Below are 70,073 nucleotides of genomic sequence, written 5' to 3'. Positions count from 1 at the left end.
TAGTGAGTGTGTGGGTAGAGTCCAGTGAGTATGCATAGAGCCAGTGCAACAGAGTCAGTGCAAATTAAAAGGGGGTCAATGCAAATAGCAGTGGTGGGGAAAGTACCCAATTGTCATACTTTGAGTAAAAGTAAAGATACCTTAATAGAAAATGACTGAAGTAAAAGTGAAAGTCATCCTGTAAAATACTACTTGAGTGAAAGTCTAAATGTATTTGGTTTTAAATATACTTAAGTATCAAAAGTAAATGTAGTTGCTAAAATATACTTAAGTATCAAAAGTAAAATTCATTATATTAAGCAAACCAGACGACACAATTTTCTTTTTTTAAATTTACGGATAGCCAGGGTCACACTCCAACAGACATCATTTACAAACAAAGCATTTGTGTTTAGTAGGAATGACGAGGGAGGTTCTCTTGATACGTGTGTGAATTGGACCATTTTCTGTCCTGCTTAGCATTGAAAATGTAACGAGTACTTTCGGGTGTCAGGGAAAATGTATGTAGTAAAGTAAAAGTTGTCAAATATAAACAGTAAAGTAAAGATACCCCAAAAAAAGACTTAAGTAGTACTTTAAAGTATTTTACAGCCCTGGCAAATAGTCAGTGTAGCCATTTAATTAACTGTTCAGCAATCTTATGGCTTGGGGGTAGAAGCTGTTCAGGAGCTTTTTGGTCTTAGAATGTGGTGCTCCGGTACCACTTTCCCTACGGTAGCAGAGAGAACAGTCTATAACTTGGGTGGCAGTAGTCTTTGACCATTTGTAGGGCCTTCCTCCTACACCGCCTGGTATAGAGGTTCTGGATGGCAGGGAGCTTGGCCCCAGTGATGTACTAGGCCATACGCACTACCCTCTGTAGCGTCTTACGGTCAGATGCCAAGCAGCTGCCACACCAAGCGGTGATGCAGCCAGCCAAGCTGTCTGAATGGTGTAGCCACCAGACAGAGGTATTATTGTACATGCACTAAAGCAGACTAATATCACACATTGACTGCATACCATGCAGAACATCACATAGGCACATGTATTCGTTTTCCATCATTATACCAGCAGACATCAAAACTCATATCTGAATGAACATGCACATTTAAAATGCATTGGAATGTCAGAGATTTTCACAAATGTGGTTGCTACTTCAAATAGAATGTATTCCAATAACTGGAACGCTTTTCATAGACTGCAAAGCACCAGTCACATGTAATGACAATAGTTGTCATTCTTGAGACATCGTACTGGCACTTCCCTGCGCTTTCCCAAGTCGTATCATTTCTCATTTCCCGCTCAGCATGCAGACTGCAAACCCCTAATTCAATTTCAATAGTTACTTTTCCTTCCATCGGTCTCCTGAAAGGAAGTTGAAACGTCTTGGCCAGTAATATAACTCTAATTCGTTCTGAATGATAGGTTTAGAACTTGTCCATGGCACTGAACATATTCTTCACAACGGAAGTGGGAAACTCTTTGTTGGTGTAACGTTATGTAACAGTAATATAGCGTTGTGCAAATGTTTGCGCTTGCATCATGAATGCTTCATTTAGTCAAAATAACTAAATTCCATGTGCCCATTTCAACTGTTGCAGCAACACTATGCAAATCACGGCTACTGTGAGTGTGTGGTATTTGTAGGGGCTTGGCTGCTTAAAGAGCTATTATCATGTCGCTTCGGTGCCATTTAGCCGACGCTGTTGTGCAGAGTTTGTTTACAACGTGAGAGGACAAGCGATGACCGCCGAAGCACTCGGATGAAAGCACACATGAAATAGAATCTCAAGTACATGGAACTTTATATCAGTGTTAACATGCAAGCCGCTGTGGGGAGCAAGATGCTGGAGAATAAAAGCAAGCATCCTTCATTTTGAATTCTAGGTGCGAACAGGATACTCTGGCAGATGCTTTCATGTATGCCCCACTATTTCCTTTGAATGATTGCATATGCTTAAGTCTAAAGTCAATATAGATAGCTAGATGAAGAGAGGGAGAGAGAGAGATAGAGAGAAAGCCAAATTACTTTGCATCAGATATTGCGCTGCATTACTGTAACGGCTGATAAAACGTTCTGAGATGGAAGACAGAGTCAGTTGCAGAAATCGATGCATAGCCTGCCTGTGGAGTTGTGGGCAGTGAGGTGGACAGCCATGTATGGAAGATGAGATGGCAAGAGGACTGTGTGTGTGTGTGTGTGTGTGTGTGTGTGAGACGGAGAGGTCTGGCTTGTGTCATGGAAAGATGATGGTATGCTAGCTGCCTGTTTGGCTAACATTTAACAGGGGCATCTGGGGTAGCAGCAGGTGCTTCTGTGGCTGTGAATGAAATGAATGCACTTGGCCTTGTCTGAAGGCAATGCCTTCAGGTATGTGCATGGCCTTGTGTTGTACACATGGCAGGCCGCAGGTAACAACGTAGTAATGGTGTAGTGCTTCTCGCAGGCTGGTTAAAGGGGTTAAAGGTCAGGTTGATAATGACAGTGATTTACGTGGTTGTTTTAACTTCTTGTGCCGTTGTGGCTCTGTGCTGCCTCCCCTTCCTCTTTTCTTCACACTTCCTCTTTCTCATCTCCTTTACTGCTTCTTCTTTCCTTCTGTCCAGTTTCTTTCGATTTCTCAAACACTTTTATTTCCTGTCTGGTACTTCCTGTCCCCTCCCTCATCTCTTGCTCTCCCTCAATCTCTCTCTGACCTTCTCTACTCCTTCTACAGTACACTCCTTTGTCTCTTCATTCCTCTATAATGTTATTGCCTAGTCTCTTTTTCATTTCCCATAACACTCCTTCTCTCTGTGCAACATCAGAATTGAGTAAGATGTTGCACCAAATACTGCCTAAGTAGAAATAACACTGTCAACAACGGAGACGGCAGCACAACACCAGTACACTACTCAGACATACATTTGCACTTCAAAGGAAACAATAATGAATCTAATAATTTAATGATCAACATGTTTAAAAGCAATGCATTTCATTTTGTAATCTGCTGTCGCTCATCCCCCCACCCCACACAGCTCAGCATATGACGTGCGGCTACGACAGAAGGTGGCAGTGAAGAAGCTGTCTCGGCCTTTCCAGTCCCTTATCCACAGTAGGCGCTCGTACCGTGAGCTCCGGCTACTCAAGCACATGAAACATGAGAACGTGAGTAAGGAGTGGTTGAAGCCCTCCCGTGTTGGCTAGTTGACCTAAATTGCCTTGATAATGCACAATAGAGTTGTAACTATTTGGCATCAACCTTCTCTCTGAACAGGTGATAGGACTACTGGATGTATTCTCCCCTGCTGCATCGCTAGAGGACTTCCATGAAGTGTGAGTGGCTACTGAAAGAGCACTCTGATGTCCAACATACCCCATACAGTGATTATACTGTCATGATTATTCTGATGATGACATATTGCATTTAAATAGAGCTTTTCATCATGTTTCAAGGCATGTACTGTATAATTGAATTGGAACATCACCACGCACTGCTCTAAAAGTCTCCTCCTCCTCCTCCTCTTTCCAGCTACCTGGTAACCAACTTGATGGGGGCAGACCTGAACAACATAGTGAAATTCCAGCGTCTCTCTGATGAGCATGTGCAGTTTCTTATTTACCAGCTGCTCAGAGGCCTCAAGGTAGTTAACCCCCAACGTATCATGTTTAGACATATTTTTTTGACTACTATCCCATACACTGACAGTACAAAGCAACCTTCCTTGATAATAATTGTTTTTACTCACAAAGGCAACTGTTAAGTATTTCAATGTGCCACAGTTGAACCTCAAACACCATGATGATCCTTTTTATACTATAAAACTGCTGGCTATAATTTACTAGAATATCCCTTAACATCCTCTGAAATGGTATATATACTGTACCTTCACATTTGATTATATACTCGGATATACTGCTAAGTTTGAAAGCTACATTATGCCTGGCTCACTATGCAACACAGTTAACAGGGGACTGACCAGCCAGCCAAGTAACTAGCAAACCTAGTTACCAAGGAATTAACAAAAAATGTAGACCCTTCTAGACAGGGGCCAATGTTGGAATACACTGTTGACCTCTCTCTCTCTCCTTTCTTTCCTCTCTCCACCCACTCCTCCCCCGTCCCGTTGCCATGTGCCTTTTCCGTCTCCCCCTGAACAGTACATCCATTCAGCAGGACTGATCCACAGAGTGAGTGGTGGCTTTCCTCTTCTCTTCTCTTCTTGCCCACTCTTTTCCTTTTTCCTCAGCCCCTCTTTTCATAAAGGCAGTCTCCTGGATAGCAATTGCCTCTCCTGAGTGCTTTATTGGCTTTAAAAGGCAATTCTGTATTTAGAATGTACCGGTATGTGTGAAAGTAGATAATATCATATTGTGTGAGTGTGTTAGAGAGAGATTGTGTGAGAGCTTCTTGTTGCATGTGCTTGTAGGCCTTATACTGGGTTTTACAAGCTGGGTGTATGTTTCAACCTGTCTATCTGTCTGCCCTATCCATACATCACTGTCTGTCTGTCTGTCTGTCTGTCTGTCTGTCTGTCTGTCTGTCTGTCTGTCTGTCTGTCTGTCTGTCTGTCTGTCTGTCTGTCTATATGGCTTTCTCCTTTTCTTTTCCCCTGTCCTTCAGACAGTCTTTGTGTTGACCAGTCTGTCTTTTCATGTGTCTGTCTCACAGGACCTGAAACCAAGTAATGTGGCAGTGAACGAGGACTGCGAGCTGAGGGTAAGACCAGTGACCCAGCCGCCCAACTCCTCAACGCCTCAGACAATCACAACACAACCTCCCCCCACTCAGAAATGGCTATCACCATGACAACCTGTGTCTCTCTCTCCCCCAGATCCTTGACTTTGGATTGGCCAGACAGACGGATGATGAGATGACGGGGTACGTGGCGACTCGCTGGTATCGAGCGCCAGAGATCATGCTTAATTGGATGCACTACAATCAGACAGGTACAGATCCACACTCACACAACCCAAAAATGATCATGAAACCAAGATCCTCATTTCACACCACATATTACCAGACACCCAATATTACAACCAAACACATACTCGATCATCATGCAGTTCTATCCAGAAAGAAAAATTAGCTAGCTATATCTGTGCCGTTATGGCTAATTGTAAAATCCTGTTGTTATGACGACTGAATGTTAACGCCTCTGTTACAGTGGATATCTGGTCAGTGGGATGCATCATGGGAGAGCTGCTGAAGGGGAAGGTCCTGTTTCCAGGCAACGACTGTATCCTTCACTAACACAGACATGGCTTGAAAATGAGTGCACTACACTCCACAACCACTCTGGAGCGCTGTTACCACCAATACTGCTCTATGGACACACATCAGCTCCTCCCAGATTTGCATCACAATCCCGTCTAGAGATATAGCCTTTCTGTCTGAAGGGGAGGTGTATTGAGAGTGACTGAAAGGAAAGGAAGTTCATAATGGACTGAATTGTGTTGGCTGTCACTGTACAGAGTCTAAAGATGGAAACAAATAGGAATGTGATTTACTGCTTTGTATACTGCTCAAAAAAATAAAGGGAACACTTAAACAACACATCCTAGATCTGAATGAAAGAAATAATCTTATTAAATACTTTTTTCTTTACATAGTTGAATGTGCTGACAACAAAATCACACAAAAATAATCAATGGAAATCCAATTTATCAACCCATGGAGGTCTGGATTTGGAGTCACACTCAAAATTAAAGTGGAAAACCACATTACAGGCTGATCCAACTTTGATGTAATGTCCTTAAAACAAGTCAAAATGAGGCTCAGTAGTGTGTGTGGCCTCCACGTGCCTGTATGACCTCCCTACAACACCTGGGTATGCTCCTGATGAGGTGGCGGATGGTCTCCTGAGGGATCTCCTCCCAGACCTGAACTAAAGCATCCGCCAACTCCTGGACAGTCTGTGGTGCAACGTGGCGTTGGTGGATGGAGCGAGACATGATGTCCTAGATGTGCTCAATTGGATTCAGGTCTGGGGAACGGGCGGGCCAGTCCATAGCATCAATGCCTTCCTCTTGCAGGAACTGCTGACACACTCCAGCCACATGAGGTCGAGCATTGTCTTGCATTAGGAGGAACCCAGGGCCAACCGCACCAGCATATGGTCTCACAAGGGGTCTGAGGATCTCATCTCGGTACCTAATGGCAGTCAGGCTACCTCTGGCGAGCACATGGAGGGCTGTGCGGCCCCCCCAAAGAAATGCCACCCCACACCATGACTGACCCACCGCCAAACCGGTCATGCTGGAGGATGTTGCAGGCAGCAGAACGTTCTCCACGGCGTCTCCAGACTCTGTCACGTGCTCAGTGTGAACCTGCTTTCATCTGTGAAGAGCACAGGGCGCCAGTGGCGAATTTGCCAATCTTGGTGTTCTCTGGCAAATGCCAAACGTCCTGCACGGTGTTGGGCTGTAAGCACAACCCCCACCTGTGGACGTCGGGCCCTCATACCACCCTCATGGAGTCTGTTTCTGACCGTTTGAGCAGACACATGCACATTTGTGGCCTGCTGGAGGTCATTTTGCAGGGCTCTGGCAGTGCTTCTCCTTGCACAAAGGCGGAGGTAGCGGTCCTGCTGCTGGGTTGTTGCCCTCCTACGGCCTCCTCCACGTCTCCTGATGTACTGGCCTGTCTCCTGGTAACGCCTCCCTGCTCTGGACACTACGCTGACAGACACAGCAAACCTTCTTGCCACAGCTCGCATTGATGTGCCATCCTGGATGAGCTGCACTACCTGAGCCACTTGTGTGGGTTGTAGACTCCGTCTCATGCTACCACTAGAGTGAAAGCACCGCCAGCATTCAAAAGTGACCAAAACATCAGCCAGGAAGCATAGGAACTGAGAAGTGGTCTGTGGTCCCCACCTGCTGAACCACTCCTTTATTGGGGGTGTCTTGCTATTTGCCTATAATTTCCACCTGTTGTCTATTCCATTTGCACAACAGCATGTGAAATGTATTGTCAATCAGTGTTGCTTCCTAAGTGGACAGTTTGATTTCACAGAAGTGTGATTGACTTGGAGTTACATTGTGTTGTTTAAGTGTTCTTTATGTTTTTGAGCAGTGTATATCTGTATTGGGTCCTCAAATGTAGGAGTATGTAGGAGTATGCTGTCTGCATAAAACGAACACTAGAACACTGTTCTAGCAAAGTCAAGTATGCCTAACCTCAGTCAGTTGTTCTACCTAAAGAGTTGGTCCTGCCAACCAAATGACTTTTTCATGACCATGATGGCCCTTAATTAACCCCTCCTGATCTAAGATATCGACCAGCTGAAGAGGATTATGGAGGTGGTGGGCACCCCGGCCCCTGACCTTCTACAGAAGATCTCCTCTGAACATGTGAGAAGATGGAGAAATAGAGGGAGAGATGGGAAAGTTGAATGGATCATTAGCTATAGCAATGCTTTAATGACACTGATGATCTCCTGACATCCATTGATCGGTGTAATTGATTGACTAATTTGATGATCGATTATTCAATATTTTGCTTGTAGCATGATTGATTTCTCAATTGATGAATCAATTGGCCCTGCAATGTACTGTACACATTGTCACGTGTGTCGTTGTACATTGCTTCCTATTCATAGGCTCAGAAATATATCCAGTCTCTACCCTTCATGCCCCAGCAGGACTTAGAGAAGATATTCAGAGGAGCCAACCCAATGGGTGAGACTGAGTCATACCCGATAACTGAATTTGCCGGAGGCACATTTTAACCCAAGGCTATAGTCACCCAAGGCTATGGATTACATAAGGCAGCTTTGTTAGTATTTTTCTCATTGTGCCTGCATCTTTCTCTCTGCATCTCTATTCTTCTCTCTCTCCCTCTCTCCCTCAGCTGTGGATCTACTGAAGCGCATGCTGGTTCTGGACTGTGACGGGCGTATCTCTGCCAGTGAGGCTCTCTCCCACCCTTATTTCTCCCAGTACCACGACCCGGACGACGAACCAGAGGCCCTGCCCTACGACCAGACGCTGGAGAGCAAGGACCGCACGCTAGAGGAGTGGAAAGGTGAGAGAGCGAGAGAGAGAGAGATGGATGGTGGCTGGAGTGGAGGAGGTTAAGAGGGATATTCCTTTTTAAAGATTCAACAGCTATTTTCTGCCGTGTTCTTGACCAGACATAAATGCTCTCTCTTCCTCCTCACCTTTTGTTCATCCCTCTTTCTTCACCTCATCTTCTTTCTCTATCTTTCTCTCTCTCTCTCTCCATCTTCCTATACAGAGCTGGTGTTCGAGGAGATGAATGGAATCAAAGCGCCTGTCAGCGAGACGAGCAGTCTACAGGTGGAACAGTGAAAGACAAATCCTGCCTCCTTCTGCTCGGTCTGTCCTGTCAGCTGAGGAAGGACCGCCGTCTTGTCTCCGTCTGTCTGTCGGCCGGCGTTGGGGAGGCGGGAGGATCCGAGAGAAAGAGAGACCGCGGGCCAATCAGAAACAACGCTGTGTCCCCTAGAGGCATGACACCCCTCCCCTTGCTCACTGTGACTGGCTATTTGACTGCCTGTCATGAGTTTTGTAAAAGGGGAGCAGGGAGAGGGGAGGTCTAGTTGAACTGAAAGTGATGAGAATACGCACATTACGACGATTACAGGGAGCATGTTTTGATAGGTATATGTTTACAGTCTGTTGAAGAGAGGTAGGAGAGACAGAGACAGAGACAGAAAGTAGCACTAGGGTTTTCAAACCTACCTAAGGGTCCAACTGGTAAATGGTCGGTAAATGGTCATTGGCTATAGGTTACTGGAAATCTTTCGTCATGAAGACATTTTATAAGCAGTCATAACGGATGTCAGTTTAAGTCTGCTTATATGTCATGGTAATGTTATGTCATGGTAATGACAGTTTTATGACAGAGGGTTCTAGTGAATTGTTGTCGAGAATTTCACACATTTTATCATATTTCTATTTTAGTTGTAGCAAATATCTGTTATTTCACAGAAACTGACATAAGATGGTTCCTCCCTCGATATAGACCAATGAATGCCCTTTGTGCTGTTACTGCACAACATCCCCCAACACCCACCAATATGCCACTGAATGACCAATGACAGAGATATACTGTACATGGACAGGATTAGTGGCTGTAGGGTTTAAGACTTTGCATCATGTACAACTATTGGCCAGATTCCCTAAGCATTTACACCTGTTTTTACAGAACAACACCGGTGGTAGTGTTTTGGTTACGGAGACATAACTGCATTGCTGCAAATGCTATGTAGATATGTCCCAATGTACAGGTAACTGCCAACATAAAGAATACGTCAACATAACGTGTTTTAATAGGGCATTGGGCCAACACAAGCCAGAGCAGATTCAATGCACCTTGGCAGAGATTCTGGAACTCTGTTGGAGGGATTCGACACCATTCTTCCATGGGAAATTCCATCGTTTGGTGTTTTGTTGAGGGTGGTGGAAAACGCTGTCTCAGGCACCACTCCAGAATCTCCTGTAAGTGTTCAATTGGGTTGAGATCTGGTGACTGAGACGGCCATGGCATATGGTTTACATCGTTTTCATGCACATCAAACCATTCAGTGACCATTCGTGCCCTGTGGATGGGGGCATTGTCATCCTATGGGGGCATAGCCATGGTGGCCAAAATAATGACCTGCCCAGAATTTTTATACATCACCCTAAACATGATGGGATGTTAATTGATTCATTAACTCAGAAACCACACCTATGTGGAAGCACCTGCTTTCAATATGCTTTGTATCTCTTATTAACCCAAGTGTTTCCATTATTTTTGCAGTTACCTGTATGTAGGCTATGCATTTGTTGCTGGTATCACCCATTTCAGATTCCACTTGGCTCCAGTCCAACAGGTTTTACTAGTCCCTGGCTCTGTTGAGAAACCCAGACCTATAGCTGAAGTTTACATCTGAACATTCAGCAGATACTATTACCCACAGTGACTCCCAGATGCAGTATGCAGATTAAATTGGATTTACAATAGGTCTGAATGTTGTAGTTTCAGAGGTCTAATATTCAGCATGTTTTAAAGTGGCGTACTGAGGTGAACTAATTACAGGGGAGTAAAATAATTCAATTTTCAGTAAAAACATGTTCTGGAATTGCAACATATACTACCCCAAGAACTAAAACAACAATCATATACACAATGTCTCAATTACAGTAGAGATAATCCAAAATACTCTTTCTCGGTTGATGTTTGACTCTTTACGGTCTTGTATGTGTCATGTACAAATGTTGATTTTGGAAACTTTGTGGATTTAAATAGAACTGCAAAAAAGATGAATGTATACAAAACTGTATGTTTAAAAAAACAAGTGTCTTTTCATTCAATGGTGGCATGAATTTTAACTGTCAAATTTCTGCCGTATGCATTTCCAATCAATAACCGAATGTCAACTGTGTCATAATGCCATGACAACTCATGACAGTTGATGTCAACCAACTCAACTCTATTACAACAGTTATAACACCATTATGCAGCATGAACAAGTACACATTTGGTTACACATATTCATAACAAATCAAATCGATCTATTCCCTGTCTTGTTAAAGTCATGAATGCGTGCATCAATCCAGTCTTGTTTTCTCCCAAAAATGATTACGTCTGTTGTTGTATGGACAAATTCCTTTATGTTTTCCAAGTATCACACAGCAGCCGATCAGCTGGTATGCAGCACTATGTTAGTTGTGAGAATCTGTCATGGGCATAGCATGTTGCGGCATTATGAAAGACCACTTTACTTCAGAGTTACTGCCTACTCATTCCTCCTCCACATGGCCAAAGTTCCATCAATACTCCCAGCCCACACACAGTAGCTTTCCAGTGCTTTCTGGGTTCCAAGTCTTGAGTATACATGGCCTTTTCCGTGTGTGTTTATGCGTGTGTCAATTTGCCTTCAAGGTCCATTCTTGCATGTTTCCAACAAACATGCCTGCAGGCATCGAACTATGTCATAATCTCTCAGCCACAGAACAGAGACAGTATTATGAGAGACCATCCTTCTGATCATCATGACAACGCATGTATCCTCTTCTTCCTCGTCATCAATAAAAGCTAAATTCATCACCAGTTATCTTACTGTGTGTGTGGCCTACATGTACATTTTTACTTCTGAGCCTGCATATTAACAGCAACAACACTATCAGCAAAACAGAAAGGAAGGGAGGCCAGGGAAATACTAAAATAAATTTCATCCCCACCTTTAGGCTAGGCTAGCTCTCTTCGCTATCTCATGGCAACAGACAGCATTTTGGCAACATTCCTTGTAACGAGCCAAGGCGGCACGTAGCCTAGCTGTTAAGAGTGTTGCTGGTTCGAATCCCTGAGTCGACTAGGTGAAAAATATGCCCATGTGCCTTTAATCTGGATAAAGAGCATCTGCTAAATTACTCAAATGTAAAAATGAGTCTGGACACAGACACACCCATCAATAGCACAGGGCGCCTCTAGTGTTTACCTTTTTCTGACATAATCCAGAGAGGTCATGCCACTAGGCGATTCAGGTATTAAAAACGAGTGAGACCAGCCACTGGTTACGGTTCTTTAGTCGTGTCACTGGAGACCACTGTCGGGCAACGGAATGCATTGCGCATTAGCCGAGTGCTAGAGTGTGTAGGTGGCTACATGAGAGCTAGTGAACGTAGTGTCTCATGCACAACAACGCCTCATTATCCCTGAATTAAGAGTTAGCTGGGGATACATTGACCCCCAAATCGATTTGGATATGTCGGTCCGCACGCGGACAGGATTTTACCGTCAGGAGGTAAACAAAACGGCATGGGAGGTTCCCGAGCGATACCGCGAGCTAAAGCAGGTGGGGACTGGCGCGTATGGGACAGTATGGTGAGTTTTATACGAGTTTAATCATCAAACATGGGTAGGCTACTCTTCGTAAATGTCGAATTTGGAGTTAACAATAGCCTATGTGAAGGCAATACAAACCAAGCCACAACAAGACGTGACTCGTTCCTAAAATTAGCATCGTTTTTTTTTTAGGAACTGTTCATCTCATGCATTCTTCATGTGGTTAAAGTGAAGTTTTTGTGCAGTGGAGCGCTGGATTGTGTCCGAATTAAGTCATCAACAAACATCGGTGCTATTTGATGAATAGTGAAGACACAACCTTTACATTATGCGGTTTCTGTTTCATTCCTAAACATAGCTTACACGGCAGGGACTTTTTGGGCTTTGTGAAGTCGGGAAAAGCATAACAAAGAACCCCCATTGGCCTCATTGTTTGTTGGATTTTAGTGAGCAGAAGATTTCGATTTAAGTGCATCGGCCTACATCTGTTCTGGGTCTTTGCGCAATGTTTCTTGGGATATGCCGACCAAATGTTTCTACTTGAATTCTAGAAATACCCAAGAATGTCTTTGAAGTAGGCCCAACCACTTGATTATAAAACATGATATTTGGATGTAAATTATTTTTAAGAAATAATTAATCAAGCATTCAAAAAAATAAAATAATAACAGTTGGGTCCTTCTTCAGTAATGGCCAACATTGATAAAATGTTTTCTTCCCTGTACCTACATTTCTTGCTGCAGTTCCGCCCAGGACCACAGGACTGGGGTGAGGGTGGCCATCAAGAAGCTCCACAGACCCTTCCAGTCAAAGCTCTTCGCCAAGAGGGCCTACAGAGAGCTCCGACTCCTCAAGCACATGAAGCACGAAAATGTGAGGGCCTTTCCTGAAATATGCACATAAATAGAAAATGTGTCTGTTTCAGACCACTAATTAGGCCTTGTCTAAAAATGAAATGGCGCAACTCTACAGTACTGCGTTTAAAACTCACTTTTATCCATAGCAAACTGTTCAAATCCTTATGGCCTAGGCTGCGTGCAGAGAGCAGTGACAGTTTCTTTTTTTGCACAGTGAGACAAACACAGCTGTTCCTTATGACTGGCAATTAGTCAGTAGCAGAGTAGTCAGAAAGATCACATTGGTAATATTCACATCACAACCCATAATACTAAACAGAAACGCATCATATCAAGATTATAGAGATATTCATTTGAGGCAGGCACAGGTTCTGAGTCTTGATTTGAGAAGTTGAATCAGGCATTCAATTTTGGGCGGCAGGTAGCCTCATGGTTAGAGTGTTGGGCCAGTAACCGAAAGGTTGCTGGATTGAATCCCTGAGTTGACAAGGTAAAAATCAGTCATTCTGCCCCTGAACAAGGCAGTTAACCCACTGTTCCCCCGTAGGCTGTCATTGTAAATAAGCATTTGTTCTTAACTGACTTGCCTAGTTAAATAAAGGTTAAATTACATGTTGTAGCTCTCCTGGACCAGGGTTGGACTTGGTGACCACTGATTTCAGAGGTCTACTGGGTATACAGGGAGTAGGTAGAGTTTAATAATGGTACACAAGGAAAGTCTGAGAAGGAAGCCAATCCATGTTGTGGGAAAAATGCCTCATAGCAACATCTACTTTAGTCAGTGGCTCACTCTAGAACGACAGAGACACACCCCATATCACGTGTGTGTGTGTGTGTGTGTGTGTGTGTGTGTGTGTGTGTGTGTGTGTGTAACTTCAAGTGGGAATCATTTCCTGATACTGTAATTGATCAACATGATGCAAACTAAAATAATCTCCAGTTAGTCTATAATCGAGCTGTTCTATTTATTTTCTGTTATTCTTTGATTGGCTTGGATTAGGTGATTGGACTGCTGGATGTGTTCACTTCTGAGATCTCATTGGACAGGTTTCATGACTTGTAAGTACCTCTTTGTCCAATACCCTTCCTGTTCATATATTGAATGTTTTTATTCACAATGAAGTATACATTTTTTCCTTTTCTCCTGTCATTCTCAGTTACCTGGTAATGCCATTCATGGGTACTGATCTGGGGAAACTGATGAAGATGGAGAGATTGTCACAGGACAGGGTGCAATTCCTCGTCTATCAAATGCTGAAAGGACTCAAGGTTAGAGTTGCATACATACACATGCACTCAAAAGAACAATATATATGTACAATTCTAAGCAGTTTAAAAGATATACCTACAAATGCTCATTTTATCCCCAACATTCAAATATGATACCAAAAAAAGGCAGTTTATACAGAAGGTTTAAATGTTTCCCAGAATATACTTGAATACCACCTTCTTTTTCTAATTTTAAGACGTTCTCTTTTCCTGGTCTTTTGTGTCTCCCCACAGTATATCCACTCTGCAGGGATCATCCACAGGGTGCGTAACCTCTGACCTTTCAACTATGTGCATTGGGTTTGGGGCCCTTGCTCTTTTTGACGCCCACTGCTATTCATGCCGTTTTCCATATCAGAAGCTCTTTGTGTGGGTGCTTGCGTGTGTTTGCGTCAATCTGGCAGCATGATAATGTAATTTTTCTTAATACCAACAGGATCTCAAACCTGGAAATTTATCTGTCAACGAAGACTGCGAGCTAAAGGTACTACATGTATCACCAGACCTGTGATAAGCACTGTGCTTTCCCTGTTCAGTCTCGCTCTCTCTCGATTTAACTGAAATACACTTTATTGAAGTGGAGGCTGCTGAGGGGAGGACAGATCATACTAATGGCTGGAACGGAGCAAATGGAATGGGATGGCATCAAACACCTGGAAACCCTGTATTTGATACCATTCTACTATTCCACTCATGCCATTACCACAAGCCCGTCCTCCCCAATTAAGGTGCCACCAACCTCCTGTGCTTTATTGTCATAAAAGGGACAGAACAATGTAGCCAAAGCAACTCTCTCTCTGTCTGTCTCAGATCCTTGACTTCGGGCTGGCTCGGCAGACAGACACAGAGATGACGGGGTACGTCGTCACTCGCTGGTACAGAGCCCCCGAGGTAATCCTCAATTGGATGCACTATACCCAGACTGGTGAGTCTCTCTCATACACTCATTCATGGCTGCCTTCTTTGTCCACAAGATGCCAGTACTTTCTAATGTCAAAAACTGTGTTATCGCCATGATTAATCATGCTATTGTAACCAGAAAAATGTCCTACAGTATGAGGTCCTATGGAGATCTATCTCTTTGTACAATTTGTGTTAAATATATTTGTAACTGAACTCATTGGTATGGTAGCAATGTGGTACTGAAAGACCATTCAATCCTATATGTCTTTGTCCTCTCGTCAGTGGATATCTGGTCGGTGGGCTGCATCATGGCGGAGATGCTGCTGGGGAAGCCGCTGTTCAAAGGAAATGACCGTATCCTTTTTCAGTGTTTACTACTCTGTCTTCACCCCACACAACTATTGCAGAATAATGATCCTGCAGGCAAATCAGTAGGTGCATTAGTCATAATTATATGTTATCAACCTGTCAAAGACTAGTTCTGTAAGCTTATTATGGCTAAGCATATATAGTATGAGCAGCATGTGAATGTGACTTCCTGTACCACATGAGCTATGAGCCTTGACCCCTGGGTGAGCGCAGACCTGGACCAACTGAAAGAGATCATGAAGATCACTGGTACACCCACTGCAGACTTTGTTACGAAGCTACAAAGCCAAGATGTAAGTCATGTGGACGCTCAAAATACATTCAGATAGTACACATTCAAAGAACACACAGCCTACTAGAGTACATAGGAATATAATACCACATACACTCCCAGGTAAATCTGCTCCTCTTCCAACAGGCCAAAAACTACATACGGAGCCTTCCCAAAGTACCAAAGAAAGATTTGCACTTTCTTTTTTCCAAAGCTAGCTCAGACGGTGAGCAGACATTCAATACTATGATGTGAACACGTTAGTTGAATTTGACAGTCTATTACTAAAGGATCAAAACGGTGGTTTACAAAACAGCAACTGTTTCTAACTATTGTCAGGAGTGTCCTGACCATAACACCGCTAGTGACACTGTATACCTCTGTGTGTGGCAGCGGTGTGTGTGCTGGAGCGCATGCTGTTGCTGGACCCTGAGCGGAGGGTGAGTGCGTCGGAGGCGCTGGCCATGCCCTTTTTCAGCGAGTTCAGAGAACCAGAGGAGGAGACTGAGGCCCAGCCCTACGATCACTCCATGGACAACACAGACCTACTCCTGGAGCAGTGGAAACGTGAGAGATGGATGGAGGGAAGCTGAAGAAAGAGATGGAGAGCAGGGGGAGAGAGAGAGAGAGAGAGAGAGAGAGAGAGGAGAGAGAGAGAGAGAGAGAGAGAGAGAGAGAGAGAGGAGAGATAGAGAGAGAGAGAGAGAGAGAAGAGAGAGAGAGAGGAGAGAGAGAGAGAGAGAGAGAGAGAGAGAGAGAGAGAGAGAGAGAGAGAGAGAGAGAGAGAGAGAGAGAGAGGAGAGAGAGAGAGAGAGAGAGAGAGAGAGAGAGAGAGAGAGAGAGAGAGAGCGAGAGAGCGAGCTGGGGAGGAGGGAGGGAGAGAGAGAAGGAGATACAGGCAGAGGAAAAAAGGGGGAGAGATGGAGGATGAAGTGGCTGGTAGCCTAGAGGTTAAGACCGTTGGGCAGGTAGCTGAAAGGTCGTTGGTTCGAATCCCCAAGCTGGCAAGGTAGAAAACTATGCAATTCTGCCCATGTGCAAGGCAACAACTGCTCCCTGGGTGCTGATGATGTGGATGTCAATTAAGGCAGTCCCCTGCATCGCTCTGATTAAGAGGGGTTGGGTTAAATACAGAAGACACTTTTCGGTTGAACGCATTCAGCAACTGACTAGGTATCTCTTTCCCTAGGAAGAGGGCTTAAGGAAAAACATTCCTTTGGTCATTCCACGTGATAGGAGAGAAAGATGAGGGAGATGGATGTGTGATAACATGTTCAGTTTAAGAGGAAGAAAAACCTATAGAGTCTACAGAGTAACTAATTAGTCATTTCTTGTGATAATATCTCCTACAGGTTACACATTCACAGAGATTCTGTCCTTCAGGCCTGCAGCAACAGAGATCAAGGACCCCAAAGAGACATCACTCTGAGAGTACACACATACCTCTCAATACCTGTCAATGATTATTATAAGGCATTGTTGTATTGTTGTACAGATGTAATGCGAATCCAATGTACAGAATGTAGTTTATTGATTATAAATTGATTTTCTGACAAATAAACATTTTTGAAGATATTGTCTTGTGTAATTGTGGAACTACTGTAACAGCCAACCAATGAGCCCCTGGGAAATAAATTATTGCTTACTTCCCCGTAAACCACGAGAATGACTGTAAACTGAGACTTTAGAGGGATAGTTCATCAAATGTTCATCAATAAAAGGCCACTCTAAAATGAGCAGTTTTGTCACAAAACAATGCCACAGATGTCTCAAGCTTTGAGGGAGAGTGCCATTGGCATGCTGACTGCAGGAATGTCCACCAGAGCTGTTGCCAGAGAATTTCATGTTGATTTCTCTACCATAAGCTGCCTCCAACGTCGTTTTAGAGAATTTAGCAGTATGTCCAAACGGCCTCACAACCGCAGACCACATGTAAGCACGCCAACCCAGGACCTCCACATCCGGATCCTTCACCTGCCAGATAGTCTGACACCAGCCACCCGGACAGCTGATGAAATTGAGTATTTCTGTCTGTAATAAAGCCCTTTTGTGGGGAAAAACTAATTCTGATTGGCTTGGCCTGGCTCCCAAGTGGATGGGCCTACGCCCTCCAAAGCCCACCCATGGCTGAGCCCCCCGCCCAATCATGGAAATCCATAGATTAGGGCATAATGGATTTCAATTGACTGATTTCCTTATATGAACAGTAACTCAGTAAAATTGTTGCATGTTGCATGTTCAGTATAACATGAATTGACTGCAATATTTTTTAGACTGCAATACACTGGCGCAAACACTGAGATTACCCACGTACGTGGCCTAAGGTCCAGCAAGGACACAGATGGCGTCTGTCTATAAATGGATCACCAACCTTGCTGATTTTAGTTTGGGCCCCTCAAAAGCCTCTGAAAAGCCATGAAGAGAGCCGACGTCTTTATTCTGCTTCTTGCTGGTGTGTTGGTCAACGGAAAAGGTATGCTTTATGTTACATGTGAGGTTGTGGATTAAAGCCTGAGCATATGTGTAGCAGAGTAACTCAAAATGTGGACTTAATATTTCAATCAAAAAGCAATGTGTGTGGTCAGAAATCTTTAAAAAAGGAGAAGGAGGTGCAGATTACTACGGTAATCAATTACGTTTTTATTGTGCCCTTGTTTGTGTGTTGCAGACCTCCGCTGGCAGAACAGCTATGATCAGCCGTTAGATTTTAATTGCCCCTCAGGACAATCCATCTCTCGCATAGTGAGGTGATTCCTTATATTCCGTACAACCAATCTTCTGCAAAACCTGAATTCTGCACTGACTCACAAGCACAGAGTTCCAAATCAGAGTGTGCTTTTTACTGCTGCAGTGCTGAGTTAACCCTAACCCTTTCTCAAACCCTAGCTAGCTGTTGCATATCAACAGAGTTGCTGCTGATTCAGATTTGCAATTTTCCATTTTGAGAAATTAAACTCTGGTTTAACTCTGTAGTTTGGATTTAGGTTATTGTAATTGCATTCCAGACAAAATATGTTGGGCAACAATAAAACCTTCAACCTGCATAAATGTTTGTTTTCGTATAAATTCAACTATTAATTTGTGCATTGTAATGTATTTATCCAATTTTAGTGAGCATCACAACAAACATGAAGACCGTCTGTGGGACTTTGGGTGCAAAGCCACGTTTGTATTTTCTCTCTCTCTGTGTGTGTGTGTGTGTCTACAGTATCTGTGTGTCATTTTTTTGCTGTTGGATTAAACAAGCTTCAGCAAAGGATGAATTGACTACAAAACTAACAGGAACAAAATGTCTGTTTGTCTTGTGTACTTTCAGAGATCGTCGCTGGAAATACCAATACTGTACCAGAAGGTCATGCTGAATCTATAACTGATTCTTCCTACAATCAGATTATTTGATCCATTGTTGTCGCTTGATAATCTTGAAAGAAATTCATGATTAAAGATACATGTAACAAAGTATTGTGTTTCATTTCACTGCACTAACGTTTAAGTGATTGATTATGCTTGGTTTCTGGTCAAGATACAGTGGGGCAAAAAAGTATTTAGTCAGCCACCAATTGTGCAAGTTCTCCCACTTAAAAAGATGAGAGAGGCCTGTAATTTTCATCATAGGTACACGTCAACTATGACAGACAAAATGAGAAAAAAAATCCAGAAAATCACATTGTAGGATTTTTTATGAATTTATTTGCAAATTATGGTGGAAAAAAAGTATTTGGTCAATAACAAAAGTTTATCTCAATACTTTGTTATATACCCTTTGTTGACAATGACACAGGTCAAACATTTTCTGTAAGTCTTCACAAGGTTTTCACACACTGTTGCTGGTATTTTGGCCCATTCCTCCATGCAGATCTCCTCTAGAGCAGTGATGTTTTGGGGCTGTCGCTGGGCAACACGGACTTTCAACTCCCTCCAAAGATTTTCTGTGGGGTTGACATCTGGAGACTGGCTAGGCCACTCCAGGACCTTGAAATGCTTCTTACGAAGCCACTCCTTCGTTGCCCGGGCAGTGTGTTTGGGATCATTGTCATGCTGAAAGACCCAGCCACGTTTCATCTTCAATGCCCTTGCTGATGGAAGGAGGTTTTCACTCAAAATCTCACGATACATGGCCCCATTCATTCTTTCCTTTACACGGATCAGTCGTCCTGGTCCCTTTGCAGAAAAACAGCCCCAAAGCATGATGTTTCCACCCCCATGTTACACAGTAGGTATGGTGTAGTTTGGATGCAACTCAGCATTCTTTGTCCTCTAAACACGACGAGTTGAGTTTTTACCAAAAAGTTATATTTTGTTTTCATCTGACCATATGACATTCTCCCAATCCTCTTCTGGATCATCCAAATGCTCTCTAGCAAACTTCAGACGGGCCTGGACATGTACTGGCTTAAGCAGGGGGACATGTCTGGCACTGCAGGATTTTAGTCCCTGGCGGCGTAGTGTGTTACTGATGGTAGGCTTTGTTACTTTGGTCCCAGCTCTCTGCAGGTCATTCACTAGGTCCCCCCGTGTGGTTCTGGGATTTTTGCTCACCGTTCTTGTGATCATTTTGACCCCACGGGGTGAGATCTTGCGTGGAGCCCCAGAACAAGGGAGATTATCAGTGGTCTTGTATGTCTTCCATTTCCTAATAATTGCTCCCACAGTTGATTTCTTCAAACCAAGCTGCTTACCTATTGCAGATTCAGTCTTCCCAGCCTGATGCAGGTCTACAATTTTGTTTCTGGTGTCCTTTGACAGCTCTTTGGTCTTGGCCATAGTGGAGTTTGGAGTTTGACTGTTTGAGGTTGTGGACAGGTGTCTTTTATACTGATAACAAGTTCAAACAGGTGCCATTAATACAGGTAACGAGTGGAGGACAGGGGAGCCTCTTAAAGAAGAAGTTACAAGTCTGTGAGAGCCAGAAAACTTGCTTGTTTGTAGGTGACCAAATACTTATTTTCCACCATAATTTGCAAATAAATTCATAAAAAATCCTACAATGTGATTTTCTGGATTTTTTTTCTTCTAATTTTGTCTGTCATAGTTGACGTGTACCTATGATGAAAATTACAGGCCTCTCTCATCTTTTTAAGTGGGAGAACTTGCACAATTGGTGGCTGACTAAATACTTTTTTGCCCCACTGAATAAACTGTATACAGTACTGTAATGGACGGCAAATGGTTATCTCAGACAATAATTACTAAAACATTGGGTCACACTTTATTTGGATAGTCCCCTATAGATGATCTACAGCGGCTCAAACCATCAACAGACTATCAACTGCAACTCTGTTGATATGCAACAGCTTGCTATGATTAGGTTTAGGGTTAGAGTTAGCCAAATCAAATCAAATTGTATTTGTCTCATGCGCCGAATACAACAGGTGTAGACCTTACAGTGAAATGCTTACTTACAAGCCATTAATTAACCAACAATGCAGTTTTAAGAAAATACACACCAAAAAAGTGTTGGGGTTAAAGGGGAAGTTCAGTATTTTACAACTTCATTTTAGATGGTTCCTGCCCCTGAAAGTAGTCTATGGATCAGGAGAAACTGTAATACATGATTTGGTTTTTCATCTAACAGCCACTAGAAACATCAGCTAACTTTAGCCTCTGCTGGTTTAAAATCAATGGGAGTGATGTGGGCCTAGTGGTTAGAGCGTTGAACTAGTAACCGAAAGGTTGCAAGATCGAATCCCTGAGCTGACAAGGTAAAAATCTGTTGTTCTGCACCTGAACAAGACAGTTAACCCACTGTTCCTAGGCTGTCATTGAAAATAAGAATTTGTTCTTAACTGACTAGCCTAAAGGTAACTAAAAATGCAGTGCCTGTTAACAAAGCCATAGACAAATTAAATTAATTATTTGGTTTGACGTTACTTTAAGTGATTAGACTTCTTCAATTCTTAAACACCTTAACCATGGATTACAGTTTCTCCTGGCCCATAGACAACCTTCAGGGGAGGATCCATCTAACATGGTGTAAAATACTGAACTTCCCCTTTAAGGCATTTACTGAGATACTGCAGTCAGGCATGTACGCATTGAGAAAAGTGTATGCTGTTCTAGTCTGCCTAAGTGGCCGTGTCCTCTCGAGCCTGCCTAACGGTCCTAAACTGACCTGATATAAAGTTGATTTCCCCCCAGTTTGGTAGTGTAAAAATGTTTATCTGGTCAGCTGGGCTTAAATTGCTCTGAACCCTTTCAGCTTGTTAGGAAAACATCTAATTCTGTTGATTGTTTTCACACAATCATATTTGGACAGATCTTGTGGGACTCTACTTCACATCAGTGGAGAGAATGTGATGAACATAATGTAGTTTATTGGTTGATTAGTTATGAAGTTAACATACTTAAACCTTTTCATTTTCAAAGATCTTCCCAGTGGTGTCTGTTTCTTTTCAAACTAGCAGCCAAGTAACCGCTGACCCATTTACACTTGACCCGTGGTTCTCACTGTAACACAGAGGTCAATTAAAAATATTTGGGCAACATTTCTAGCACACAAAAACCATCCTGTTATGTAATTCCTGAGAGATTATGCTGTTATTTAGTGTATTTATGTTACTTTTCCATTTCAGCACACCTGTTCAAACACTGAGATTACCCATGTACGTGGCTGAAAAACCACCAAGGTCTTTAGCTCAATAATTCACCCCCCTTTACTTTTTCCAAAATGTGTTGTGTTACAGCCTGAATTTAAAGTTGATTCAATTGAGATTTGTGTCCCGGGCCTGCACACAATACCCCATAATGTCAAACTGGAATTATGTTTTAAGACATTTTTGCAAATTCATAAAAAATGAAAAGCTGAAATGTCTTGAGTCAATAAGTGTTCAACCCCTTTGTTATGGTAAGTCTAAATAAGTTCAGGAGTAAAAATGTGCTTAACAAGTCACATAATAAACTGCATGGACTCACTATGTATGCAATAATAGAGTTTAACATTGAATGACTTCCTCATCTCTGTACCCCACACATACAATTATCTGTAAGGTCCCTCAGTGGAACAGTGAATTTAAAACACAGATTCAACCACAAAGACCAGGGAGGTTTTCCAATGCCTCGCAAAGAAGGGCACCTATTGGTAGATGGGTAAAAATTATGTAAACAGACATTGAATGTCCCTTTGAGCTTGGTGAAGTTATTAATTACACTTTAGATGGTGTATCAATACACCCAGTCGCTACAAAAATACAAGAGTCCTTCCTAACTCAGTTGCCAGAAAGGAAGGAAACCACTCAGGGATTTCACTATGAGGCCAATGGTGACTTTAAAACAGTTATAGAGTTTAGTGGCTGTGATAGGAGAAAACTAAGGATGGATCAACAACATTATAGTTACTCCACAAAAATAACCTAACGGAAAGAAGGAAGCCTGTACAGAATACAAATTTTCCAAAACATGCATCCTGTTTGCAACAAGGCATTAAAGTACAACTGCAATAAATGTGGCAAAGCAATTAACTTTTTGTCCTGAATACAAAGTGTTATGATTGGGACAAATCCAATATAATCTACAGAGTACCACTGGTGGCTGCATCATGTTAAAGGTATGCTTGTAAACGTTGGGACTGGGGAGTTTTTCAGGATAAAAAGGAAATGGAATTGTCACGGGATACTAGGAGTGGTGGTAGGAGTCAGGCGCAGAGAGCAGAGGTATAGTAAAACGTCCTTTATTTCTTCCGGCACAAACCGGTCACGCCAAAACAGACGGGCGCGTAAAAAAAGGAAAAAGGGATCAGCGGTGGCTAGTAGGCCGGCGACGACGACCGCCGAGCGCCGTTCGAGCAGGCAGGGGAGCCACCTTCGGTGGGATTCGTGACAGGAATTGACCTAAACACAGGCAAAATCACAGAGGAAAATCCTAGTGGTTCAGTCTGCTTTCCTAAAGCTAAAGTAAAAGTTTGTATTACACACAACCTTTTGAGGTTAAAGGTAATTACATTAAAAGAACGAAAGGTATGACATCATTGCACTGTATTTGACTTTTGATAAGAGATTCTGGTACAAGCCATGCCCTGAAACCAAGTTCTCGACACTCCTATATTCGTCATACACTCATGTATTACACATATAGTCTCTAATCTTTCCCTCCAATTGGTTCTGTCTATTCAAAATAGTAAATTAACTGACTTCAGCTCCCCAGGACCAGGGATGGAGAGTTGGAGACCACTTATTTTATACCTCAGTACATTGCCCTCTACATGTTAGTTCATAGTAAAAGCTGCCAGTTCTGTTTCGCCCTATTTAATGTTCACTACAGAAATAATATATTTTTAATGGCCAGGTATGAATGGGCAGGGCAGGTTTGCTCTCAGTCCGTTCTCTCTGATAAGGTGTGTTTGTTTACCTTCTCACTCTATTACTTGACTCTGTAACAGTCCCATATTTCCTGGTGTCCATTCACCTCACTCCATCGCTGCAAGACAATGAAGGATACACACATCCTGCTCAATCTGCTTCTGCTGCTAGTGTACCTAGCAGGTAATATGATTTAAAAATATATAACAACATTGTTTTATGATAACATTTATTTTTGAGGATGCCAAAATCGGTTTAACATCAGTCAGTAGGTCTGGACACTTCCTGTTAAGCTCTATAACTACATTTACTTTCAATGTCTACAGAAGTCCAGCTTTTGTTTGGGTGAAAATAGTGTTACATTATAATGTGTTGATGATAGACTGTGGCTGTTTTAATGAACTTCCAGGATCAGCTTTGACCACTGATGGAGGGAGTGGCAGTACCAGTAAGTGAACCACATCACATAATAGCCAAGCCAAATTATTACAGGATGGACCACATCACAGCATTGATGGGAATGTTGGGTACTTTGAATAATGACTGTGATAGTAGGGTAGTGCTATCAGCTATCAGCCAACTACAGAAGTGAAGGCCTTTTATTTGATTATCTTTGTAGTAATTTATCACTGTTACAAGAATACATTTACACCCTGTATCCAAGAAATCCTTCATTCTAAAACCGGTAGGCCTACATTGCCTGATTGTGCACTGTAATTTTCAGATGGTCCCTTGGAACTAACCATTGTGGGACCTGACTTTGTTAAAGTGGGTGTGCCACGCAGCTTTGACTGTGCTGCCCAGTGCTCTCCCTCCTGTAGCTACAGAATGAGTATCGACGGGCAGATTTGGCATGGCAACGAGCTGTTGTTCACAGCTCGCCAATGGGAGGAGTCCCTAAACCTCACATGCACTGCAAGGAATGATGACTCTGGGAGGTCCTCTACAGTAACAAAGATACTGCAGGTTTTAGGTGTGTTGGTGGTTTGTTGTTTTTACGACACTTCACTTGAAATTAGAGGTGATGGTCTTTATGATATTAGGAATGGAGGGATAATTCAATGTGTTGTAATTTACTGACAAAATGTCTGAATTACTGGATTAGTGCTAGATGAAATTATTTTGCTCATGTTTTCACATTGGTCGTAGGATCTAGACTATTATCTAAATGTGTGTGTGTTCCTCCTTTTAGCTGGACCAACCAACGTATCGATCACAGGCCCTGCCCTGATGTCACCAGGGGCCCCACAAAGCTTCAAGTGTAACGCAGACTGCCGTCCCTCCTGCAACTACACCTGGAAGATAAAGGGCCGATGGCTCGGGGGGCAGGGGAACAAGATTACTGTAACTCCCGAAGAGTTGGCCACCTCTGTTACCCTGAACTGCAAGGCCATCAACAGTGTGTCTGGGCTCTATGCCATGGCAACCAGGACAATACCTGTGACATGTAGGTTATTCTGAGATTTAGAGCTTCCTCTAACAATTGTAGATTCCCTCTTGTTGTTAGTGTAATGCAATTGTCCATATCCACACCAATAGCTTCATCTATCAATATACACACATTCCCTTATATAGTATGTAGTCTATATTTGACGATTCAAGAGTGATGTTGGGGTTTTGGTTGAAGTGATACTTGAACCAGTTTCTTCCTCTAATTTTTGTCTCCTATCAGCTGGTCCATCAGAGGTCCACGTCATAGGCCCAGACTCTGTTGCAGTTGGCTTCAAGTCCATGTTTCAGTGCACTGCCAAATGCACTCCCGCTTGTGACTACCGGTGGACCGTTGATGGTCACACTGTCCACGGCAGTGAGATGGAGATGACGGTCGAGCGACATGTGAAGTCAGAGAAGATTATGTGCCACGCTCAGAATACGGTTTCAACTCATTTTGAGGTGGTCACCAAGTCCGTAAAGGTGGAAGGTACAGCAGAAATCTCATGATTGTACATTTTAGCAACTACTTTAACTTTTATGCTGTCATAAACATTATCTGACCTAATATCATGTTTTTTTGTGTGTTCCTTTTGGAATGTTTTTGTGCGTGTTGCAGACAATGACAAAAAAAAGATCCTCTCCAAAAAATATGGTTGTCAAGCTGTGTCCAGTTTGTGTTTGTACAAGCAGACCATCTCTGGGAGGAAGCATCAGCATTGTACAGCAGCTGAAACCTGGTCCCGATTGAGTCCGAACACTCCTTGCTGACAACAACACCAGGTTCCAGAGCATTAAAGCTGTAAATCAGGAATATAGAACGAAAATAGACAAGACATTAAAACCTTGAATACCAGCTACAGTGACTTCAGAAAGTATTCACACTCCCTGACTTCCACATTTTGTTGTGTTAGAGTCTGAATTTAAAATAGAACACGTTTAGATTTTTTTGTCACTGGCCTACGCACAATACCCCATAATGTCAAAGTTGAATTATGTTTTTGATATATATACACTACTGTTCAAAAGTTTGGGGTCACTTAGTTTTTGAAAGAAAATCACATTTTTTGTTCATTACAATAACATCAAATTGATCAGAAATACAGTGTAGACATTGTTAATGTTGTAAATTACTATTGTAGCTGGAAACGACAGATTTTTTGTGGAATATCTACATAGGCGTACAGAGGCCCATTAACAGCAACCATCACTTCTGTGTTCCAATGGCACGTTGTGTTAGCTAATCCAATAGTACCCATAAAACATCAGTCTTAACGTCAACAGTGAAGAGATGACTCCGGGATGTTCCTCTGTGTAATGTCGTGTGTGTAGGTGGCAGGGAAGTCAGGCGCAGGAGAATCGAACTTGGTATAAATGGAGTAGTTCAATAGACTTAACAAAACTCCAAAACCAAAGTTACATAATAAATAAAAGTGGGTTCAAGAACCCGTCGCGCACCAATACATAATACACGGACATACAAAACAAACAATCTCTGACAAGGACATGATGGGAAACAGAGGGTTAAATACACAACATGTAATTGATGGGATTGGAACCAGGTGTGATGTAAGACAAGACAAAACCAATGGAAAATGAAAAATGGATCAGTGATGGCTAGAAGATCGGTGACGTCGACCGCCGAACACCGCCCGAACAAAGAGAGGGACCGACTTCGGCGGAAGTCGTGACACTCTGTCCAGTGTCTGTGTTCTTTTGCCCATCTTAATCTTTTCTTTTCATTGGCCAGTCTGAGATACGGCTTTTTTTTCTCAAGTCTGCCTAGATGGCCAGCATCCCGGAGTCGCCTCTTCACTGTTGACGTTCAGACTGGTGTTTTGCGGGTACTATTTAATGAAGCTGCCAGTTGAGGACTTGTGAGGTGTCTGTTTCTCAAACTAGACACTCTAATGTACTTGTCCTCTTGCTCAGTTGTGCACCGGGGCATCCGACTCCTCTTTCTATTCAGGTCAGGGCCAGTTTGCGCTGTTCTGTGAAGTGAGTAGTGCACATTGATGTATGAGATCTTCAGTTTCTTGGCAATTTCTCACATGGAATAGCCTTTATGCTGATACTCAACAAGTCTAAAGAAGGCCAGTTTTATTGCTTCTTTAATCAGAACAACAGTTTTCAGCTGTGCTAACATAATTGCAAAAGGGCTTTCTAATGATCAATTAGCCTTTTAAAATGATTAACTTGGATTAGCTAACACAACGTGCCATTGGAACACAGGAGTGATGGTTGCTGGTAATGGGCCTCTGTACGCCTATGTAGATATTCCACTGAAAATCTGCCATTTCCAGCCACAATAGTCATTTACAACATTAACAATGTCTGCACTGTATTTCTGATCAATTTGATGTTATTTAAATGGACAAAAAAAATGGTTTTCTTTCAAAAACAAGGACATTTCTAAGTGACCCCAAACTTTTGAACGGTAGTGTATATTTTTTACTAATGAATTAAAAATGAACATCTGAAATGTCTTGAGTCAATACGTATTCAAACCCGTTGTTATGGCAAGCCTAATAAGTTCAGGAGTAAAAATGTGTTTAACAAGTCACATACTGTAAGTTGCATTGACTCCCTCTGTGTGCAATAGTAGTGTTTACCATAATTGTTGAATGACTATCTCATCTCTGTACCCCACAAATACAATTAACTGTAAGGTCCCTCAGTTGAGCAGTGAATTTAAAACACAGATTCAACCACAAAGACTAGGGAGGTTTTTTAATGCCATGCAAAGAAGGGCACCTATTGGTAGATGGGTATAAATAAAATAAAAAGGAGACATTGAAGATCCCTTTGAGCATGGTGAAGTTGTTAATTAAACTTTGAATGGTGTATCAATACACCCAGTTCCTACAAAGATACAAACTCAGTTGCTGGAGAGCAGTCAAACCGCGAGGTCAATGGTGAATTTAAATCAGTTACAGAGTTGAATGGCTGTGATAGGAGAAAACTGAGGATGGATCAACAACATTGTAATTAACAATACTAACCTAATTGACAGAGGGAAAAGAAGGAAGCCTTTACAAAATAAAAATATTCAAAAACATGCATCCTGTTTGCAACAAAGGCACTAACGTAATACTGCAAAAGAAATTGGCAAAGCAATTCACTTTTTTGTCCTGAATAGAAAGTCTTATGCTTGGAGCAAATCCAATACAACACATTACTGACTAGCACTCTCCACATTTTCAAACATAGTGGTGGCTGTGTCATGTTATGGGTATGCATGTAATTGTTAATGCATATAATTGTTAAGGACTGTGGAGTTTTTCAAGATAAAAAATAAACAGAATGGAGCTAAGCACAGGCAAAATCCTAGAGGAAAATCTGGTTCAGTCTGCTTTCCATCAGACACTGGGAGATGAATTCACCTTTCAGCAAGACAATAACCTAAGACACAAAGCCAAATCTAAACAGGAGTTGCTTACCAAGAAGACATTGAATGTTCCTAAGTGGCCTAGTTACAGTTTTAACTTAAATCTGCTCGAAAATCAATGGCAAAACCTAAAATTTGTTGTTTAGCAATGATCAACAACAAATTTGACAGAGCTTGAAGAATTGTGACAAGAATAATGGGCAAATATTGCTCAATCCAGGTGTGGAAAGCTCTTAGAGATTTACCCAGAAAGACTCGCAGCTGTAATCGCTGATTCAGGAGGTTGAATGCTTATCTAAATCAAGAAATATTAGTGTTTTATTTGTCTTTTTTTTTTTTTTTTACAAATTATAGATCCTTTTTTCCACTTTGACATTATAAAGTATTTTGTGTAGATCGTTGACAGAAAATGACAATTAAATCCATTTCAATCCCACTTAGTAACACAACAAAATGTTGAAAAAGTCAAAGGATGTGACTACTTTCTGAAGACAGTGTATAACATAAATTGACCTCTATTTTCATCTGATACGAATAAGCTCATTCAATGTAATGACAATGATAATTACTGGTCCAGCTTGATCTGTGGCAGAGGCCTGAAGTACGGACTCAGTTGATGTTGCTAGTCCAAACTTTCCACCAGTGCTGTACTGCACTGTACCGTCCTCCAGTCCAACCAGCTGTGGGATGTTGACCCCAAAGTTGTATATAAACCCTGGATTGCTGATGCTATGTATTGACCATTGAGAGGCTATGAAGCCACTGGTTGGACATATTGCCACTCCCCAGTAGGAGGAGGTGCTCCATTTCAATTAAATGTTTCAAGGACAAAATTACATTTATTTAAGTTTCATTTTTGTAGTAGTGGGGACAGTAACATTAGTCATCTCTAAAAATGATACTTTAAGGATTATAATTTTTTTACCGTTATTTAACTAGGCAAGTCAGTTAAGAACAAATTCTTATTTACAATGACAGCCTTCCCCGGCCAAACCCAGACGACGCTGGGCCAATTGTGCGCCGCTTATGGGACTCACAATCACGACCGGATATGATGCAGCCTGGAATCGAACCAGGGACTGCAGTGACGTCTCTTGCGCTGTGCCACTCAGGAGCTCAATGTTTAGCAAAAATGAACGTACACATTAATAAATACATTTCTATAGCTTCCAAAAATCTTTTTTACAATCATGACGGAGTGCCAAGATGGAGGCACAGTGGCTTCAACACATCGCCCCCTATTAGTCATCTAGTGTATATATAAATCATTGGTTGACCCCTGTCACAGTGCTGTCCTTCACCACGCCAGCAATCTCTCACAAAGTGTTCACTCTGGTCTTTCTGCTGAAAGACAAATTTCAGACCAAAAATGTGCTTAGTAAAATATGAGACTTACACAGACACACATGGCTAAGTTAATGGGTCATGTAAATTAGTTCAATAGAATGTTATATATATATGGGGGGATACATCCATCCCAGCTCTGCAGATTTTTCTGCGAAGAGACAGAATCATTAGATCCTTTGTTTTTGTACTGTCCATCTGTACTGTAGCTTGTTTTGGTCTCAGGTTCAGGAATGGCGAAAGAATTGCAACATTTACTTGGAGCTAACTCTGCAAATAGCACTGCTGGGTGATTTAAAAAGTCATAGTCAATCGATCAATAATATAATAATGCTCTTAGCAAAAATGTTTATCTTTAATTTACAATCTGTAGAAACTGAGAATAGGAAGGTTCAGAACTTTTGTGAAACATCACAGCACAGTTGAAAAATATATGACAAACAGAAATCAAAACTGACAATGAAAGAAAGTTTAAATAAACCAATGGAACAGGAGAACGCATAATGAGTAAGTCTTTATAAAAAATAATTGCCTCCACGTTTCTATGGTGGAATGTTGACTATAGGCTACTTTGAACCAAGCAAGGTAAGACATAATATGAAGTGAAACGTCCAGGTTTCAAAGAATTAAGGAACAGGAAAAATAGAGTGACGGTAATGATAGGCCTAACAGTCTTCAGGTAGATGGAAAGGCTTACCCAAAAACCTTTTCTATATAATGTTAACTCGCTACAATGCCTACTATTATCCAGTGGTGTAAAGTAAAAATACTTTAAATACTACTTAAGTAGTTTTTTGGGGTATCTGTACTTTACATTACTATTTATATTTTTGGCAACTTTTACTTCACTACATTCCGAAATAAAATAATGTACTTTTTACTTCATACATTTTCCGTGACACCCAAAAGTACTGGTTACATTTTGACAGGAAAATGGTCCAATTCACACACTTATCAAGAGAACATCACTGGTCATCCCCAATGTATCTGATTTGGTGGACTCACTAAACACAAATGCTTCGCCTATAAATGATGTCTGAGTGTTGGAGTGTGACCCTGGAAATGTGTCAATAAAAAAACAAGAAATGGTGCCACCTGGTTTGTTTAATATGAGGATTTTAAAATTATTTATACTTTTACTTTTGATACTTAAGTACATTTTACCAATTCCATTTACTTTTCATACTTTTATATTTTTAAAGTGTTTTTAAAAACAAACTTTTAGACTTTAACTCAAGTAGTATTTTACTGGGTGACTTTCACTTTTACTTGAGTCATTTTCTATTAAGGAATCTTTACTTTTACTCAAGTATGACAATTTAGTACTTTTTCACCACTGTATTTACATAAGTATTCAGACCCTTTACTCAGTACTTTGTTGAAACACCTTTGGCTGTGATTACAACCTTGAGTCTTCTTAGGTATGACACCATAAGCTTGGCACACCTATATTTGGGGAGTTTCTCCCATTCTTCTCTGCAGATCCTCTCAAGCTCTGTCAGGTTGGATGGGGAGCATCGCTGAACAGCTATGTTCGATCAGGTTCAAGTCCGGACTCTGGTTGGGTCACTCAAGGACATTCAGAGACGTGTCCCGAAGCCACTCCTGCGATTTCTTGGCTGTGTGCTTAGGGTCGTTGTCCTGTTGGAAGGTGAACCTTCACCCCAGTCTGAGGTCCTGAGGGCTCTGGAGCGGGTTTTCATCAGGGATCTCTCTGTACTATGCTCCATTCATCTTTCCCTCGATCATGACTCATCTCCCAGTCCCTTCTGCTAAAAAACATCCCCACAGCATGACGCTGCCACTACCATGCTTCACCGTAGAGATGGAGCCAGGTTTCCTCCAGACGTGACGCTTGTTATTCAGGCCAATGAGTTCAATCTTGGTTTCAACAGACCAGAGAATCTTGGTTCTCATGGTCTGCGTCTTTTAGGTGCCTTTTGGCAAACTCCAAGTGGGCTGTCAGGTGCCTTTTACTGAGGAGTGGCTTTCATCTGGCCACTCTACCATAAAAGCCAGATTGGTGGAGTGCGCCAGATATGGTTGTCCTTCTGGAAGGTTCTCCCATCTCCACAGAGGAACTCTGAAGCTCTGTCAGAGTGACCATTGGGATCTTGGTCACTTCCCTGACCAAGGCCCTTCTCCCCCGATTGCTCAGTTTGGCCGGGCGGCCAGCTCTAGGAAGAGTCTTGGTGGTTCCAAACTACTTCCATTTAAGAATGATGGAGGCCACTGTGTTCTCGGGGACCTTCAATGCTGCAGACATTTTTTGGTACTCTTCCTCAGATCTGTTCCTTGAAACAATCTTGTTTCAGAGCTCTACGGACAATTCCTTTCGACCTCATGGCTTGGTTTTTGCTCTGACATGCACTGTCAACTGTGGGATCTTATATAGACAGGTGTGTGCCTTTCCAAATCAATTGAATTTAGCACAGGTAAAAACATCTCAAGCATGATCAATGGAAACAGGATGCACCTGAGCTCAATTTCGAGTCTCATAGCAAAGGATCTGAATACTTATGTGAATAAGGTATTCCTGTTTTTTATTTGGAATAAATTTGCTAAACATTCTAAAAACCTGTTTTCACTTTGTCATTAGGGGTATTGTGTGTAGATTGATGAGGATTTGTATTTATTTAATCCATTTTAGAATAAGGCTGTAGCGTAACAAAATGTGGAAAAAGTCAATAGGTCTGAATACTTTCCGAAGGCACTGTATATTTTTGTTCAGTATAGTTAGACCCCAGACCCCCCTTAGACCACTGACAACCAGAATTAACCCTGATTAGGAAAAGGGGTGTAACAGGTGCGTGACGTCACTCCGACCCCTACCAAAACACAAATAATGACGGACAGTTTCTCTCACCTTGGATTTGAACCACTAGTAACCACCAACTTCAATGACAGTCAATTTAAAATTAAAAGACAAATCTAGCATTCCAGTGCCCAAATTACATTACCTCAGAGGAAGGCTTGTTAGCGAGCTACAGTGTTTGACTCATATCAGTCATTTTCTTGTAAAACAGCCCAGCTAGCTATTGAAATGCTAATTTGCAATTCTAGCTAGCTAACGTGTTAGCTAGACTGCTTATAGACTTGGGAGCTCATGGGGGCTTCAAGAGCCAGCGGGTTAGATGATTCCACCATCGGCAACAACAGCTAGCTACTAGTTTATATTCAGCTAAATATAGCAGCAGGGCTATAAGAACTAAACCGATGGACATGGGTCATGACATTGGGTATGTAAACCTTTTGTATATGTCCTTAGAAGCTGTGTGAATATAAATTCACTGCAACCTTAGATGGCTGCACCAGACCAGTTGGTGGCACTATATATATGTCATTGGCACCATAGGATACTAGAGCAATAACTTTTGAGCAAGGGAGCTTTGTCTCATGCAAATTAATGTTAGATTTAAATTATACAGACAATGTGAAATATTGTGATTATATCTTTTTAATCACATATTGTTGCCCTATTATGTGGTCTGAACGTTGTGAAAAGTGAATATTTTATTCAGGAAAATTGGAAACTGGAAGTCCTGCTGCTTGCGCAGTCAACGTATTACAGCTTTGAGAATTTATAGAAGTGTTTTGGAACACTAATGTGGAGTACAACTATGTTTGGTATAGTTTATTGATGTATTTTGGAACACTAATGTGGAGTACAACTATGTTTGGTATAGTTTATTGATGTATTTTGGAACACTAATGTGGAGTATACCAACTATGATTCAAATCATGTAGACATCCAGAGTGACTTATAGGAGCAATTGGGCTAAAGTGCCTTGCTAAAGGGCACATTGACATATTTTTCACCTAGTCGGCTCACAGATTCAAACCAGCAATCTTTTGGTTACTGGCCCAACACTCAACCACTAGGCTACACCTAGGGATTGCTTATACAACTGATATTGTGTCCTTTCTGTCATCCTGTAAACCCTGTTCATTGCTGCTCATAGCTATATATTTTTTAAATATCAATGCCAAATGCAGTGGTAGAAAAAGTACGCAAATGTCATACTTGAGTAAAGTTAACATACATTAATAGAAAATGACTCAAGTAAAAGTGAATGTCACCCAGTAAAATACTACTTGAGTAAGTCTAAAAGTATTTGGTTTTTGTATCAAAAGTAAATGTAATTGCAAAATATACTTAAATATCAAAAGTAAAAATATAAACCATTTCAAATTGCTTATATTAAGCAAACCAGACAGCACAATTGTCTAGTTTTTATTTTATTTACAGATAGCCAGAGGCACACTACCACACGCAGACATCATTTACAAATGAAGCATCAGAGGCAATATGGATGCCCAGGGATGTTCTCTTGATAAGTGTGTGAATTGGGCCATTTCCCTGTCCTGCTAAGCATTCAAAATGTAAGTACTTTTGGGTTTCAGGGAAAATGGAAAAAGTACATTATGTTCTGTGGGAATGTAGTGAAGTAAAAGTAAAAGCTGTCAAATATATAAATAGTAAAATAAAGCACAGATACCCAAAAAAACTACTTAAGTAGTACTTTAAAGTATTTTTACTTAAGTACTTTAAACCACTGGCCAAATGTAACAGGTAATGTCTTTGACCCTAAAAAGTTGATAGGCCATTGTGGAGTGGATTTACAAAGGATTTAAACACGTAAAATCTGATTTATCAATAACTCAGCTATCTCTTAACCAATACGTTAGCTTTTCTCATACTAAGTTAAGAGATGTACCATAGGCATACATACCGTAATTTCCGGACTATGAAGCGCACCTGAATATAAGCCGCACCCACTGAATTTAAAAAAAAAGATTCTTTTGAACATAAATAAGCCGCAGGTGCCTACCGGTACATTGAAATAAATGAACTTTACACAGGCTTTAACGAAACACGGCTTGTAACAAAAATAAATAGGCTTTAACGAAACACGGCTTGTAACAAAAAATAAAAAATTAGCAGTAAGCTTTAGTTGTCTTTTTGCACTGAGTCAATTCCTCACGCTGCTGTTTCCAACGTCTTATCATCGACTCATTAAGACCAAGCTCCCATGCAGGAGCTCTATTTCCTTTTCCAACAGCCAGATCAATCGCCTTCAACTTGAAAGCTGCATCATATGCATTTCACCGTGTCTTTGCCATGATGAGGGTGACAAAATGACTACCGTAATCAGAATGATGGGAAGTTTGAGAGTGCTCGATTTAATCTAAACAGTAAACAAAAAAGTTGTTTGACCGTAACCCGTTCGGCAATTTCATTGGTCTAATGAAAGCTTCATGCCGCCAAAAAACTGAGCACGTCACAGAATGTGTTTTTTTGGAGAAAAAAAAATTTAAAGCGGGAAAAATCCATATATTAGCCGCGTCATTGTTTAAGCCGCGAGGTTCAAAGCGTGGGAAAAAAGTTGCGGCTTATAGTCCGGAATTTACGGTACTGAATTTTGTTTTATTCTGACTTTTTCAAAGGTTTTCAAAAATGTTCAAGATGGAGGAAAATCTCTCTTGATGGACCTTATGGGTCCACATTTGTTCAGCATGAGGCAAGACAAAGTTTAGGATAGGATAGTTGAAAGGCCAGTGCCAGAGGACCAGAGGGACCTACTAGGTACATAACTTAAATGCATGTCTGACAATCTATCCTGATGGACCTTATGGGAGCTTGAGGCAAATTTGTTCAGCATGAGGAAAGACGCCTACATACAAAGTTTCAAGTCTAGGACAAATGGAGCAGTGGATATGAGGGTTTAACCCCTCGATCACACCTACAGCATCATTCCATTTTGGTACACCAGAAGTACCTTCATTTCCGATGGAATGCTGCATTTGCTTTGCCGCATTGCATTGCAGAGGCAGTTGCAGTGTGTTCTGTGTGGTGCATACCTTGGATTTTTGTTGCACACATGTCCAGATGATGATGCTTACCATTTTGTGCAATGACAATTTTGCGTGACTGCCTCTGCAATGCAATGCTGCAAGGCAAACGCAGCGTTCCATTGGAAATTAATGTACTTCTGGCGTACCAAAATGCAATGATGCTGTAGGTGTGATTGAGATGTTAAACCCTCATATCCACCGCTCCAGTTGTCCTAGAGACTTGAAACTTTGTATGTAGGCATCTTTCCTCATGCTGAACAAATTTGCCTCAAGCTCCCATAAGGTCCATCTGTAACGGCTGTCGTTAGAAGAAGGGGACCAAAGCGCAGCGTGGTAAGTGTTCATAATTATATAATGCTGAGAACACTCGAACAAAAATAACAAACACAAAAAACCAACAGTTCTGTCAGGTAACAGATAACAAAACAACTACCCACAAACACAGGTGGGAAAAGGCTGCCTAAGTATGGTTCCCAATCAGAGACAACGATGGACAGCTGCCTCTGATTGGGAACCACACTCAGCCAAAACAAATAAATAGATAAACGAGATTGCCCACCCCACATCACACCCTGACCTAACTAAACTAGAGGAAAATAAACATCTCTAAGGTCAGGGCGTGACACCATCAGGATAGATTGTCAGACATGCATTTAAGTTATGTACCCAGTAGGTCCCTCAGGTCCTCTGGCACTGGCCTTTTAACTATCCTAAAGCCTAGGACCAAGAGGCATGGAGAGGCAGCCTTTAGGTATTATGCCCCCAGCCTCTGGAATAGCCTGCCAGAGAACCTGAGGGAGGCCGAAATTGTGGACATATTTAAAAGAGATCGTAAAACACACCTTTTTAGATTTGCTTTTCCTTAAAGTGCTTTTTAGTCATTTTTATTGTTATTTTGTTTTTTATCCTCTTATGTTTGTTGTGTAGTAAATATTTGTATTGGTTTTTTCCTGTGAAGGACATTGGGTTGCATTCCATGTCTGAAATGCGCTGTATAAATCAAGTTTGATTTGATTTCACACTGTAGTTGTGATCAAGGCATACAATAAGTGAGACTGCTTATAACAGCACCACCTATAGGCCAATCAGTGTCATTCTGTTTGGCCAAGTTACTCATGGCATCTTGTTTCTGTGTGTCAAATTAGATTATTTTTTTTACCAATGCTTGACTTATTTGACCATGCTTCACTGTGAACCTCTAATTATTCTATAACCACAGCATGGGCACACACACAGTCTATACCTTTAACATTATGTTAGACATACCGTGTGGCTCAGTTGGTAGAGCATGGTGGTAGAGCATGGTGTTTGCAACACCAGGGTTGTGGGTTCGATTCCCACGGGGGACCAGTACGGGGAAAACATTTATGAAATGTATGCATTCACTACTGTAAGTCACTCTGGATAAGAGCATCATGTAAACATACAGTGAGGGAAAAAAGTATTTGATCCCCTGCTGATTTTGTACGTTTGCCCACTGACAAAGAAATGATCAGCCTATAATTTTAATGGTAGGTTTATTTGAACAGTGAGAGACAGAATAACAACAAAAAAATCCATAAAAACGCATGTCAAAAATGTTATAAATTGATTTGCATTTTAATGAGGGAAATAAGTATTTGACCCCTCTGCAAAACATGACTTAGTACTTGGTGGCAAAACCCTTGTTGGCAATCACAGAGGTCAGACGTTTCTTGTAGTTGGCCACCAGGTTTGCACACATCTCAGGAGGGATTTTGTCCCGCTCCTCTTTGCAGATCTTCTCCAAGTCATTAAGGTTTCGAGGCTGACGTTTGGCAACTCGAACCTTCAGCTCCCTCCACAGATTTTCTATGGGATTAAGGTCTGGAGACTGGCTAGGCCACTCCAGGACCTTAATGTGCTTCTTCTTGAGCCACTCATTTGTTGCCTTGGCCGTGTGTTTTGGGTCATTGTCATGCTGGAATACCCATCCACGACCCATTTTCAATGCCCTGGCTGAGGAAAGGAGGTTCTCACCCAAGATTTGATGGTACATGGCCCCGTCCATCGTCCCTTTGATGCGGTGAAGTTGTCCTGTCCCCTTAGCAGAAAAACACCCCCAAAGGATAATGTTTCAACCAACATGTTTGATGGTGGGGAGGATGTTCTTGGGGTCATAGGCAGCATTCCTCCTCCTCCAAACACGGCGAGTTGAATTGATGTAAAAGAGCTCCATTTTGGTCTCATCTAACCACAACACTTTCACCCAGTTGTCCTCTGAATCATTCAGATGTTCATTGGCAAACTTCAGACGGGCATGTGTATGTGCTTTCTTGAGCAGGGGGACCTTGCGGGCGCTGCAGGATTTCAGTCCTTCACGGCGTAGTGTGTTACCAATTGTTTTCTTGGTGACTATGGTCCCAGCTGCCTTGAGATCATTGACAAGATCCTCCCGTGTAGTTCTGGGCTGATTCCTCACCGTTCTCATGATCATTGCAACTCCACGCGGTGAGATCTTGCATGGAGCCCCAGGCCGAGGGAGATTGACAGTTCTTTTGTGTTTCTTCTATTTGCGTATAATCGCACCAAATGTTGTCACCTTCTCACCAAGCTGCTTGGCGATGGTCTTGTAGCACATTCCAGCCTTGTGTGGGTCTACAATCTTGTCCCTGACATCCTTGGAGAGCTCTTTGGTCTTGGCCATGGTGGAGAGTTTGGAATCTGATTGATTGATTGCTTCTGTGGACAGGTGTCTTTTATACAGGTAACAAGCTGAGATTAGAAGCACTCCCTTTAAGAGTGTGCTCCTAATCTCAGCTCGTTACCTGTATAAAAGACACCTGGGAGCCAGAAATCTTTCTGATTGAGAGGGGGTCAAATACTTACTTCCCTCATTAAAATGCAAATCAATTTATAACATTTTTGACATGCGTTTTTCTGGATTATTTTGTTGTTATTCTGTCTCTCACTGTTCAAATAAACCTACCATTCAAATTCTAGACTGATCATTTCTTTGTCAGTGGGCAAACGTACAAAATCAGCAAGGGATCAAATACTTTTTTCCCTCACTGTATATTCTTAAATAAGCACTTAGAGGTTGTGTGATTAAAATGTCATTTTTGTAAACGTATATAACGGTTTTAGACACACAAAATAAATTAGTTTAGTGATTAAATATGTAGACATCGAGTGTAGATGCATGAAGACACATTGACATTTAACATTATATATACTGTGGAGCTCCGAGGACTCGGGGTTATTGCATCCAGATTCCACGTTCAACTAGTCAACTAGCAGTGGTGGAAAAAGTACCCAATTGTCATACTTGAGTAAAAGTAAACATACCGTAATAGAATATTACTCAAGTAAAAGTGAAAGTCACCCAGTAAAATACTACTTCAGTAAAGCCTAAAAGTATTTGGTTTTAAATATACATAAGTATAAAAAGTAAATGGAATTAAGTATCAAAAGTAAAAGTATAAATCATTTCAAATTCCTTATATTACGCAAACCAGACGACAAAATGTTCTCCTTTTTTAAAATTGATGGATAACCAGGGGCACACTCCAACACTCAGACATACAGTAATTTACAAACAAAGAATTTGTTTAGTGAGTCTGCCAGATCAGAAGCAGTAGGGATGACCGGATTTTCTCTTGATAAGTGTGTGAATTGTACCATTTTCCTGTCAAAATGTAATGAGTCTGGTGTCAGGGAAAATGTGTGGAGTAAAAAGTACATTATTTTCTTTAGGAATGTAACGAAGTAAAAGTTGGCAAAAATATAAATAGTAAAGTAAAGCACAGATACCGCAAAAAATTACTTAAGTAGTACTTTAAAGTATTTCTACTTAAGTACTTTACACCACTGTCAACTAGTATAACTTGTGATTGACTCTACAATGTGAAAAGCATTACATGGATGATGGAATACAACTGAAAGAGATGGTTGTCTGAAATGTTTACGTGAAATGAACAAATGTTAGATCAGCTTTAATAGGATATGATGAGACAGAATGTGACGTAAGGGGTTAGAAATGGGAATTTAGATTATTTTACAACATATGACATACATTTTACCCACACAGTATATAAAAATGTTCACTTCTGCATTTGCAAATATCTGTATCAGCAAAAAATACACTTTTTAAGAGTAATACTTTGTAGTTACTGTGTTTTTTAAAATTCTGTTTGAGGTATTGAATGAGGTATTGATATTGAGGTTAAAACCAGAGTTTCTGACACTGTTGACACAACCAAGTCACGTGTGCCTAAAGCTAAAGTCAAAGTCTGTTTCATACAGAACTTTTTGAGGTCAAATGTAATTAAATTAAAAGAACCAAAGGTATGACATCATTGCACTGTATTTGACTTTTGGTAAGAGATTCTGGTACAAGCCATGCACTGAAACCAAGTTCTCGACACTCCTAAATTCGTCATACACTCATGTATTACACATAAGAGAACATTTGAGAACTTGTTCTCAACTTGCCTACCTGGTTAAAGGTGAAATAAAAAAAATATATATATATGGTCTCTAATCTTTCCCTCCAATTGGTTCTGTCTATTAAAAATAGTAAATTAACTGACTTCAGCTCCCCAGGACCAGGGATGGAGAGTTGGAGACCACTTATTTTATACCTCAGTACATTGCCCTCTACATGTTAGTTCATAGTAAAAGCTGCCAGTTCTGTTTCGCCCTATTTAAGGTTCGCTACAGAAATAATATATTTTTAATGGCCAGGTATGAATGGGCAGGGCAGGTTTGCTCTCAGTCTGTTCTCTCTGATAAGGTGTGTTTGTTTACCTTCTCACTCTATTACTTGACTCTGTAACAGTCCCATATTTCCTGGTGTCCATTCACCTCACTCCATCGCTACAAGACAATGAAGGATACACACACCCTGCTCAATCTGCTTCTGCTGTTCGTGTATCTTGCAGGTAATGTGATATGGAAAAAACAACGTTATTTTGAGATAATATTTTGTCAAAATCTATTTTTGAGGATGCCGAACTCGGTTTGACATCAGTCAGTAAGTCTATATGTTTTGGAAACTTTCTGTTGAGCTCTATAACCATGCATATGTTCAGTGTCTGCTGAGGTTAAACTTTTGTTTGGACAACAGGCTAACATATTTGGGTCTAAGCATAATGATAGTTTTCGTGTTACATATACATTATAACGTCTTGATGATAGACTGTTTTTATGAACTTCCAGGATCAGCTGTGACCACTGATGGAGGGAAGATCAGTCCCAGTAGGTAAACCAGAGACACATGACACAAACTAGTCAACGTATTATAGTATGGCAACATCATTATTTGGAGTGTTGGGTCCTCTGGATTGTACCTGTGGTAGGGCAGTAGTGCTAACAGCTAGCAGAAAACTACTGTACAGAAATGAGGGGTCAATTTGAAATGCCATGACTTTTAATTTTATTATCATTGTAGTAATTTATCCCTATTACAAGTAAATTTACACCCTGTGTGCCGAAAATCCGGTAGGCCTACATTGCCTGATTGTGCACTGTAATTTTCAGATGGTCCCTTGGAACTAACCATTTTGGGACCTGACTTTGTGACTGTGGGCGTGCCATGCAGTTTTGACTGTTACGCCGAGTGCTCTCCCTCCTGTAGCTTCAGAATGAGTATCGATGGGCAGATTGGGCAGAGTAACGAAGTGTTCTTCACAGTCCGCCAATGGGAGGAGTCCCTAAACCTCACATGCACTGCAAGGAATGATGACTCTGGGAGGTCCTCTACAGTAACAAAGATACTGCAGGTTTTAGGTGCGTGGGTGGTTTGTTGTTTTAATGACACTTCACTTGAAATTAGAGGTGATGGTTTTTATGATATTAGGAATGGAGGGATAATTCAATGTGTTGTAATTTACTGACAAAATGTCTGGATTACTGGATTAGTGCTAGATTAAATTATTTTGCTCATGTTTTCACATTGGTCGTAGGATCTAGACTATTATCTAAATGTGTGTGTGTTCCTCCTTTTAGCTGGACCAACCAACGTATCGATCACAGGCCCTGACTTGATGACCCCAGGTGCCCCACAAAGCTTCAAGTGTAACGCCAACTGTCGTCCCTCCTGCAACTACACCTGGGGGATAAAGGGCCGATGGCTCGGGGGACAGGGGAATGAGATTACCGTAACTCCCGAAGAGTTGGCCACCTCTGTTACCCTGAACTGCAAGGCCATCAACAGTGTGTCTGGGCTCTATGCCATGGCAACCAGGACAATACCTGTGACATGTAGGTTATTGGGAGATTTAGAGCTTCCACTAACAATTGTAGATTCTTTATTGTCATTAGTGTAATGCAATTGTCCACATTCGTATCCAGGGCCGGATTAAGAAATCATAGGCCCCGGGGCTTTGTTTTTTTATAGGCCCCCTGGTTGGATATTTTTTGGGGCCTCTCAGACCCCATTCAGGCTTGGGCCCAGGGGCTTTTCAATAGCTTGATCTATCAATTAACACACTTCCCTTATCCAGTATACATTCTACATTTGATGATTAAAGAGTGATGTTGGGGTTTTGGTTGAAGTGATACTTGAACAAGCTTCTTCCTTTACTTTTTGTCTCCTATCAGCTGGTCCATCAGAGGTCCACGTCATTGGTCAAGACTCTGTTGCAGTCGGCTTCAAGTCCATGTTTCGGTGCACTGCCAAATGCATTCCTGCTTGTGACTACTGGTGGACCGTTGATGGTCACACTGTTTATGGCAGTGAGATGGAGATGACGGTCGAGCGACATGTAAAGTCAGAGAAGATTAAGTGCTACGCTCAGAATACGGTCTCAATGAATTTTGACTTGGTAACCAAGACCGTACGGGTCGGAGGTACAGCAGAAATCTCATGATTATACATTTGAGTAACTACAATCATAAAAAAAAATATGTCAAGACAAATCAAATCCAAATAAAATGTATTTATAAAACCCTTTTTACATCAGCAGATGCCACAAAGTGCATATACAGAAACCCAGCCTAAAACTCCAAACAGCAAGCAATGCAGATGTAGAAGCACGGTGGCTAGGAAAAATCTCCCTAGAAAGGCAGGAACCTACTGTAGGAAGAAGCCTAGGGAGGAACCAGGCTCTGAGGGGTGGCCAGTCCTCTTCTAGCTGTGCCAGGTGGAGATTATCAGAGTACATGGCCATTAAGGCCAGATTGTTCTTCAAGATGTTCAAATATTCATAGATGACCAGCAGGTTCAAATAATAATCACAGTGGTTATACAGGGTGCAGCAGGTCAGCACCTCAGGAGTAAATGTCAGTTGACTATTTAGTGTTCCTTTTGTAATATTTTTGTTGTTGTGTGTTACAGATGACGGAAAATCCATGGCCACACAGGCTAAACAGACTATAAACCTGCTTCTGTTTGCCTTTACACTCTCACTCTACATTGTAATATCACCATAATCCAGGAGAGAGCAGTTTTGTACAAGGAAGTAAGCTTTTCTCCACATGCACATCTGAATAATTTGAAAACATGTCAGCATTATTAGACAGTGATGGAACATGTGGTTTATTGGTAAAGAACAAACAGTGCCTTCCATATCAGGATGTTAACCATATTTGCTAATGATAAGTGAACTGGAAAGGCTTGGCTGAGTCTTTCACTATTAAAGCACTATGTGTGTTTGTGCAAGCATCATCACGTATATAGCCTATTTGGATTAAATATTTAATAAAGACAAATTTACATTCATTTTGTAGCATGTCTTTTTTGCAATGTGTAACTTTTTTCCAGACTTGAGATGGAGTTGAAACCTGTAAGCATGCCATCTTCATGGAAGGCAGACTTAGAAGTAATGTATTTTAAATGGTGTGCTGATGTGGACAGGCTCAAGACAGGCCAGGTCCAGCTGAACACGCCAATTAAAATACATTACTTCAAAGTCTGTGCCTTTGGGGGAAAAAAATATGTAATATAGATCTTGTTTGCTCAAATAATTTACACTCCCAATATTTGTCTACAAATGTGAAATATTCGGTATTGTTAGTTGAAGTGCTATTTTCACATATCGTCTGACTGATGATTAGCATTAACTTCACAACAGATGAGGGGCCCACCCTGCATCTACATGTACATTTTGATCTTGAATGTAATCAACATGAGTAAATATGAAAACACACTTGATCATGGAGTGCGATTAGTCCGCTTTTGATTATCACTGATTATATATCAGGAGTTTATTTTATGGTACATAAGAACAATCAATTTTCCAGAGAGGCAATGGTATCACCTAAACACACACCCGCTCTATCTTTTCACGTTTTTCCATGCATAACCCTTTTATCATCTTGAATTATAGTTACATTGGTTATGATCAAAGTGAATTAATGCATTTTAAATGGGAAAATAATAAGTATCCTTTACTAATATAATTATTACACCAACAACCTCTGTATCTACATAAGAGCTATTCTACATAATAGGATAAACAGATTAAAACATGTTTGCACACTTTCTTTTGTCTGTAACCTTCCCCTGTCTGAATGGACGAGAATCAATCAAAGTGAATGCTCCCTAGCTCAGACACATGTCACTTGGCAGTATCAAAAGGCTCAACCGCAGTAGATAAATGCCTATGAACACAAGAAACTAGCACGCACGCCCTAACCAGAACACAATGCTGTGAAGCTGATTACCCACATAAAGGTCCAAAAACTAGTGGCGCTTTGCTGGCACTGTTGGATAATGTCCTGTTTTTTAATTGGTTCCTGAATGTCAGACTGTTTTTTTCCCGGAGGTATAAGGGGAGAACAGCTCTTGTTGTTCTTGCATTTCACAGCTCTTGCATTTCAGCCACTTAGTCGCCCGGATCTCGGCAGCAGAACCATGGTTCTCCTCTGCACATTTAGTCTGCCTCTGCTGCTCACCTGCCTGACAGGTAAGATACCACATACAACTCAATCTGTTAGTGTTGAGGTTTGTGGAGCTCTGTTCTACACTCTCCAACCTAATTCAACCCACAACAATTATTTATTTTCTAGCTGGACCGTCCAATATAAAGATCACAGGTCCTGATACACTGTCCAGTGGAGTGACGTCCAACTTTTTCTGCTCTGCTGATTGCTACCCGTCCTGCTCCTACACCTGAACAATTAGTTTTGAAGCACAAAGCACAGTGACCACCAAATATGGTCAAACCATCTCTGTCACACCTGACTCCTGGGAGATTGCAGAGGAATTGATCTGTGATGCTCAGGACACTGTCTCACTCCTATACATCTCAACCTATGTCACACCTTACGTGGCCCGTGAGTGGAATTTTTGTCCTTTTTTTTCAACTTTGGAGTGGTCCATTGAAGTCGCATTGGATAATTATTACTATACTATGTTAGTCATATATTCTGTGTACACTGCATTTTTAGAAAGCTCTAAGAGTTTATAATCACTTAAACACATAATCAAGTGTTTTCTTCCACCTCTTCCCAGGCGGACCGGGGGCCATTTTGATCACGGGTGCCAGCTCAGTGACAGTAGGAGACACAACTTTGTGTGCTTTGTTGACTGCACCCCCTCCTGTAACTTTACCTGGATATTCAATGGAAAGATCTTCAATGGCGACGAGATCCAGTTGCCCATCTTCCATAAGGGCGATAAGCCCATGGTTGCCAGTAAACTGGTGGTTACTGTTGATGATTACAGGCAAAATGAGGTACTGACGTGTGAGGCCAAGAATGTTGCCTCAGGGGTCACTGCTGTTAGCAGCAAGATCCTGAGCATCACTGGTAAGTCATAGTTTTTGTGACAAAAGACTTGTCACAAGTCAATATTTAGAATCAGATGTTTGAAGGTGAAAGCCCACCATTTTGTAAATGCCAACTCAAAGTATTTAACTTGGTATCTCTCTGAAAATAAAATGTTCCTCGTTCTTTCTGTCCTCTTCACCTCTTTTCCACTCCCCTGTCTTCCAGATCCTATCTCTGTACAGCCGGTGTCCCAGGACAAGCCCTTGGCACACCAGCCCTTCTCACTGCAGTGTGTGGGCTCTCAGAATCCAGCCTCCATTTTGTGGTTAAAAAATGACCTCCCTGTAGCTGTGTCCGGCAGGGTCAGTCTCTCCCCCAACAATATCACTGTGTCTTTTAGTCCTCTGCTCCAGTCTGATGGTGGGCTGTACCAATGCATCGTTTCTCAGGGGGGAGCACCCATCAAAGGGGTTGGGTACCAACTGAATGTAAATTGTGAGTATGCAGAGATATATTCTATTTATAGTCATTTTTGCTCACCATACACCGGTATTTCAAGAAAGATCATAAAAGAGATCCAGTTATTATTTACAGGAGCAATTAGGGGTTAAGTGCCTTGCTCAAAGGCACATCAACAGAACCCTTAGGCTACTTGCCACCCCTATGTGTGTGTGTGTCTGTATATATGTTTACAAGCTAATCATAAAGATATTTCATGACATTTTCCAGATGGACCACTTCAAGCTGTTATCATCCAATCTGGCAAAGGCCCAGTAGGTAAAGCCCTGTATCTCCTGCCTGGATCAAAGACAGCCCTTCAGTGTTCGGCCCTGTGCTACCCCACCTGTACCTACACCTGGATATACAAGGGGAGGCTGGCAGAGATGAACACCTCCTTCTCCCTCACACCTGAGACCACCATGGACGGAGGACCCCTCAGCTGTGTGGCTTACAACTCAGTGACCAATGACAAAAGCACTGTTAATACCTCAGTTGTGTTACTTGGTGAGCAGCAGTTAGATTGTTTTTGTCAAAACATATTTCTATGCAGACCTTGAAACGGAGTTGTCTTGTCACTGTCGTATGAAGTATAAAAAGAGGTAGTGCAGAACGAACGAGCCATTCTAGGTCTAATGTTGACCTTTCTTTCAGATGGACCATCTAACGTGACCATCTCAGGACCAGGTGCCCTAGAGGTAGGGGTCAAGACCGGCTTCAAGTGTATTGCCCAGTGCTATCCCTCTTGCAGCTACACCTGTAGTGTGTATGGTCGAACCATGCACGGCAGCATGGTCGATTCAACCGTTACGTGGCCACTGAGTCTTTCAGCTGCGAGGCACACAACACAATCACCAGGAAGACAGCCACAGCCAATGAGACACTCAGTGTCACAGGTATGGTCAAACTACTATGATCCATCAATTTAATTGTTGGTCTTATAACACTTTCTACTACTCTATTCAACTGGGGACGGCATCTCGAGTAATACTTCTCATGCAACCGGCCACAGTTATTGCCATAATTGTAATTTTAGTAGAATTCTTGTTTGTAATGTATCATTATGCACGTTTAAAAATGTGCTACAACAAACCTAATGAATACAACACAGCTTTGGTGAAACACACGTCTCAATAATTAATAGTTAGCTTGGAACTTTTGGAAATTAAGCTTCTCTTGACCGTGCCGTCCTGCTTGTAAAATGATTACCAACTTCACAAAAAACTGCTATTGGGTAAACTATTGAGAAAAAAATTGATTCCCCCCGTGCTAAAATATAGGTATTAAGACAATTGACACTGTTTTTAGTTCACGGTTATTCTCCATAATTGTCAGTTACACGCTAATACAATTATCGTGCCAGCTATTAACATTTCGCCCCTTACTCCCAAAGATTCTCTCTGGTGTGGATGTTGAGAACAGTCAAGAGAAGAATTCCATTCGATGGCAGGGAGGCAACAATGCAATCTAACAGTGTCTTTATTATCTTGTACTGCTGTCTGGAAAATGTGTGCTTTGTTAATGCAGTTTGACAGACTTTCTGTAATTGGTTTATTTTCCAGTGTATACTTTCTTGCCAACCTCAGTCCACGTGTAGACGTCTTAGTCTACACTAAAACCTATATTTTACAGTTAACATGTGAAAATGCTACTTGCTGAAAAGTGTCATCTCCGTATCTGCACTTTCAGTGATCATCAATAAAGATTGTCAATTTATTAGGTATTCACTCATTTACTGCAATTAATGTCTTGAACATGAGATGTATGGTCCTGGACAGAATAATTGAAAATAACAGAAATGTTTCCTTTATTCATAGTTCAGTTCTCCTGGCTTTCTGAGAGTGGCAGATGCATATTTGAACTATTACCCATAATGGTTCTGTTGGGCCGCAGTCAGAGAACATTCTTGTTTTGGCCATGCATAGTAACTACTGTTCTAATATAAGAATAGACCTTCCAATATGGCAGCCAAAATTAAGTGATGCATTGTTGCGTACATACAGCAATGTTTAGATTAGTAACATGTACTAGAGCATTGAAAAACACTACTTCAATCGACTGCTTGCTGAAGTAAACACCAATTTTGCTCTCTGTGGTGATGTCCATTTTTAGGGTTCTGCACTCACATCACACTCCATACTTCTTTTGCAGGGCTCCTACTGATGTGTCCTCAAGTCCAGCTTGACGAAGAAAGTCAAACAATTCTTGTAGAACTAGAAAAAACAACAAGTTTGCGGTTATCAATGTCGTATAATAATTTTGCATTTGGGTTAAATAATGTAATCACAAACTGTGCCAGATCAACAACCAAATCAGTACCTTTCTTCTCAGGGTTGGACATGAACATGACAGCCATGTCGAACCGCCTCACACCGGCCAGATTCCTGAGGATCTCCAGTATGACAGGTGGCTTTTCCTTCCTTAATTTGATAAAGACAATGTGATAACACAGTCACATTTCTTGTAAGAGCCATAACAGTCATAATGGCATGGTATTTGTACAGTACTTACTTGATGTAGAAGCCTTGTAACGTCCTTAGAATCTGATTGAGCATGTCTGGTTCAAGAGAGCTCTGGAAGATCTTTGCGTAAGCCTGAGGCTGGATTTGCTAAAACACAGACACACAACAAATAAACATCAGTCCTTAGTGGCATCTACATGTTTTTCTCAGCAGAAAAGACAAATCTCATTGTATGGTGATTTGTTAGTGTACAAATAGAACTCCAAACAAGAGATCAGGTCTCTGTTGAAGAATAGATGATCACAATAAGATAGGCTATATCTTATTAGTAGGTCACATGTCATTAGCAACCATTTTGTACAGGCTATAAATAAAAGGTTACATAAAAAAGGACATTAATAACCCATATTGTTAATTTATTTTCCCCTTTGAACTTAACTATTTGCACATATGACATTGAAATGTCTATTATTTTGGATGTGTAATATTGTTTTTCATCATATTTTAATTCCACACCCACCTTCAAATACTTATAGATGACTTCAGGGCCATTTCCAATCTTCCTTAGGTCTGCCTCTAGCTGGAAGCTGTTGGTGGGGGCAGGAGGTATGACCTCAGTTGAGGGTGTAGCAGGCGGTTCTGTTGGTTCACTGACAGTTGCCTCCCTGTGCTTCTGTGTCTGTGCTCTCAGAGCATACCCCTCAGGCCCTCTGAAATAAGAAAACAGCCTCATCAGTGGTGCTATTATCAAAAGCCTAACTTCACAAAAGTTCTATTCAAAACTAACTAAAAACATGCATCAACAAAATCCTCAAGCCGTACAGCTTGAGATTAAGCAATTGAACAATATATCTTACTTGACAGGGGAATGCGAGGGGACGTTTGAAATTTCTTCAATCTTCAGGATCTTAGCGCTGGGGGAGGTAGAGGGAGGCGAGGCCTGACCCTCTCTCACGGTGTCTGCGATGGAGGTGGTCTTCTGGGGCCTAACACGGGGGGCTGTGGTTGAAGTCAACACAGCCGAGGACTCCTCCTGGACCAGGATCTTTCCACAAACCTCTTCAATGTCAACGCTCCTCAATGGCTTCTGAGATAAGGAAATCCAATTGGCACACAACAATGTTCCTATCTTTCAAGCCAAGTTTAGAAACAGCCTACCAAAAATATTTTCCTGTTTTATCTGAGTGACTCACGGTTGACTGCAGGTGAGGTGGTTTGTTAACTGGCTGTACTGTTCTCCGCTGTGCATGCTCTTCTGTTGCCAGCAGACCACTGGTGCCCATGTCCTAAGAGCAGAGAGAGGCTATGTCAATGATTTGTCAACAAAGACAACAGGTGTAAGAACATTAACACAAAAACCATAGTGAGCATGGAACCACATACGTACAATTGCAATCTTCTTCATTTCATGAAATGCCTGCTTGTTTCCTGGTTCCAGCTTCAGGACCTCCTCAAAATCTACAATAAAAATACATGACAAACAGTTGATGACTACTGCTACCATTCACACAAAGACTTTAACCTGCTCAAGGTAGTTACATAGAAACATGCCTAGCCTATACAAAATGGTTGCTAATGCCATGTGACCTAATAAGATATAGCCTATATTGGATGCCTGTCTACTGTACCTTCTTTAGCTTGTTTGAGCAGTCCCAGAGCAGCCCTGGCTGTCCCTCTGCGGGCAAAGGCCTTTGAATAGGTGCCATCCAGGGCTATTGCTTTACTGCAGTCCTCCTCAGCCTCTTTATATCTAAGGAGAGAATCAAGCTTAATCAATGTACAGCTTTGACAGAATTTACACTTACCCAATACTCTTATCCTGCCTTCCCTGCTACTTACCTCTGCAGCTTTAAGTAAGCCATGGCCCGGTTGGCAGGCAGGAGGATGTTGGTGCTGTCCGCTTCCATGCCCTTGGTGTAGTACTCTACTGCTGCCTCATACTTCCCCTCTTTGAAATATGCATTCCCCTGAGAGTCAAGGTTTAGTGTCGTGGTAACAATTTAAAAACAATGCACTTAAAAACAGGCAAATAGCATGCTGTAGTACACCTGTGGTATGTCTTCAGCGCTGCAGTGTCTCAGAGTCACTGGGTAACTGGTACCCAATATGTAGCAGGCCTACTCTAACATCAAAAGATAAGTGTAGCTGGTGGCTCTACCCTGTCTTTCTGCACCACCGCCTCCTGTCTCCTCTGCTGTTCCTCCATGAGCTGCTGTTGCGTGACGTCCACCACAGGTGGTGTCACCACTGCAGCCTCTGGGCTTTCTGCCTTTCCACCCAGTTTAGCAATGACCTACCGATAAGAGGAGAGGTTAGAGTGGATCAGGGAGGGGGATACAGAGGTACAGTAATAAATCCAACACCAGTTAATGTCTCACCTCTTTGCATTTCATCACTTCATTCTGTGCCTCCAGGTTCCCAGGATCCAGCTTCAGAACCATTACATAATCTAGTTATGTAGAGGAAGGAAGCAGAAATTGTTTTTAAGTGACCTATTATAAGATGATACACCATATAAAAACTATACATCCTCTGCTGGCATTCTACCCATTTGAAAACAAGTTTTGTTGTGTTACTATTACTCCTCACCTTCTAGGGCAGATTCATAATTTTGCATGGCGAATCGAGACGCTCCTCTTTGTGCAAATGCTTTGAAGTAGTTACTGTCCAGAGCGATGGACAAGTTGCAGTCAGACTCAGCAACAGCAAACCTGACGGACAGAGAATCATGAATTCTAACATTAATGTTGTCTTTTAAAATGTTACATATGTTGCTTATTTCCTTACATGTTGCTTACTTCTTGAGTCTGAAGAAGCAGGCAGCTCGGTTTGTTGGCAGAACGGGGTTATAAGGGTCTGCGCCCATGCCTCTGGTGTAACACTCAATGGCATCATCATACTTCCCTTCTTTGAACAGCTGACTACCCTGAAAAACAATTGTCAAATTCAGTACAGCAAATATAGGTTTTTGCAATCTATATATATTCAATAAAGTAGTAACATTTACTGACTACAGGTGACTACTGACTGAGTATTATTGACTACTACCCTCAACGACTGGTGATAGTTGCTAACGAGGCCCCGATGGTGGCATACTATATGGGTAATTTTCTAGGATTTCAGAGGCAACTTTCTAGTCCTACAGACATCTAAATCACAGCATACTGCAAACAAATGACCAGTTTGCAAGTCTGTTCCTTGAATTGACCTTCAATGGTGGTCATTGTGTCATCATCATCATCATCATCATCATCATAATAATAAGTCATATTTTAAAATGACAACATTTACATGAGAAATCATATTTCTGTATGTCTGTCAGGTTTGCTGTGGCTGAGTCTGACTACAATACTATGAGTGCGAAGCCGTACTTTCTCCTTCTCAGCAAGCGCCTTGTCTTGGTCAGTAGCAGGAACCCCAGAATCCTCAGACTCAGAGTCATTGGACTCAGCACTGTCCTCTTTATCCATGGACTCCAATACCTTGTCCTACCAGAAGACCAAAAAAAATCCCCAAAAATGTTTAGTGTAACAGCAAGCAGTACATTCTGTTTAGCAGGGTGCACTGCTGCCATTCAGTTTAAAACCATAGACTTAGTTTAAACTCACTATTGAAATCAAACGAGAAACAGGCAAGATCCACCTAATCCATTACCACATCAAATTTGTCCCATGACTGATCGTCATGAGACTTTATCCTGCGTGCTTGTTTTGGTTCAGTCTTTGCATTGTTGTCTGATGCCTTCTTTTTCTCCCTCTTCTTTTTGTAGTCCTTGTTTCGCACTGGTGGGAGGCTTTTCTAAGGCAGGAATACATAGGTCAGGATCTTTCTAACATAGCACAATCTCAACTCTATAGCTAAATGTAAAATATACACATTTTCAAGTGTTACATACTTGAGACTCGCCAACGCTCCCAGTTCTTAGTTGCTCATCCTTCCTCTTTATGTCAGTTTCCCAGCTGTCAAGATCTTTCATGAAGTTATGCAGGTCCTCTGCATTTTGTCGCATTTGCAGTTGGAGTTCAATGGCTTTGTTTTCAGACATGCCTACCTGTCAAATACATTGAATATTCTAGCTTGACAAAACAAGAGATATGATCACTTTCATTTAATGTTATTCAGCTAGCTATATATCTAGTCAACGGGGACAGATAAATAAAAACACTAACTTAGTTAGCTAACAGTCAGTTCTTTATTGACGTTACTCAAACTGTGGAGCTAGTAACACCACGCTACTGTTGACTAACTACTATAACACCAAGGAGCTAGCTACAGTTGAGTAATTAGCTAGTTAGCTAACGTTAGTCACGGCTGTCTCGCAGAAGCAGCAATTTATAGCTAGCTAGTTGCCTAAGCTAACGCAACGCGTTTAACGAGTTACGACCTGCATATAAGAGCTGATTACATTAGAATATTTGAGTACCTGTCCCTTGCGTCCCAAATCGATTGTAATTTATCAGTTTAAGTTTAAACGAGGCTTACTAGCATTTAATGTTAGCTACAAACTATCACCATACGGTCGTTTTCTGTTTGTGTTCGGCGCCATGACAGCATGTCTTCTTCGACGACGAGGTTTAACGGCGGTTGGCATCCAATAAATGTTGCATTACTGCCACCTACTAGACTGGAGTACTCCCCTGTACTTTGCTTAAAAAATTTAACAAACACTACACTCACAAAAAAATAAAACCACGCTACTCCAGTATTTAAATCTATTTAGTCCTTCCTCAGCTCAACAACCTGAAAGGATTGGACACCACCACTTAACACACCCTGTAACTCTTCGGATGTCAAGTCTCGCACACCCAAATACCTCTGCAGCTGCCACCACAACCTACATTTTCTACGACTTACGTTCCATCCCTGCAGTACAGTTGATAACCATTGCTATAAATGCTAAAAATCTAAATCGTACTGAACAATATATCACTTGCTGGCCTATACCTCTGTACTGGTACAGATCTACTACTCACACCACTCCTCTCAGGATCTGTCCCATTTGACCCATCTTTCTCTAATTTCTTTACTGCCTCAGCATATGACAACTTTTTCACTACTCTAACCCTGGAAACCTCAACCTGTCTTTCTCACACGGGACATTTCTGATCCACAGCCCCATGGGCACCCCTACAATTAACACATACCACCTTTTTCCCAATGCTACACGTTTCTTTGTCTCATGCCCTTCTGCACACTTCTCACACATAGGAACCTCCATTCTACACACTACTGCCACATTTTTACTTATTTTTATTTCACCTTTATTTAACCAGGTAGGCTAGTTGAGAACAAGTTCTCATTCACAACTGCGACCTGGCCAAGATAAAGCAAAGCAGTGCGACAGAAACAACATAGTTACATATAAACAAACGTACAGTCAATAACACAAAGGAAAATAAAAATAGAGAGATCTATGTACAGTGTGTGCAAATGTAGAAGAGTAGGGAGGTAGGAAATAAATAGGCCAGAGGGGAAAAATTATTTGCATGCCCATATGCTTGACACCTGTAACAACATAATGCATTTGGCACAAAAGCTAGCACGTGATAACGTATATCCTAACATCACTGTCGGGCAAAGACTCAAAATCAGAACTCAAAAGAACAGACAATGACGCTTCTATTTAAACCACTAACGACACCCTGTCTGTGTCGCACCAAACGACGAGCATCACAAACATCGGGAGTCTTCCCCTTCAGCTGATCAACTTTTACATGTACTGCTACTCCAGTAATCGCTCCTTTCAATGGCACCCATTTCTTGCGAGCAAAACTATTTAAATGTCTTGCCCCCATTCCTTTTAACGTGGAGCGCTTTCTCCCTCTGACCAGCAGAAACAAACAATTATCACAAGACCACTTCTGGTTACCGTCACCGATTCCACAGCACCCAACTCTGTTTTCACCCACCCTGAAACCACAAATGGATCAGCGAAAAGGCAAGGGTCCCCCTTTTCCAAAAAACTCCACTCCTACTGTCAGACTCATCTTTATCCTGACCCTCGGTGCAAGCCTCGGCTCTGAGAACTTCACCTCCGATACTTCAACCTCATTCACTTCCATTTCTCCTCAGCTTACTCTTTCTACCATTCTTCTTTAACAGACCATCTCCCTTTTCCCCGCCATTTTTAACCATCTCTCTCAGTATTCCAAGTATACATCTCCTTATGATAATAGTGCACTTCTCCTGACATACATATTGTTCTTGCCTTCTCAAGGGACGCCATTTAACCGGCTGTCACAATCTCCATACAATCAGCACGAACCCCTCGGGATGTAGCGCTCAATTTATAAAGCAGCTGCTTCATCTTGAGGTTCTTCTTCATGAAAAGCTACCGTGACACTTTTCCATTTCAAATAAGCGCGCTGCTCCTCCAACCACCATCCACGGTCTCGCGTCATCCGACTCTCCCTTTGACAGCATCTCCCAGCAGCCTTTGCGTTTTCTTCTATACCGAACGTGCACGCAGTCAATGTCACTTGCCAATGCATGGAGTAATGTGTTTCAATAAAACTTGTTTGTAATTATATTAGAAAAAGCAAATGTATTTTCTGTAACTAGCTAGCAACAATGTTGTTGCAGACATTAATTCAATCTTTCCCCTCTGGCTTACAAGGTGAAATTAGTTTACACTGGATATTCTGTTTTCTCTTGTCAATAGCTCTTGATCCAAGCATGCCTTGACTGAAAATTGTGTATTCTGAATCAGCATGGGTGGATAGAAAAAAGGTGTGGATTTTTCTCCATACATCTCTCTCTCGCTCATATATATATATATATATATATATATATATATATATATATATATATATATATCATATAAAAAACAGTATATCATTATCATAGTCATGGCACGCCGTGTGAGAGCTATTAATGATTGAAATACGAATATCCAGTATTAAACTAATTTGACCTCGGTCTGGTTTACCACGTGATTTGAAAAACAGACCGACCTCTCGTTGCTAGGCTGTGCTTGTTCCTAGAAGCAAAAGTATCTATTTTAGAAACAATTCTCATGCAATGGATCAAACTGAACAGCAAGACGATGACTATGGATATAACCTATTCCCGGAAAGGAATTCGGGAAAGTTCCAAAAGGGATCGATAGCAGAAAGCTTGTTCACTTTCAATCACAAATGTCAGGTTATGCTACAATTCGCAATGGAAACAAGTAAGCTAACAGGCTAGCAAGCTGATATGTCTGTCATCCTCAAATATATCGCATGGCAATAGTTAGCTAGATGACCGTGTAACCATTGATGCCGTGTTTACATTTGTCATATACGTCATAGCCATGTTTCTAGCAAGCTTAGCTAGCCAGCTATCGTTGAACAGTAAAGAGACTGTCATGAGTAAGCCAGTTAGCTATACGCTAGTTGTTGAATGACCTGATTGCTGTCATGGTGCATAACCGATTAGGCCTAATCTCATTCTATCTCCCTTTCAGGTCCATATGCAAAGCTTCTCCTTGGAGCCATGAAAAGCTCAGGATGGTAAGTGTCAGTCAGCCACTATCCTCATCAATCACAACTCAACACAGCTGTCAGCTGCCATAATTCTTCTTCTTCCTCCTATCAGTTACCGGCAGACTAGACAAGTAATGCGTATTGCTGCCTTTCTCAGGCTGGAGAGTGAAAAACACACTTCATTATATAAATAGCCTAGGTGCAAGCCGATGGAATAAAGAAACCACAACAGCTTCCTTTCTATTTTGCTCCGCCTGTCATTTGAGCCCAAAATAGTTACAAGCGAAAATGTGGTTACACCCAATTTAGTCAGCTCACAGAAAAATATCCTCCTATCCTCAGCATACTGTCTGCTATAACAGAACATGCGTCACAGTCGTACAGTCTCTTCCTCCCCACATTCGTCACACTTGCCATCTGGGTGTTTCTCCACTAACAATAACCCACTTCCCAATCCACAATGCCCCAACCTCCCCACTTCTTCCACCCATCCCAATGCTCACACTAGTGCTATCATTTCAGCAGAGAAGACTGAAACTCCATCAGACAACTGCCTCCCCTGATGTATCTGAAACCAGGAACATGTATCCCAATCTCTGCTCTCCCACTGCCTGGTTTCTTTGATCCATCTGTGAATGTGTAAGTAGGGACCCCCAGGCCCACGGCAGATGGGCCTCAACCACCAGAGAAGGCTCTCTACAGTCCTTAGTCCTTATTACATCAAGAATGGTCATGTCAACATCAGGCTCTGGCAACAGCCTCAGAGGAACACACAGCCAGCAGACAGGGACCCCCCACTTCCAGACCTCCCATTCCTGACTCCAACCCCTCATTCCTGCACTTGGGTCAGATAGCTTGGCCTACCTCTTCTCACTCCAGTTCCCTCTCCCCATTCCCATGCCTCTCCCAACAGACATCTTGCAGGGTGAGATGATACATGCCCCTGCACTTTCATCCCATAGCGCATGGCCAGCTTAGCTAGTTGTGGCCTCAACGGGACCTCCTCCATTTCAGTCAACAACGCAGGGATAGGGGTAGTTGGAAATGCCCCACAGCACAACCGCAGCGCAATTGCCTGTACCACATCCAACATCTGTAGTGTTGTAGCTGCCGCCGACCCAAATGCCATAGTCCATAGTCCAGCACTGAGCAGATCATTGCTTGGTAAATCATTTGTATGGAGCTGATGTCTGCTCCCCAAGATATCCTGGACAGGCACCATATTATATTAATAACTTTACTGCACCTTTCAAAAACAATTATTCCCCACATGGATCCTCTAGGTCATTCCCTTCCAACCAAACCTACATGAATTTGAATGCCTTGACCCGTTCCAGCAGTCAACCACACATTTTAAAACCCTTACATCACCTTCTTTCTTTTAAATCCCCAAATTACAAACTTGGTCTTTGCTGCTTAAATTCTAAATCCCCACTTATCTGCCCAATCCACCACCTTTTCCATTGCCTCTTGCACCTTCTGGACCACAAACAGGATATTCCTTCCTCTTTTCCAGAGCGCCCCATAATCGGAAAACAGGGAAAGGCCAAAACCAGGCCCAACATCCTGGAACATGGCATTCAACATTTATGTTAAACAAAACTGGACTAATTACACTTACCTGCGGTGTCCCATTCTCTATCCCCACTAACTCAGAATAAGCTCCACCAACTTCGACCTGTGTGGTCCGGTTCTTGAAGAAATCCTGGATCCAATTAAACAGCAACCACTCACCCCAGCAGAATATAGCTCCAGCAGCAGTCCCCCTTTACAGAGCATGTCGTATGCCTTTTCAATGTCCAGAAACAACACCACCACTCCCTCCTTGTTGGCCAGCGCCTTCTTTATATCACAGTCCATAGTACACCGTCCTAACCTAAAACCACTCTGGTACGAGGAAAACACATTTACTCTCAAACATATGTACTAATCTGTTTGTGACCATTCTTTCCATTACTTAACACAGTACAGAGGTCAACGCTATGGGTCTGTATGAACCCGGGTGTGATGCTTCTTTTCACGGTTTTACAGTTGGTACCACTAAGGCATGTTTCCGCAGTGCTGGTAACACCCCTTCTTCTCACGCTGTATTCATTAACGCCAGTACCACCTCCAGTACCAAATCATCCAGGTGTTTAAGTTGCTCATAGCATAGCCCATCCATTCCCGGGGCTGTGTTTCCTTCTTGTATCACCCGGCGCAGCTCATTCATTGCAAAAAACACGTTACTCGGGTCTAGCTGCCATAATGCTCGGGTCTAGCTGCCATAATGCTCAGGTCTAGCTGCCATGAAACTGATTTATTGTACACTGAACAAAAATGTAACGCAACATGTAACAATTTCAGATTTTGCTGAGTTACAGGAAATCAGTCAATTTAAATGCATTCATTAAGCCCTAATCTACAAATGTCACATGACTGGGAATACAGATATGCATGCATCTTTTGGTCACAGATAGCTTTAAAAACAAAAAAAAGGGTAGGGGCGTGGATCAGGAAACCAGTCAGTATCTGGTGTGACCACCATTTGCCTCATGTGTCGTGCCTCATCTCCTTTGCATAGAGTTGATCAGGCTGTAGACTGTGGCCTGTGGAATGTTGTCCCACTCTTCAATGGCTGTGTGAAGTTGCTGGATATAGGCGAGAACTGGAGCACACTTTTGTACATGTTGATCCAGAGCATTCCAAACGTGCTCAATGGGCGTCATGTCTGGTGAGTATGCAGGCCGTGGAAGAACTAGGACATTTTCAGCTTCCAGGAATTGTGTACAGATCCTTGCGACACGGAGCCATGCATTATCATGCTGAAACATGAGGTGATTGCAGCGGATTAATTGCTTGACAATGGGCCTCAGAATCTCGTCATGGTATCTCTGTGTGTTCAAATTACCAACGATAAAATGCAATTGTGTTCGTTCTCCGTAGTTTATGCCTGCCCATACCATAACCCCACTGACACCATGAGGCACTCTGTTCACAACGTTGACATCAGCAAACCACTTGCAAACCACACGGCACTACACACGCTGTTTGCCATCTACCCGGAACAGTTGAAACTGGGATTCGTCCGTGAAGAGCACACTTCTCCAGCGTGCCAGTGACCATCGAGGTGAGCATTTTCCCATTAAAATCAGTTATGACGCTGAACTTCAAAACCCTGGTGAGGACGACGAGCACGCAGATGAGCTTCCCTGAGATGGTTTCTGACAGTTTGTGCAGAAATTCTTCGGTTGTGCAAAACCCATGTTTCGTCAGCTGTCCAGGTGGCTGGTCTCTGACGATCCCACAGGTGAAGAAGCCGGATGTGGAGGGCCTGGGCTGGTGTGGTTACACATGGTCTGTGGTTCTGAGGTCAGTTGGACATGAGGCCAGTTGGACGCACTGCCAAATTCTCTAAAATGACGCTCGAGGTTACTTATGGTAGAGAAATTAAAATGATATTCTCTGGCAACAGCTCTGGTTGTCATTCCTGCAGTCAACATGCCAATTGCACGCTCCCTCAAAACTTGAGACATCTGTGGCATTGTATTTGGTGACAAAACTGCACATTTTAGTGGCCTTTTAATTGTCCCCAACACAAGGTGCACCTGTGTAATGATCATGCTGTTTAATCAGCATCTTGATATGCTACACCTGTAAGGTGGATGGATTTTCACTAGTGCTCACTAACAGGGATGTAAACAAATTTGTGCACACATTTTGAGAGAAATAAGCATTTGTGCTTATGGAAAATGTCCAGGGTCTTTTATTTAAGCTCATGAAACAGGGTAAAAACATATTACATGTTACGTTTCTATTTTTGTTCAGTATAATTGTAAGACAGACATTACAATTAGAATAAGACATATTGTAAGGCTTTAGTCACATGAATAATTTCATTACAGTTTTGCTACAGTATCTATTATATTATATACTGAGTGTACAACACATTAGGAACACCTTCCTAATATTGAGTTGCACCCCTTTTGCCCTCAGTACAGCCTCAATTAGTCGGGGCATGGACTCCACAAGGTGTCAAGTGTTCCACAGGGATGCTGGCCCATGTTGACTTCCAATGCTTCCCAAAGTCGTCAAGTTGGCTGGATGTCCTTTGGGTGGTGGACCATTTGTTAATACACACGGAAACTGTTGAGCTTGAAAAACCCAGCAGCGTTGCAGTTCTTGACCCAATCAAACCGATGTGCCTGGCACTTACTATCAAAGGCACTTAATTATTTTGTTTTGCACATTCACCCTCTGAATGGCACACATACACAATCCATGTCTCCTCCCATTCATCTACACCAGTGGTATTCAAACTTTTTCAGCGGGACCCCATTTTCTTCGCCAGAATTTCTGAGGACCCTATTTTTCCCCCAAGAAAGTTCCGATTTTTTTACATCAACAAATAACCTTAAATTCATTGCATTTTCATTTCTTATCAAAATGAAAATAAACCAATAAATATATTTACTCTGTGAAACGTTTGTGCATTGTCCCATACAATAATCTGTACTCTTAATGTTTTATAGAAATTATTTATTTTTAATTGGCGACGCCAGTGCAGTTCCCTAGTGGGGTTGCGACCCCGACTTTGAATCCCACTGATCTACACTGATGTGGATTTAACAAGTGACATCAAAAAGGATCATAGCTTTCATCTGGTCAGTTTGTCATGGAAAGAGCAGGTGTTCCTAATGTTTTTTTCTTTTCTATTGTGTTATTGACTGTACGCTTGTTTATTCCATGTGTAACTCTGTGTTGTTTGTGTCGCACTGCTTTGCTTTATCTAGGCCAGGTCGCAGTTGTAAATGAGAACTTGTTCTCAACAAGCTTACCTGGTTAAATAAAGGTGAAATAAAAAAATGAAAATGTTTTGTACACTCACTGTAGGTAATACAGGGGTGTCAAACTAATTCTACAGAGGGCCGAGTGTCTGTTTTTTTGTTTTTTCCTTTCGATTAAGACCTAGACAACCAGGTGAGGAGAGTTCCTTACTAATTACTGACCTTAATTCATCAGTCATGTACAGGGGTGGAGCGAAAACCCGCAGCCACTCTGCCCTCTGTGGAATGAGTTTGACACGTGATGTAATAGATATACAGTGGGGGAAAAAAGTATTTGATCCCCTGCTGATTTTGTACGTTTGCCCACTTACAAAGAAATGATCAGTCTATAATTTTAATGGTAGGTTTATTTGAACAGTGACAGACAGAATAACAACAAAAAAATCCAGAAAAACGCATGTCAAAAATGTTATAAAATGATTTACATTTTAATGAGGGAAATAAGTATTTGACCCCTCTGCAAAACATGACTTCGTACTTGGTGGCAAAACCCTTGTTGGCAATCACAGAGGTCAGACGTTTCCTGTAGTTGGCCACCAGGTTTGCACACATCTCAGGAGTGATTTTGTCCCGCTCCTCTTTGCAGATCTTCTCTAAGTCATTAAGGTTTCAAGGCTGACGTTTGGCAACTCGAACCTTCAGCTCCCTCCACAGATTTGCTATGGGATTAAGGTCTGGAGACTGGCTAGGCCACTCCAGGACCTTAATGTGCTTCTTCTTGAGCCACTCCTTTGTTGACTTGGCCGTGTGTTTTGGGTCATTGTCATGCTGGAATATTCATCCACGACCCATTTTCAATGCCCTGGCTGAGGGAAGGAGGTTCTCACCCAAGATTTGATGGTACATGGCCCCGTCCATCGTCCCTTTGATGTGGTGAAGTTGTCCTGTCCCCTTAGCAGAAAAACACCCCCAAAGCATAATATTTCCACCTCAATGTTTGATGGTGTTCTTGGGGTCATAGGCAGCATTCCTCCTCCTCCAAACACGGCGAGTTGAGTTGATGTCAAAGAGCTCCATTTTGGTCTCATCTGACCACAACACTTTCACCAGTTTTCCTCTGAGTCATTCAGATGTTCATTGGCAAACTTCAGACGGGCATGTATATGTATTCTTGAGCAGGGGGACCTTGCGGGCGCTGCAGGATTTCAGTCCTTCACGGCGTAGTGTGTTACCAATTGGTGACTATGGTCCCAGCTGCCTTGAGATCATTGACAAGATCCTCCCATGTAGTTCTGGGCTGATTCCTCACCGTTCTCATGATCATTGCAACTCCACGAGGTGAGATCTTGCATGGAGCCCCAGGCCGAGGGATATTGACAGTTCTTTTGTGTTTCTTCTATTTGCGAATAATCGCACCAAATGTTGTCACCTTCTCACCAAGCTGCTTGGCGATGGTCTTGTAGCCCATTCCAGCCTTGTGTAGGTCTACAATCTGGTCCCTGACATCCTTGGAAAGCTCTTTGGTCTTGGCCATGGTGGAGAGTTTGGAATATGATTGATTGATTGCTTCTGAGGACAGGTGTCTTTTATACAGGTAACAAGCTGAGATTAGGAGCACTCCCTTTAAGAGTGTGCTCCTAATCTCAGCTCTTTACCTGTATAAAAGACACCTGGGAGCCAGAAATCTTTCTGATTGAGAGGGGGTCAAATACTTATTTCCCTCATTAAAATGCAAAACGATTTATAACATTTCTGACATGCGTTTTTCTGGATATTTTTGTTGTTATTCTGTCTCTCACTGTTCAAATAAACTTACCATTAAAATTATAGACTGATCCTTTCTTTGTCATTGGGCAAACGTACAAAATCAGCAGGGGATCAAATACTTTTTTCCCTCACTGTATCATGCCGTGATTTTTTTTCTTCTTTTTCTTCCATGCTAATGTACATTTGACATCATTATGCCACCCCTTTGTCAATTTTTATCCTGTCTCTTCAGTGCAGTGTACAAAGATAGACATTTCTCCTGTGAAGACTGTGATGGGACTGTCAGCGGCGGTTTTGATGCAACATCATCACAAGTAAGACAGCTAGAACCGTTACCTTTGTGTACAGGTTCACATGCTACACTGTGTACTTTGTATCACATCTGTAAGATACCAATTGTTTTTCCCCCTTCCCATTTCTAGATTGTTTTGTGTCAGAATAATATTCACCAGCAGTCCCACATGAACCGAGTGGTTACACATGAGCTCATCCATGCCTTTGACCACTGCCGGGCGCATGTGGATTGGTTTAACAACTTCAAGCACTTGGCCTGCTCAGAGGTGAGACCAAGAGATAAACATGCATGTTATGGGGGAATTAATTGTGTTTGTGCTCAGTTTTAATTGTGTTTTAAAGGAAGTCATGCTAATTGTTCAGCTCTTATTTTTCAGATTCGAGCAGCCAATCTCAGTGGGGATTGCTCTTTCCACAATGAAGTATCCAGGTTCAACTTTGGCCTCAAGAAGCACCATCAGGTAATATCTAGAGATCATGTGAATTCACTGCAAACAAAATTATTCTTACTTGTATGTATTTCAGTCAAAACTGGTATCCTTCATGGTATAGCATAACATGATTTTTCCCATCCCGTGAACTGGTATGTCTGAATTGACAACCAGTTTAGTTGAAACTGTAGTACAATGTAATGGCAAGTATAGCACTGCCTTTTTCAGTGCTTAGCGATTAACAAGAAGTGCTTATGATGGCCAATATTCACATGAAGAACTTCCTACCTAACCCATTCACTACTACCTATCAGGAATGTGTTCGGGGACGTGCCTTGCGCTCCATCCTTGCTGTTAGGAAGGTGAGCCGAGAGGAGGCAGAGAAAGTGGTGAACGAGGTATTCGACACCTGCTTCAATGACCACGCCCCCTTCGGCCGCATCCCACATGACAAGAAGGACGCCAAGTTTGCCTACAGAGATTTTGAGAACCGAGATCGGTATTACGCAAACCTTTAATGTGTTATTACATGCACAAATTAATTATAATCTAATTTCCATGGGTGCTATTGTGAGGATCCTTGCAGAAACCTGGGCAACCTACCACTGCCCTTAGCAGAATTACTGTCAAAAATTGTATGAAATTACCTCCTGAAGGGAAATATTCAGAGTTCTTTCTCTCTGTCATTTTAAATAAATCAAAGGATATAATAAATTATATGTTTTTATGGCACGCTTTTGTGGACTCTAATGCTAAAGCTAAAGAATGTGATGGAGTGGTTTCCTTTTGGATATTGATAAATGTGGCCCAAATATTTTTTGGTCGTCCTTTTAGAGCGGTTCCAAAGTTGGTGTTTGAAGGGTATATGATGCCTGTAAAACTTATTTCAAGACTGAAAGGTGGGGACACATTTCCAAGGGGGACTCCACCCCTCTACTCTGCCATGTGGACATAAAATGACTGAGAACTGGGAGTTCACTGTAAATAGATTTTATTATACTGTACTGAATAAGTCAACTTGTTTAAATAAATATTATGAATTATGAATAATATGATATTGAGCCTTGATTATTGTCGCATTAGCATTTATGAATTGACAAAGACGATTAAAAAAACGAATTCTACAAAGTGCTCAGTTTATACCCACGTTACATTAAACAGACACAGCATTCCCTGAAGACATGAAACATGCTTATTTAGATTTCATACAATCAAGAAGCATGCATTAATCCATGTCAGTATCATTCCATCAGCTGAGCGAATCATTTATCCATCAGATGAACGAATCATTTATCCATCAGATGAGCGAATCATTTCTTGAACAAGTTTGACAAGTGATGTTACTTCTCAAGACCATATACAGTGCCTTCTGAAAGTATACACACCCTTTGACTTTTTCTACATTTTGTTGTGTTACAAAGTGGGATTAAAATGTGTAAAAATGTCCAAAATAAAACATCTTCATTACATATGTATTTATTAACCCCCTGAGTCAATACATGTTAGAATCACCTTTAGCAGCGATGATAGCTGTGAGTCTTTCTGGGTGAAAGACGCTGCATGTTCAATCTGACGTCTGCATTGGCCGTGCAGCATTTATGGTGATATGGCCTCCGCAGAAATCATGGCATTCATACTGCTTGCGCTTCGCCGAGCAGCTCAGAGCTGTTGTAAAGGAAGTGAGTTTGTGTTTATACAGGACCTCCTGCTCTCACCTACCGTCAACCAATCATGTCTATACGGAGCCCTTCGTATTGTTTTAACATTTGAGAGACGCACGCCGATGCGGTAGAGCTCAATTTTGGCTCCGCAATTGAGTCACACAAGCCATACTGTGCCTACGACCACATCTTTGGATCAAGCATAAATTGTCTTTTAATCTCGAATAAGAGTTTGGCATACCTGTATAACACCATGTTTGCACATCATTTTTTTTATTTATTCTTCAAGCTCTGTCAAGTTGGTTGTTCATCATTGCTAGACAGTCATTTTTAAGTCTTGCCATAGATTTTCAAGCCGATTTAAGTCAACACTTTATACTAGGCCACTTAGGAACATTCAATGTCGTCTTGGTAAGCAACTCCAGTCTCTGTTGGAAAGCTGACGGTACCAGGTTTTCTTCTTGGGTTTTGCCTCTTCTTAGCTTTATTCAGTTTTCTATTTATTTATTTTTACTCCCAAATGTGAATACTTTCTGAAGGCACTGTAGAGACAATTCTCACCAGTAGCGGTCAGTCCCGATTAAGATGAGGGAGGACAATTAATTTTTCAATGAGTATAGTCTTATTTCTATTACAGCATATTGGATGACTCTCATTCATATTCCATTCACCCAGTTCAGTGTAACAGGGATAGGTTTAGGCTACTACATGATACTCAAATTTTCCCTATACCCATCACGAGGTTGCTACAACAAGGTTGCTATGAATTAATGTTTACAACACAGGTTGAGAGACAAATGTGAGGTGACAGACAGTGACATTCAATACAGCCTTGCACACTCTTGCCTGCATCTAGCTGAGTTTCTATTGGACAAATGCAGGAATGTTTATCCTCGTTTTGTTCCATTTGCTTCCGTTTAAGGAACGCTTTTCAACAGAATCGGCGGAAAGAATACACCCCTGATCTCGCGTAAATGGAGTACACTCTCATAGCAGCCACGTTGTATTCCTTCTCTTTCCTTCGTTTGTGGACTTCAATGCACAACACATCAGCTGTATGTGACCAGAAAAAAAAACTTTTCCAAGCCAAACCATAAATGCTACACACAGCCTAGATCATTGTCACCATATTAGCTAAAGTAACATCATAGTCAGCATAGCTAATAGAACTAAAGAGTTAATAAACCCGCTACAATCATGCAGTAACTTTACAGTGTACAGTCAGTAAGCAGTTACACCGGTGGTTCTCCTGGCAATACATTTGTGAAAACCAAAAGCTTACCTTGACTTGGAAGATTTCCAGTGTTGTATTGGAAAGTCATAGCCAGCTAGCTAACATAGTGTCCCTCTGTTTGAGCAGTGTGTTTCAGTAGGCTAAACTACCTAGCTGCATTTGCTAGCTAAGTAAGTGAAACTGAAAAAAAATTACAAAATCGCTTTCTCTATGTCTCTCTTGCTTCTCCTTCATTAGGAAGAAATGTATTTGTTCAAAACTGTTCAACTACTCTCTTTCTCTCTCTCTTTGAGTCAACCACTCACCTCATTTTATACACTGTAGTGCTAGCTAGCTGTAGCTTATGCTTTCAGTACTAGATTCATTCTCTGATTCTTTGATTGTGTGGACAACATGTCAGTTCATGCTGCAAAAGATCTGATAAAGTGGAGGACGTCCTCCAGAAGTTGTCATAGTTACTGTGTAAGTCTATGGAAGGGGGTGAGAACCATAAGCCTCCTAGGTTGTGTATTGAAGTCAATGAACCCAGTCTGAAGCAAGCTGTCCTCCGGCTACACCATGGTGCTGTAGACCTTCTTTGCAAAATAGTGTGTTTTAATCAGTTATTTGGTGACGTGATTATATGTAGTATAGTTTTATCTAAAAAGGATACGTTTTTAAATGTTTTAGTATTTAAATTTTTATGAAATTCACTGAGGAGGATGGTTCTCCCCTTCCTCCTCTGAGGAGCCTCCACTGATTCTCACCTATATTTTAAGGTACACTGTTGCCCTCTGAATGTCAGTGCAGCTGAGGCCTCTCTTTCTCAGTGTGTGGGGGGAAAAATAAAACAAAAAACTTATTCCCCAGACAGATGATGGCAAACACTACCTCTACATCTTATAAACTTCCTCTGTAAAATGTAACTGGGGACATTTTTATAGGACATTAGCATTCTGAGAATCCGTTATCCTTCTTTGGATTAATGAGGAACGGTTACGCGGGAATTAGCCTCATAATCTTCCCACACCATATACTGCATATGGTGACTCTCAGGCTATCGCAAAGAGTCCAGACATCGACTGCGACATTTGAATTGTAATTAGAAATAGTGTGGTGAAAGTTACACTGTACTTGTCTTTAATGTACACTCCACCAACAGGCACTACAGAGGGCATACATTTTACATGGGATCAAATAACAAGAAGAGTTGGTTGAATAAGACAAAGAAAAGAAGATTAGGTTAATTTGAGTAGTTTGCAAAAAATGCACCCTCATAGGCAAGCAGGGGATTAGTGTTAACTGCATAATAACTAGTAAACAACAGCAGTTAGAGGATATTAGCCAAAGGACTATGGGAATACCACACAATAAAATATACTGCCATTCATATAAAACAATACAATTACTTGTAGAACTATTAACTGAACTATGTTAATTGCCATATTGAACAACACTGTGCTTTGTGACATTATCCTTTTCCCCCCCATACAAACACTTGAGTATGTGGATTTATTACTTGTATACTTGTTTGAATGGCTGGTGTAATTTGTAATCTAATTCAATAGGTCCTTCCTTTAGGGTATTTCCCCCAAATCTACCTCATGTAAAACAACTTTAGCAACATGATTTTGGAATTGGAACTGACTTGGTTCACACAGGACCAAGCATTTGACTCCTGTACATATTGGGTGATTTCACACATCTCAGTTGAAGTGCAGAACCAATGTCGAATATAGAAATGCTCCGCACATCTGCATGCTCAATTCTGATCCTTGCATTCAAGACACATCAGGAGTCATCTTATCTGTAGTACCATCATTGTCCTTAGGATGGCAGTCTTGATGTATCAAACTTCAGGCTACAGTGGTCGATTAGACTCCATAAAGAAGACAGAAGAAAGTGCAATCCCAGTTTTAGTGATACAGATGATTTAATCCATTTCAATGAGCCCTGGTTCAGGTGAATGCCAGGCCTTTGTAGGGTAAAATAGAGCATGGTGATTAAGTTACCACTGAGAGAATGACTTATCTCATTACTCCATCCATTTAAACAGGCAGCTCCCACTGAGTTCTAATTAGAATGTTCCAGCATCATTTAAGTCCCCTGCCTTCTCTAATCTACTCTAGGACAACACATTAACCCAGACCTCACTGATGAACTAATGTGTTTAATTTGAATAATTCCAGATTTAGTTGTGAGGAGTAACACTAAAAACATGAACTTTTGTTTGGTATAATGTTTTTGGAAGTTATCTTTAAACTTGAAAAACAGAAGGAATCCGGTTTGTGTCAAAATTCCACAAATAGGTTCCCAGCATTTTGTAATGTAGTAATGTTGCCACTGGATTGTTCTTGACTTTTTTGGCAGGGACAGCCCTGGGTATATGCTTTGTGCCACGGTACAGTTTTGAAGAGGCAGGTGGGAAACCAAGCTTATTATGCCAGGACTGGAGCAGGTACTCGTTCTATTTGGATGGCTCTTCCAGTCCAGAGAGTGAGCTAAGTAGCATGCTGAAGTGTAATACACTGAAGTGTAAACATGGGTAACGTGGGTAAAAGAAAACAGCTGGAGAGAGACTAGTCCAGTAGAATTTACAGTATATGGATCTTGCCAATGTTATCTGTCTTTCAAAACACCCTGGCATGTGTCCACCATTACGTTAAAGGTGTATTTTAGTCAATTATTGCCTGTTTCTCCATATCTGTCGTGTATGGTGATTACCATAACAATTAAAACAGCAGTACATTATCCCACTTTTTTCGGATGTTTAATGAGATTTCATTTAAGCCCAAATGAAGAGTTCTGAGGAGTGATATAAAAGGTTAGGTCATTTGTTTTGCTAAGATGGTCATGCACTGCCCAATCTCCCTCGCTCGTGGGTAATGCTATAACAAAAGAAAAATATTGAGTCCATCAGTGCCTGTTCTTTAGCCTGAGGTGGAAAATGACGTTCAACTTATTGAGGACAAGGTTGCTTCTCTAAAGAAGGATTCCTGAATCATTTAATGTCCTTGTAAACCACTCAATACATCAAAATAACCATAATCATGATGCACTAAAACTAAACAAATATCAGCTGGGACACTAAGGATGTTAAATTATCACTTATGTTATGAATGATAAAATTGAAATTTATGTGATATGTAGGCATACTGTAAATTAAGAAGTGCCCACATTGTGGCATTATGGGTACTAATATGATTAGGAAAACTGTTATCAGCTCACTCTGATGAAATTGAAACGACTAGCTATCATTATAATTCACAGCACCAAGCCACCTCAGGCTAAGCATCTAACCTGACGATTAACTTGCCCAGCAGGTAACTGCTGTAAGAGGTGCTCACCATGGCGGTTGGAAATCAATTAATTATGTGTGTAGGGAATTTAATTAAGAAGGTGTTTATATGTTGGCTTATAGGTTGGCACAGACCCAATGGCCATCATCATCTTCTTTATATATATTTTGAAATGTAATGGATTGGTACTGAGTCTCGGGCTAGTTTTAAAGGCGAACTGCACATATTAGCAAGTCAATTACCTGGCTAAACAGTTCTTACGTGAACACATAGTTCACTCAAAAAACTGTGATCAATTTCTAATTTAAAACACCAATATATTCAACCTCCCCCACAGAAAAATGTGTTCATTGCCAAGTTTCTGCAATGAACGATCCAATGAAACGCTGTAGGCTTAGTATTCTTGCGAAATGATTTTAATGAGTGAAAAATATAATTAGGCTAGTCCCCTCTCAATTTAGAGTCCCTACTTTGGCTTGATCACTATGATGTCACCACTGTATCTACATCACCACAGTATAATAAACGTGGAACTGTGTAACATATTCAACAACAGTTGTATTAATCTCTGCTCTCAGACATACATAGCATGTAAGGTCAGGGCAGAACAACAGGTGGTTTAGTGATACGGAGCATCTTAACACTGCACCTCATTGTGTCTGCTAGATGACAGAGATGAAAGGAATGCTCATAAATGACTCTTGGCAGATTGTTAGCATTCATGGCAGAAATGCTCGACAAGTTCTTCAGCGGTAATTAATGTCTGCTGGCATTTGAATCTTAATTTTCCACTAATGATA

The 70,073-nt window shown here is 41.5% G+C and overlaps 6 protein-coding genes and 1 long non-coding RNA gene across 13 annotated transcripts in view; 6 read left to right on the top strand and 1 right to left on the bottom strand.

The window, feature by feature from the left end:
• Positions 1 to 8,617, top strand: part of LOC115180302 (mitogen-activated protein kinase 11-like) — an 11,450-nt gene extending 2,833 nt beyond the window's left edge. Inside the window, exons 1-12 of one of the 2 annotated variants that reach the window (XM_029742281.1) lie at positions 1,284 to 1,869; positions 3,001 to 3,130; positions 3,240 to 3,298; positions 3,495 to 3,606; positions 4,124 to 4,153; positions 4,635 to 4,682; positions 4,798 to 4,912; positions 5,131 to 5,202; positions 7,239 to 7,318; positions 7,567 to 7,645; positions 7,818 to 7,991; positions 8,205 to 8,617. In XM_029742281.1, coding sequence (XP_029598141.1) covers positions 3,116 to 3,130; positions 3,240 to 3,298; positions 3,495 to 3,606; positions 4,124 to 4,153; positions 4,635 to 4,682; positions 4,798 to 4,912; positions 5,131 to 5,202; positions 7,239 to 7,318; positions 7,567 to 7,645; positions 7,818 to 7,991; positions 8,205 to 8,278 — 858 coding nt within the window. In that variant the 5' untranslated portion in view covers positions 1,284 to 1,869; positions 3,001 to 3,115 and the 3' untranslated portion in view covers positions 8,279 to 8,617. Of the gene's footprint in view, positions 1 to 1,283; positions 1,870 to 3,000; positions 3,131 to 3,239; positions 3,299 to 3,494; positions 3,607 to 4,123; positions 4,154 to 4,634; positions 4,683 to 4,797; positions 4,913 to 5,130; positions 5,203 to 7,238; positions 7,319 to 7,566; positions 7,646 to 7,817; positions 7,992 to 8,204 lie in introns of those variants that run through there. The other variant, XM_029742279.1, reaches the window with a different exon arrangement.
• Positions 8,618 to 11,465: 2,848 nt separating this feature from the next.
• On the top strand, positions 11,466 to 17,006 carry LOC115180375 (mitogen-activated protein kinase 12). The gene is made up of 12 exons (XM_029742424.1): positions 11,466 to 11,801; positions 12,506 to 12,635; positions 13,620 to 13,678; positions 13,777 to 13,888; positions 14,123 to 14,152; positions 14,325 to 14,372; positions 14,699 to 14,813; positions 15,074 to 15,145; positions 15,374 to 15,453; positions 15,579 to 15,657; positions 15,825 to 15,998; positions 16,784 to 17,006. Exons 1-12 carry the CDS (start codon positions 11,683 to 11,685, stop codon positions 16,858 to 16,860), a joined length of 1,095 nt encoding a protein of 364 aa, XP_029598284.1. The 5' UTR covers positions 11,466 to 11,682; the 3' UTR covers positions 16,861 to 17,006.
• An 802-nt stretch (positions 17,007 to 17,808) lies between these two features.
• On the top strand, positions 17,809 to 18,602 carry LOC115180457 (uncharacterized). The gene is made up of 3 exons (XR_003873078.1): positions 17,809 to 17,904; positions 18,100 to 18,178; positions 18,543 to 18,602. It is a non-coding gene; the product is annotated as an uncharacterized LOC115180457 (long non-coding RNA).
• Positions 18,603 to 23,804: 5,202 nt separating this feature from the next.
• Positions 23,805 to 26,083, top strand: LOC115180456 (uncharacterized). Its single transcript, XM_029742554.1, has 6 exons — positions 23,805 to 23,908; positions 24,135 to 24,173; positions 24,450 to 24,698; positions 24,918 to 25,172; positions 25,398 to 25,646; positions 25,776 to 26,083. The coding sequence occupies exons 1-6, from the start codon at positions 23,854 to 23,856 to the stop codon at positions 25,925 to 25,927; spliced, it is 999 nt and encodes a 332-aa protein (XP_029598414.1). The 5' UTR covers positions 23,805 to 23,853; the 3' UTR covers positions 25,928 to 26,083.
• Positions 26,084 to 40,541: 14,458 nt separating this feature from the next.
• On the top strand, positions 40,542 to 43,425 carry LOC115180002 (uncharacterized). Its single transcript, XM_029741842.1, has 6 exons — positions 40,542 to 40,645; positions 40,923 to 40,961; positions 41,244 to 41,492; positions 41,712 to 41,966; positions 42,306 to 42,554; positions 43,042 to 43,425. Exons 1-6 carry the CDS (start codon positions 40,591 to 40,593, stop codon positions 43,134 to 43,136), a joined length of 942 nt encoding a protein of 313 aa, XP_029597702.1. The 5' UTR covers positions 40,542 to 40,590; the 3' UTR covers positions 43,137 to 43,425.
• Positions 43,426 to 47,694: 4,269 nt separating this feature from the next.
• Positions 47,695 to 54,777, bottom strand: LOC115180001 (RNA polymerase II-associated protein 3). 6 transcript variants are annotated; one of them, XM_029741836.1, is made up of 17 exons: positions 54,585 to 54,777; positions 52,272 to 52,427; positions 52,031 to 52,174; positions 51,748 to 51,864; positions 51,175 to 51,302; positions 50,966 to 51,087; positions 50,755 to 50,825; positions 50,535 to 50,669; positions 50,216 to 50,343; positions 50,005 to 50,126; positions 49,764 to 49,834; positions 49,570 to 49,662; positions 49,234 to 49,463; positions 48,897 to 49,086; positions 48,426 to 48,523; positions 48,234 to 48,334; positions 47,695 to 48,127 (listed from the first exon to the last, which is right to left on the bottom strand). In XM_029741836.1, the coding sequence occupies exons 1-17, from the start codon at positions 54,600 to 54,602 to the stop codon at positions 48,042 to 48,044; spliced, it is 2,010 nt and encodes a 669-aa protein (XP_029597696.1). In that variant the 5' UTR covers positions 54,603 to 54,777; the 3' UTR covers positions 47,695 to 48,041. The 6 variants fall into 6 exon arrangements, with proteins under 6 accessions (XP_029597696.1, XP_029597698.1, XP_029597699.1 ...); XM_029741838.1 differs by having other exon boundaries at positions 54,572 to 54,776; XM_029741839.1 differs by lacking the exon at positions 54,585 to 54,777 and adding an exon at positions 52,894 to 52,990.
• Positions 54,778 to 55,301: 524 nt separating this feature from the next.
• Positions 55,302 to 64,152, top strand: LOC115180275 (mitochondrial inner membrane protease ATP23 homolog). Its single transcript, XM_029742235.1, has 6 exons — positions 55,302 to 55,547; positions 55,824 to 55,869; positions 62,608 to 62,689; positions 62,798 to 62,935; positions 63,047 to 63,130; positions 63,415 to 64,152. Exons 1-6 carry the CDS (start codon positions 55,397 to 55,399, stop codon positions 63,616 to 63,618), a joined length of 705 nt encoding a protein of 234 aa, XP_029598095.1. The 5' UTR covers positions 55,302 to 55,396; the 3' UTR covers positions 63,619 to 64,152.
• The last annotated feature ends 5,921 nt before the right edge of the window (positions 64,153 to 70,073 follow it).

Source organism: Salmo trutta, chromosome 40 (genome assembly GCF_901001165.1).
Source record: "Salmo trutta chromosome 40, fSalTru1.1, whole genome shotgun sequence".
In the NCBI taxonomy this organism is placed as follows: domain Eukaryota; kingdom Metazoa; phylum Chordata; class Actinopteri; order Salmoniformes; family Salmonidae; genus Salmo; species Salmo trutta.
Note: the sequence above shows the minus strand (reverse complement) of the source record. Positions and strands in the feature narration are given on the sequence as shown.

Coding starts and splice junctions, on each gene's coding strand:
- LOC115180375 (XM_029742424.1), top strand. CDS start 11,683: ATGTCGGTCCGCACGCGGACAGGATTTTACCGTCAGGAGGTAAACAAA. Junction 13,889..14,122: donor AAATGCTGAAAGGACTCAAG/GTTAGAGTTGCA, acceptor GTCTCCCCACAG/TATATCCACTCTGCAGGGAT. Junction 15,999..16,783: donor ACTCCTGGAGCAGTGGAAAC/GTGAGAGATGGA, acceptor TATCTCCTACAG/GTTACACATTCACAGAGATT.
- LOC115180456 (XM_029742554.1), top strand. CDS start 23,854: ATGAAGGATACACACATCCTGCTCAATCTGCTTCTGCTGCTAGTGTAC. Junction 24,699..24,917: donor AAAGATACTGCAGGTTTTAG/GTGTGTTGGTGG, acceptor TCCTCCTTTTAG/CTGGACCAACCAACGTATCG. Junction 25,647..25,775: donor CAAGTCCGTAAAGGTGGAAG/GTACAGCAGAAA, acceptor TGCGTGTTGCAG/ACAATGACAAAAAAAAGATC.
- LOC115180002 (XM_029741842.1), top strand. CDS start 40,591: ATGAAGGATACACACACCCTGCTCAATCTGCTTCTGCTGTTCGTGTAT. Junction 41,967..42,305: donor CAGGACAATACCTGTGACAT/GTAGGTTATTGG, acceptor GTCTCCTATCAG/CTGGTCCATCAGAGGTCCAC. Junction 42,555..43,041: donor CAAGACCGTACGGGTCGGAG/GTACAGCAGAAA, acceptor TGTGTGTTACAG/ATGACGGAAAATCCATGGCC.
- LOC115180001 (XM_029741835.1), bottom strand. CDS start 52,930: ATGCTGTCATGGCGCCGAACACAAACAGAAAACGACCGTATG. Junction 50,344..50,534: donor CGGTGGTGCAGAAAGACAGG/GTAGAGCCACCA, acceptor CTTGACTCTCAG/GGGAATGCATATTTCAAAGA. Junction 48,524..48,896: donor TCATCTATAAGTATTTGAAG/GTGGGTGTGGAA, acceptor TCTGTGTTTTAG/CAAATCCAGCCTCAGGCTTA.
- LOC115180275 (XM_029742235.1), top strand. CDS start 55,397: ATGGATCAAACTGAACAGCAAGACGATGACTATGGATATAACCTATTC. Junction 55,548..55,823: donor ACAATTCGCAATGGAAACAA/GTAAGCTAACAG, acceptor TCTCCCTTTCAG/GTCCATATGCAAAGCTTCTC. Junction 55,870..62,607: donor GCCATGAAAAGCTCAGGATG/GTAAGTGTCAGT, acceptor CTGTCTCTTCAG/TGCAGTGTACAAAGATAGAC.